This window comes from Trachurus trachurus (assembly GCF_905171665.1).
Source record: "Trachurus trachurus genome assembly, chromosome: 5".
Classification (NCBI taxonomy): Eukaryota; Metazoa; Chordata; class Actinopteri; order Carangiformes; family Carangidae; genus Trachurus; species Trachurus trachurus.
The window spans coordinates 7,057,615-7,129,703 of NC_139896.1; the positions used below are offsets into that span (position 1 = coordinate 7,057,615).

The following is a 72,089-nucleotide window of genomic DNA, read 5'->3' on the forward strand; positions in this document are numbered from 1 at the left end:
CATCACTTTCCCACACCGTCTATTAGTTCTCCACTTAGTCCTCCCTTCTATACCATCTGTTCTTATCTGTCTGCTTTCCTAAATGGGGTCTCTGCTTCTCCTCTCTGCTCAAATCCCATCATCCCATTCCCCCTCATTTCTTCACTTCCAGAGTTCATGCACGGTGGAGAAGACGCAGCCGCCGCCGCTCTCCGTTTGCAGGCGCGGGGGGAAAAAAGTTGAAGGTGACATGCAAAAATCAATAGTGTGATAATTTGGGGGGCATTAACAGTGAATTAGCACAAAGGATGTTTCACGTTTTGACCTGTCAAACAGCGTCAATATGAACATTAGTAACGGCTGTTATCTATAGTATTTACAGTGCTTATGCTGACTCACGTTATTTACTAATGCTTTTAAATAGAGCAGGGGTCATTGATGTTATTAGTTACATCACAGCGTGTCCTGTCCACTGTTCCTCTTTCATCGCTTTTTATTTAATAACTTCTACAAAGACGGTCGCAGGATATAAACTTTTGAAGTTTAAAAATTCAATTTGCACAAAAGGTCTCTATAGAAAAAAATTCTCTCCAGTGCAAATCTCTCTGGGGATATAAAGAAAATGCTGAGGTTTCATTATAGCGTTGTATAGAGTAAAATGATTTTATACACTCAAGGGTCACGATTTAACTGTGACCATTCATCGTTTAATCATTTAGACAACAAAACATTAGAAAAGAGTCCATCACAGTGTCCTAAACTCACATCTATAGATTTTTATATTCTGTCAGACTCAACAGTCCGAAACACAAAGACATGAGAGAAACTGCAAACTCTCACATCTGAGAACCTGGAACAAAGAAAGTTATTGTAATGAGGAGAAACTACAAGTAAAACTTTACAACCCAGTGTGGACAGATTCACAGGAACTAACATAGACTTTAAAACTTTAAACGTTAAAAAAACTTGATTTTTCCTCATCAAATGCAGACAATAAGTTCTGGTGGTTTTACAGAGTATGATACGGACATTGTGTCACTGTTGTTTTTCACTGGTCAGTTTGTAATAACCGTGTTTCTATAAGGATGTAAAGTCTGAACACACCTGAACACAGATTACATTCAGCACCCGGCTTCTGTTTGTGGCCGTGCACGCTCGCCTTTGTCCGCCTGTTTCAATGCTCCGGCTTTGTCGAGCTTTTCGTCCACTGCTGAGATACAGTGGTTATTGTGTGAGTATAGGATGTCCCAGTGGTGCTCTGCTATTTAAATACTACAGGGTTAGGTTCAATCTTTTAGTTCAGGGAAGGTGACTCTCTGTGTGCTCCTGCAAGTATTTTCAGGAACATTTGAGTTGATATCTGTATTTATTATGATTTTTGATTTATTTTAATTAATTTCATGACCACTTCATCATTTCCCATCACAGTGAGTTTATTACCTAAATACTTGTAGGTGTTAGTCCAGAAAATGAGCCTCCAGTTGATATTTTTGTTAAGCCTTTTGGATTTATTGACACATCCCTTTATGGTCTATAAAGGAAATCAATAAAGTCATGCTATTAGATTATGATATAAATCAGAAAGAGCTGCTTTAGTTTCGACTCAATGCAACACATGAGCATTGCACACAGTAAAACTGAGATACTATACCCTTTAATTCTGACCACACTTCTGTGTGATGAAACTAAATATATTTCCTGCTATATGGAGCCAAACAAAGCTTCTTTTTTTCTTTTTTTTATTTCATGTCATTCCTCACTGGGTCATAATTAATCCCATTATAAATCAGACAAATAAATCATCCCAGAGAGAAACGACATCCTCAGTGTGAGTACGGAGAGTCAGAGAGGCCTGAAAAGGGCAGAGAGATCTGCATGAAGAGACAGTGACAAGATCACTGCAGCTATTCTGACAATATAAACCAATTAAAACACACACACATGCACACACACATACACATACACACACACACTCCTCTTGCAGCCGAACAGCAAGGTTAAATCCAGGGTGAAAATACTCAGCTTTGTGCTTGACGCTGTTTCTCTAATTACCAGGTCTTGATGAATAAAAAGTAAACTTTAGTGGCCACTTGCAGGTCGCCATCAGTCCTACACACACACACATACACACACACACACACACACACACATACACACAGACTACACACAAACACACATCAATTTGTGTATGATGTTACATAATTCGTGTTTACCGGGGGGCCGGAGGTGAGCAGCTGTGACAGCACCGGGGCCGGAGGGGCAGTTTGCTGAGGGGAGGTGAGTGAAGGGGAGGGTCAGAGGAGGAGGAGAAGGGGGGAGGAGGGGGCACCATGTTGGACAACAGGAGAGGCTTCTCCTGGCGTTAATGGGCTCTTTGCATGGAGGAGAGGTTCATGGAGTGTCAGTCCTCCTTCCTCCTCCTCCTCCTCTCTACCTTTACCTCGTTCTCTCTCCTGCAGGAGGGAGCAGCGACGGGTCACTGATCAGGATTAATGGCCGTCTTTTTGATTCTTTCTCTCATCCTCTTTTATAACACACCACCCCTTCTCTCTCTCATTCATTCTCACTGCACAAGACAATAAAGATAGTGTGTGGTTAGGGTTGCACAGGGGCGGAAAATTTCCAGAAACTTTCCATGGGAAGTTTTTTTTTTTTAAAAGGGACAACGAGGAGTTTTGGAAAAGTGAAGCGTTTTCACACTACATTTATGAGCCTCTGCGCGCACCGTGAAATTCTTTGACTGGCGCAATACAGACTCATGTTTTCATTCATCAAGAATTAAAGTCAGAGGTTTGAAAACGATCAGATACCGTCGTAGTTTCGACCATAAACGGCGATTCGGCTGCGTTATTCTCATGACTCGCCGGGCAGCGTCCACGAAACCGAAAGTAAGGAAACGCTGGTCGGCTCGCCCAGCATTTCCGCCACCACCACTAATAATAACTAAATAACGATAGAGACAAAACGATATATTTATCGAAAATGGGCCCATTAACAAGTGGTAACGTAGATTCATCCACATTAATATGAGACTTTTTTTATTGTCGTGGAATTTTTTGTTCTGCCGATGGAGAAACTCCTTTAAGTATATATTTTTTTGTGCTTTTTGGCCTTTAATTGAAAGCACAGTTGAGAGAGAGACAGGAAATGGGGAGGCAGAGAGAGGGGGAATGACACGCAGGAAAGGGCCGATTCGAACCGGGGCCGCCTGCAGTGAGGACTGTAGCCTCAACACATGGGGCGGGTGCTCTACCAACTGAGCTAGACACCACCCGCCTCCATTGGAAACTTTCCATGGGAATTATTGGGAATTAATTGGAATTAACTGGAAATTGGGGGTAATTTAAACAAACTGTATCATTTTGTTTTGTCGTAAGCAGACATCCATGCAAAATAATACAATTTAAAAAACATGACATTTCAACAGATTTATTTGTGAGTAGAACTTTATCAAGTTTTAATTCTTGTATGAACAATCAATTATTTTACTGAACAACAAAAACATGAATGTTGAGTAAAAATATTACCCCCCCCCTTACCCCCCACCCAATCAAAAAGTAAAATGACCCCCAAAAGTGTGGCCTCCAAGGTTCAAGAAATCATCTGTGCATGTGATGGAGGAATGCACAGTGCATGTAGCAGTGTGCTGTGTGCATGTGACTGAGGAATAGCATAGATATTCAAGTGTACTTGCATTAAATCTGGTTGTTTTAGCCAAGATTATGCTACAATATTCAGTATTTTATTTCGCACAACACACATGATATTTGTAGACAGAGCAGAAAAGGAAGGAAGCAAATGTGTGAAGCGCCAGGTCTCCCACGAAGCTATTTAAAGCTTATCTAAGTTCCCTGTTAAGGACCAACCTTCAATTTTGTAAATTTCAGATGTATTCCAGTTTATTCCCATATATTCCTGTTAATTCCCATCATATTCCCATTAATTCCCATGGAAAGTTTCCAACTTTGAAAATTCCCGTAATTTTGCAACCCTATAGTATGTGTGGTTAATTGTTAGAAGTAGAACTGATCATTTTATTCTAACATATTTATTCTTTTGATCAGATGAAATGAAACAAACACTTCTTTTAAGTTCCCTCTCTCCTTCCAAAAAAAACAAAACATCCCCCTTCTCCTCCTGCACCTCTCCCCCCCCACCACCACAACCCCTACCCCCCCCCCTCCTTAAAGATTCCTGAGAGCAAGCCAAGGTGTACAGTTGACAGCAGGCTCTAGCGATTAAGTCTTTTCATTGGTTAATTAGCCCCTACAGCAGTCGCACACAGGCGAGGCAAACAAGGACCGACTCACCAAACGATCAAAGACACAGCCTGTCAGGAGGCTCAAACACTCGCTGCACCTGTGGGACAGTCACACAGAGACACACACCCACCCTCACACACACACACACACACACACAGTGTCGTTGTACCTGTGGGATGGTTTCTCTCTCTCTCTCTCTGTCTCACACGCACACACTCATCACGTATCGTACCTGTGGGAGATTCCCCCGTGTCTCTTATTCCTGAGCTGAAAGTTCTGCACACACACACACACACAGGGACACATCTTAACAAGAACACACACACACACACTCTGAGACACGCTGAGATACTGGCATGTATGGGTGCACACACACACATACAGAGACACTTGCTCTAAACACTTAATCAGCACAGAAAAAGAGGGCAGGAGGAGCAGAATAAGCATTTTGTCATCTTTACCTCCAGAGAATATAGATTTTTTTAAAAGATATATTAAACTGCTGTTGGGTGAGTTCACTCAAATTGGGTTAAAAAGGCAGATTCTGTGTCTTGATATGAGAAAAAGCTGCTGTGTCTACTGTACACTAATTGAAGCATCCTGGAAAAAGGGGAAATAGAGCGATGAAAAAGATAAGAAAGAAATTATTATTGTTTTTGAAGCTAATTTTACATTTTGTGACACATTTTATCTCATAAGGTTCAAGAGAAGTGATCAAACAGACACTGTATACACATAAGAGGATGAGATATCATTATAGGACAAATAATTTTGTAGTTTACTCATCAGGAAGAAAAGGTTTTCACATGAGATCTGTTGATTTTTGTCTAAACTTGGCTGTCTTGATAATGTAGAATAAGAAAAGCAGATTTGTCACTTTCATTTTGTTTCTTTTACTGGAAACACACAAACTTGTGCATAGACATTTTATTTTATTTTCATCTTTTCGACCAGACAATAATACACAGAGACCGACCGACCGGGTTGGTTATTTATGAACAAAACACTTTTAAGAAAACGTTGACATTTTGAGAATTATGCTTAATGATACTAATCTCATTTGTAGGGGAAATACGGAGCTGGAGCCAGCAGGAAGTTCACTTAGGCGGGTGCATGAAGTGGAAAAAAGCGGAAACAAGTGGCTGCAATAAAAACAACGCATTGCGGTTTGACAGGTGGGTGTATGCCGAACAATGTGTTGTTTTTGATATTGTATAAGATTAGACAAACAAGATACAACGCGTTAATTAATGAGCTTTCGTGGCGGCTACTGGGCAGATGTTGTTGCCTTTGGACGGAGCCAGAGTGGCTGTTTCCTCCTGTTTCCAGTCTCACTGGCTCCACTGGCTGCAGCTTTGCATTTACTATAAACCAATGTAAGTGTGGTATCAGCAAAACTTTTGGAAAAAAAAACAAACAAATGAGCATAATTCCCTCTAAAATATGTTGAACTGGTATAATTTGCACTGTTGTTGTGAGAATGGGAGACGAGAAAGCCTAGCCTTTTACCAGGATGCACTTTAGGTTTGCAGCATTTCTTTTTATACAAATTAATATAAATAATATAACGCACAGAATAGTTTACATCATAAATGAGTTTCTTGTTTTTGAGCCAAATGAGGCATGTTGAACCTGTGTACATTGATCTCTGTGGTTCAAAGATAAGTCATTATTTTTATCCTGTATGAATTGAATGAATGAATTTATATTTATTTAAGTGTCATGCACCAATTAAGGCGCCCGGCCTATAAGGGCTTACAAGACACATTTCATATTTAGACAACAAACAAAATCATCAGAGTACAGACAAAACAAAAACCACATGGAATTCACATAAATAATTCACTTTTTCTTAGTGTGCAGGCACTTTTTTATGAAAGTAGCTATAGTAAAGACTTCTTTTCTGAAGAACCATTCCAACTTTACCTCATCATCATCAGCATTTTCTGAAACAAAAACTGCCTGGCTTCGTCATATAACGGACAATGAAACACAAAATGCAGTTCATCCTCGATTACATTTAGATTACATAATGTGCATAGTCTACCCTAATATTTCTCTAAATAAAATAGTCTAAATATTTTTTTACGGATATCAGGGAATCGATCAAGAAAAACTTAGGCACACCTTAAAGTTGGACAGGTGCATGGGAGAAGACCAACAAAGTGAAACAAAATAAACCACTGTCTTCACTCACAATCAGGTATTGATTTATTAAGAAAACAAATTACTCCTTTGTCAGGTTGGATGACCCATGTGGACCAATCAGACAATCAGATCTCACAAAAACAAAACATGATGTCATTCATTGAGACGATCATGGCACCAGTGTATCTGTCAGCAACATGAAGAGACAATAAAATACATGGAGCATATAAATGTAGCTTAAAGGTGGACTCTCTAGGATTTAAAAAAACAAAACTGAATATAGACTTATACAACAGAAATCCTGCTTAATCATCACCTATGTGCTTCTATTCACATCTGGTAGTGACTCTGTCTGCAGCTTAATGGCGTCCTGTCTTTGTCTTGGTGGTCATAGCAAATATTCAAAGGGATAAAAAAAAAAAGCTTAGGTGCTATAATAAGACATATATATTTACAAAACTGATACAAAAGTTGAAGGTAGAAAAATAATCCCCTAAAGTCAGTTATCGGGGAAGGAACAGACGTTTAAAGCATAAACCTTTTTAATATAAATTGCTCGCTATGGTCGGTGGGAACAGCTGACATTTCCCAGCAGGCCTCTGTGGCATTAGCTCCTGTTGAGTGAGTGCATTCTGTTTTTTGCAATAATTCAGGGCAGTTAACCCGCTATGTATGAGTCCGCGTAAGATGCCGCTCAATTGCCTCAACGTCATTTGTGACAAACTAATGGTTTAAAAATTCAGATTTTTTTGAGTTCTGTTGATGGACACCACAATGGAGCGAGCAGGCGAAGCATAGCAGCCTCTGTGCTAGCGGCTGGCCCACAGCACTAAAGAACAGTAATGGTTCTAATTCCAATAAAGAGAAAATCCAAGGTCACACTGTGAACTTCCTCCCTATCAGAAGACCACAAAGACTGGCTGGGAGAGTGCATAATATCCTCACAGCTATTTTTACCCTCAAATTAAAATCTATGACATGTTGAAATGACTGCAGTGTGCAAGAGGGGTATTCAAAGCAGACACTAATGACGCTTATTAATGGCGTGAATGAAGTCTTGACAGGTCGTGTGTCATTCTGCAGGCAATGCTCCACTGGCATAATGGCTAATGTAAGTGGGGATAATTATATATATTATACCCTGTCTTATGGTATTTTGGCAGGAGTATGAGGAGCCGGGCAGTTAGAGAAGAGAGTGAAAGCGCTTGCTCTTTTTGAGACAGAGGTGTGCATGTGTGTGTGTTTGTGTGTGCGCACATGCATGTATGCGTCCACCATCACCCCCTCCTCCTCATCCTCCTCTTCATCCTCATCCTCAGCACTGGTCCTTTCAAAGGATGAATAATAGTAAGACAACAGCACCAAACAGTGGCTGAACGAGATGTTTGCATAAAGAGACGTCAGATAAGCATCATTCACAACAACATTTTGTTCTTGGCAACAATGTGATGTTCAGAGTCAGAGCTGAATAATTTGTGTTTGCGGCTGCTGAACAAATTAAAAAAGGAAAGAAAAAAAGAGAAGGGGGGGGGGGGGTTGGAGAAAAGAAATGAAAGCGAGATGAATGGCTTTCTCTGACAGAACAAATGTAGAGCACATTGGGAAAGTGATTAAGTGTCTACGTTTGTATGATGCATTGTGGTTTGCTTGCTTTGTCAAAGGCACAGAGAGACAAGCAATGACCATTAAATCCGTGTTAGAGGCCCCGAGCTGCGAGGAAGCACCTCATGGATCAGAAGAGGGAATTAAGGAAAGAAGGAAGAAGAAGAGCAGGTGAAGGATGAAAACATCAGTCAGTCAGTGAATACACATACAATTGGAATTAAACTTAAAATAATGACTGTCATTTTTATTATTAGTATTAGTCTTAATTATATGTTAATGGTCCCTCTGTTTACAAAGAAGAGAATGTTTTTTTTTTTTTTTAAAGAGGATTCAAAAACCTTTTTAAAAGTAAAATAGCAAGTATAGTTAATGCACCTTTATTATAAGCATAAGAACTAGAACAAAAGCAGTGTCAATTCTCAATAATCAATATATACAGTATGATTAATCAATACAGACCTATTTTTTACTGCTCTTATTACCCTAAACCTATTGTTAGTAATGTAAATCTCATTGACTGATTTTCTATCAACTTCAAATTGAATCAGACAAAAAAAAAAGAAAAAAAGATGCTGGTCACAAAGTTAAAAAAAAAAAAAAAATGTTATAAGGTTATAAGCTCCAAAAAAAAAAAAAGGTAATGAATTCATGAATAGATAAATAAATAAAAATCCAGTGTGGACCTGCTGATTGGGAGTCAGTGCTGCTGCTGGTGGTGGTTGAAGGTTCAGTTCAGTGGATGTGTGAGAGGAGAGCTGGGGACAGCCGTGAGGGGCTGGTGGTGGGGGGTGTGTGTGGGGTGGGGGGGCTGGATGGCTGAGTGGATCTTAGTGGATCTCTCCTCTCTGTGATGTCGGGAGGAAGAGAGTTGGCTAATTGGAGGCCCGGCGGTAAAAAGCTGTTCGTTATTGCCTCTGCCTCTCGGTCCCCCTGCTCAAACACCTTGCCTCATTTATCTCTGTATTTACCCACTCCCTACACACCCCCACACCCACCCAATACCCAACACACCCCCACTCCACTCCACTCACCCCACACCCACCACCACAGCCTCAGTCCCAACACAGGACCTCGGAAAACACCAAAGGTTCAATATGGAACGAGGGGGTAAAGAAGAAGGAGGGAACAGAGGTAGAGAGGGAGGGAGGGGGGGAGGAGAGAGAGAGAGAGAGAAAGGGTAACTTATGCTCAGTGGGAATTAACAAAGCACTTAGTAATTAAATCTAAATTGACATTCTGGTAATTAGCCTCTTGATTAGGAGCAATAACACAATTAGCCAACCAGTCTTTGCTAATTGTTAATTAGTATAAGCAAAGTTATTGTGTGTGTGGCAGAGGGAGGCATGTAAAAGAACAAATGTTAATCTGTCTCTCTTTCAACAGCCACGTCCCCTTTCTTTTTTCTTGCTGCCTCTCTATTGAGCTAGGAGGCAGGTTCATTGCCTTTTCTCTTCACTGAAGCTGCATTCAGAGGCAGCAGTCGGTAATTAGCTAAAAGTCTTATCGAGGATATCATCAGAGAGAGGCTGAGCCGAGCCGAGCCGCGCTGCCTGCTTCGCTGGCACATCTCCACGTCGCTCTCTTACCTTTTTAGCCCAAAACATTCCTCTTCTCTTTCCCTCCCTTCCCCTCCGCCCCGCGCGCTCTCGGCGAGGTGTCACACGCAGGGTATTTGTTCTGAATAAAGATGTGATGTGGATTAAATACAATCATAAAAGGGGGAGAGAAGCCACGGTGCTGGAGATGAATCTTAAGGAGATGTAATTCATCTAAAAGGTTTTAGTTTATGAGGCAGTGGAACAGAACACCTCATTAAAGCCGGAGAGAGGAGAGAGAGAGGACACAGGAAAATAGATGAATGGACAATAAAGATGTTCCAGGAAGTGGAATTTACATTGGCCACAGGTGAAACATGGGTTATTTTCAATTAAGATGGATTTAGCAGAACAATAAATTTCATTTACACAGTCTCTTACACAAACCTAAAGTCAGTCAGACTCAGAACTAACTCAGAAAGACAGGAACTAAGAATCTTTTTCCCTTTTTTCACAACTTTGTCCCGTCGTCTCGTCCTCTCCCTTCGCTCTCCCGTTCATCCAGAGCAGTTGCACTTCAGCTGTAAACATGGCTGCACCGCTAATCTGCTTTAACTCGGGCCAAATGGTCGATACACCGGTCAGGAGTGTGTAGAAGATACACACTGGTATCAGCAGCAAGCTCCATATTCATTCACATACACAAATACACACACACACTGTATATACAGTACACACACACACGCAAGGGCACACTGGTGCACTGTCTGATAACCCATGCCAGTGTGTGTGTGTGTATGTGTGTGTGTTCATGTGTGTCTATGTGGACAGGAGCATGCACCCAGCTCTCCAGATTAGCTGGTCTTCCCCAACACAAATATTTGGCAGCAGGATGAGCTTTTCTCAGGACGCACCGGAACATGAAATTAACCAGGAAAGGTGGAGGTGCCAGCAGAGCCGGAGCAGCCCTGCTGAGAGGAGAGGTGAAGGTGGAGGAGGAAGAAGGAGGAGGAGGAGGAGGGGGAGGAGGGGGGAGCTGCTTAGTGTCACCCCAAAACTCTCCAACAGGGAGAAACAGATGGAAAGAAACGCTAAAGAAACTTACAGTAACTCTAAATTTCTACGTTTTCAATGAAATTTGCAGATAAAGAAATGCAAAAATGGTGCATATGCATGTGTGTGTTTGTAAAGTGTATATATGTGTGTGTGTGTGTGTGTGTGTGTGTGTGTGTGCGTGTATGTGTGTGTGTGAGGGAGGGTATAAGGTGTTATAGAGTCTGTCTTGCCGCGGCTCCCGCTGTGTCCCACCCACTGTGGCTCTAATTGGATCCTTATTACCAGGCCAGCCTCCATCCGAGGAATGATGGATTCATACCACGCAGAATTCCATTAATCATTCCTTATTCACAGTCCACTCTGAGGAGAGGGCAAATTCATTTCTTGGCGTGCCGGGCGCCACCATAATGAATATTCATGAGAGGAAATTTGGGGTCAGGCCTAATAAGGGAGGTAATTTGTAATTTGCGCTGTTCCCGCTTGGGTCTTGTTCGGCAGGTTAACCTATAGAAGAGGCGGCGGGCGCGTGCACAACAGACACCGGCAACCGAACTGCACGCTGTCTGCTGCACACACCCACACTTTAAACATACTCTATTTTCACTCTGAACCTGCCGGGGTGCCAGCAAGAGTCATGTACATATTCAGTCTTCAGTTTTTGAACATTAACCTAATATTAGCGATATTATGAGGAGTTTATGCTGCGTGTCACCCTACGAAAAAAGAAAAAGCACAATGAGGAGGAGTGTTGCCTTTAAAAACTATACTGAATCCTCCACAACTTCAAACACATGAGCTGAAAAAATGCTGATGAGTCGTATTTTAATTTTAAATACTAGCAATGTACTATAACCTCTTAAGGAAGAAGGCGACACTAACCAAACAGAGAAGTTTCTATCCTGCAAAACATCTACTGCTCGACTACTACTACTATTACTACCACTACCGGTGGCGCCCTACAGCTGGAATTAAACAAAGAATGAAAAATGGCCTTAATTTTTGCAAAATGGCAGATCCTCTCCGCCTGACCAAATAAGCCCCGTAGACCGCTGAGCACTTTGTGAGAAGTCGTCGCTTTTAAATAAAACAGCTGCTTTAAGAGAAAAATAACAAGCTGCTCGGCTCTGCTTTCACATCACAGCACTTCACCCCCAAAAGCATTTTTACTACTCCTTCTGAAATTATGCCCACCTGGCATCACTTAAAGTCACTTAATTAATAATTTATCAATACATTTGAAGTGATTAAAATTCATGACCAGAAAGTGTTTTTAAAATAGTGCACCCTTGCACCCTCAGGGTGTCCAATCAGTGCGCCGCGTTCGTTAGATCAGGAAGGAATAATTAATTGTACCTGAATGTTTAGTGGGGTCAGGCAGCGGGGGCAGGATGCCTACGGTTGCATGTGTGTGTGCGTGTGTGTGTGTGTGTGTGTGTGTGTGTACAAGTGGGAGGGGGGATGTGAGTGTTAGTCACAAGCACTCATCCACATTGCAACACAACACCTTTGTATGGAGGTGGACAGTCGCTTTATTACACATGTATTTGTTGTGTTTATTCCTCTCTCTCTCTCACACACACACACACACAAAAATACATACACTTACTTAAGCACACACCCCTCAAGCAGTATCCCATCATTTTCCCTGCTACCCTGTCATCACCCTCTTGTCATCGCTGCCCTTCCTTTTAGTCTCTGCAATCAGCCTCTGTTAGAAAGGAGAGCAGCCATTAACAAGCCATGATTTAGACTTGATGTCAAAGAACTGTCACACACACACACACACACACACATACAGACACACACACATGTTCGACATGACTGACAGCTCGGGGATTCCTCGCCGGGTCAGCCCAGGGGTTAGCACACGCTCTGGGAGAAGCATGACCGTCCATACACGTGTGTTTAAAGAGACACTTTTCCTAAGGGAGGAAAGTAACTGAGTAGATTTATGATAGTAAAATAATAAGTAAAATCCTGAAGTGGTTACAGAAGCTGCAGTTCTATGCTTTTATCACTATATTTTGAAATAATTATACAAATATTATTGTGTTTTTTATTTTAATATTTCAATACGAAGCCTGTAGTTTATAATGGCCCTGAGAGCTCAGTGAACTCCAACTTTAGAAAACGTGCAAACGCACCACAACAAGTCATGGGCAACAACAAGTGTCAGTCAGGTTCATCGTTTTTTAGCGTCCCCTGGAAACACTTGTGTTGCCTGGTGTGAATTTGATGAATAATTTTAGCTGAATACATGAATAACAAGTGAAAATATAAGACAGGGATTTAATCAAATCAAACGTTATTTGTAAAAGCACATTTTACAAGGTAATGTTACCTTTACTACATCCCTCTTAAATCTGCTGTGACATAATGGTTTTACATGCAAAAGAAGAAAAAAAAACGTTCCAACCAAAGCACACATGAAAGATAAATCATACATAGATGGATATATGATTTTTTTCCTTTACACCCTGTGCTATGTATTTAATCCCTGCATCACCTGCATGACCTGCAACATTAAAATGCTTACAGGTTAATGCATCAATAATGTAACACTCTGAAAAGGGATCGTTCTGCATAATGAGCACTTTCACTTCTGATGCTTGAATACATTTTTCTGCTGATATTTTTCCACGATCTCAAGAATGTGATGAGTCCAGCCGCATTTTTTACATTTTTCACATTTACGTGCTGATCTGATCTGATGTGATCCTACTCACTGCAGATGCGTGGAAAGGTAATACGGAGTCACCTGTTGTCTGAGACATTTCCACCTATAAGCCACGCTGAGCCGCTCACCGAAGGGACCGGAGAAGGGCACGGGGTTCGACAGAGAAGTGCTCTTGAAGGTCCTAAATAAGTAGCGTGGTGCGTTGTGCAGTGGAGGTGAGCAGGCCGGTCTGTGTTTCCTCCGTCCTCTCATGTATAATACATCTCTCTCTGTTTCACCCCAAGGTTCAGAAGCCCAGGGCCCCAGAGACCAACACAGTCTTTTAAAGATATGTGCTCACTTAATCACTGAAGAAAAGGGCCCCTAGAGCTAGCCTAATATTATAATTAATTAATTCAACCAAAAAGGGGTATTAAATTTCCTCCCTCTTAGGATATCAGCTGAATACATTGACCTTTGTGGAAATCGCCCTCTAATTCGAGTCAGGATTTCTCGCCGTTTACAGACGAAACTTGTTTCTTTTCCTCCTCCTCTGCTCTTCTCTGCTTCTCTTCGTCTTTTGGTTCTTTTTTTTTTTGTTCGCATGAGTTTGTGCTAAAGAGTCGCAAAGCTTCGTATAGTATGTGAAGGTGGAGTTTCTATGTGTGTGTGTGAGGGTGGTTTTATTCTCCAGAGTGTGCATGTCTGTCGCCGGAGATCATGTGTGCAACTTGTGTGTTTCTGAGAATACATATATGTGTGTGTGTGAGAGAGAGATAGAGAGTGTCTAAGTGTCAGTGTGTGCACAAAAGTGTTTGTGAGTGTGAGTGATCCCTAGTTTTATCTCTCTGCTGTAACACAGAAAAGAACAGAAACTTTTCTTATTACCGGGGAGAGTGGTAGAATAGCAGGCAGCTAAGTCTCTGTCTATCTCTGTCTCTCTCTCAGCAGTGTAGCTGACTCCCTAGTGTACTCCGGGTCTTCAGTAACTCTGACTGAAGTTCAGAGGGGTTAGGTAGTATACTCAGGAGGAAGGTGGGGGAGACAAGGGGGAGGATGGTGGGAGGGAGGGGGGGGGAGGGTTAAGTAGGATTGGAACAGTGGCAGTTTTAAAACAGAACTTTAAATCTCCACCTACGAGCGAGAGAGGGAGGACAATGGCGTCATGTTGTGTGCCGTTATCTTCAGGTCTCTGAAAGGCGCGAGACGAGAGGATGAGAATAAAAAGAAGCTTGAAGAAGGGCATAAATGTGATAACAGCTGTAGGCTGTATAATCTACGCTGCTTTTCAGGGAGGTATGGAAAAAAAAAGGGAAAAAAAATTAAAATAAAAGTCAGATCTTGGCGACCTTCAGATTCTAAGTTCACTGAAGCTGCTTCTCACTCACAACAACGCCGAATGAAAGTGAAGAGGATTTGCAAGATGGATGGATGAGTGGATGAATGAATGAGTGGATGGATGGATGGATGGATGGGTGGATTGGCAGATGCAGAAACAAACACAGCAGAAGAACAAACAGATCTCAGGAGCTTATAGATGAATCCTGTGCGTCAGACCAGTAGTTAGTCAGTCAGTAATCTTCATGGCTTTTTTTTTTTATGGTCGTCAAGGACGATAACGTTGTCCATCATTTGACGTCCTGCTCAACGTTAAGTCTGGTGTGAAAAAAAAAAAAAAAAAAAAGCTTCACTGAGGACATGATACAGGACTCATCACTCTCACAGTCACTCCATCAGCTGCCGGGGAAACGATGGAGTGGATAACCTTCAAAATGTGACAAACTGTATGTCAGATGTATTATTTATCTTAATAATGATAAGCTCAATTTAGCACCAAACCCTAGAACACCAAGAGGTGTTTCAGTGTTTGTGCTCCATCTTTTGATCATTTCAAACAACCCAAACAGTAGAGTTTTTTTTTTCTCTCTCTCTCTCTGTCTGTTCAGCCTGCAGCCACTGGAAATGTAAGAGACGACACCGTGTCTTAATTTTCCAGAGGTTGCACCAGACGCTCTCCCTGTCACTGGTTGACATTCACTGCAAATCCAAACAACATATTCATTTTGAGCGCTAAGAAATGTCAATCTGGCCTTGTTTGTCTCCTGTTGTATAGCTGCTTGCCACACAAGTGTTGTGGACCACTAACTCCCCCTACTGGCCCTTTAGTGGCAAAAAAAAAACACTCCGTAGTGGCATCTGGGGAGAAATTACTGTAAGAACCCAAGGATACATGGACTTCATTTTGGTGTAAAATTGAATTTCATCCATAAAGAAGCAACGCTGAGCTGATTTCTAATTTATTTTTCATGATGTTGGAGGGAAAACCTTAATCACAGCTTTCACTTTTCAGCTTTTTTTTTTTTCTCCCTGTACTTTTTATGCCTGTTTCAAAAGAACCAAAAGTCAAAGACTCGGTTGTTTTATCACACATGGATTTTGATTTTTTTTCTTTCTTTTTTTTCCCCTTTTAACTGAACTTGCTGCAGTAGACTCTCCTGCAAAGGTGTGACTTTCAGCTTAGATGCATTCACACACACAAACCATACAGTAAATGCCACCACGCCACCAGTAAACTCTCTGCAGGCTGCTTCTATATATAATAAATCTTCATACAAGTCACTCATCCTCTCACTTCTGCTTCTTCCTCTTCTGCAGCCGGAGCAAAGTTAGAAAGAACGATAAAGACCGTCGACCACAGCCCTCCTCCCCTCCTCCACCACCACCTTACCTCTCCTGCAGCTCATCTCTCCTCCACCTCCACACACATGAAAAGACTGATCCGGCAATGCCACTGTTAATGGCGGGGACATTATTCATCTCTCCAGCCAATTTGAGCTCCTTTTCTTTCAGGAATAGAGGCACAAGGGGTTGAGAGGAGTCAGCGAAGAGTATTAAATATGTAGAGGAAGATGGACAAAAGGAGCGGCAGAATAAAGAGGGGCAGCAGAGGTGGGAATGAAGAGGGACGGGAGGTATGGTGGCGGCGGTGACGGTGGTGAGACCAAGTTAGTTAGCGAGAGACTGCGAGGGAAGTGGTGTGATAGGTGTTCAGAGAGATGCCTCATTTTACCCCGTCTGTTCAACCTTTTTAACCCTGAACTGAGCTCCAGTATAGATCAACTGAAACTGGAAATACGTTTGTGTGAAGAAACTAAAGCGAAAACTTTGCAGAACGAGTAGAACCAGTGTGTTCAGAGGTGGGCCCAAAAACTTTAGGACAGATTTTGATGATTTATTGATCTAAAATCAATGTGTGAGTGTCATCGTGCCATCTTCATTAGAGGCTTTTTGATAGCAGGCCATCAGGTCCCCTACTACAGGACTCAGTGAACCTGCAGCAGGAGCTATATATATATTTTTAAAAAGTGTCTCCAATTTCCACTCGTGTGGTTAAAAGCCAGCGGTATTTGGCGGTTTGAGTTCCAGTCTGCCTGGCTGTCAGGGAGGATGTATGGCCGGAGTGGCCTGGGCTGGAGAGATCATAAAGCCCGACGGTGATTGACGGTATCTTAATGGAGGAGGACGGATCAATAAGTAATATCAGCAGGTTTTAATTCAAGGCAACACGCATAAACCTTTACCAACTTCACAATGTCACTCCGTGTTCATAAAAGTTTTCTCAACATCCCCTCCAACAAAAAGAGATAAATCCATCAAAAAGTCATCACGGTTTTATAGCCCTCCCTCCTTCCCTCCCTCCTCTCTTTCTTTCCCTTCCTTTCATCCAAACCCCCCCACTCCCCTCCACCCCTCATCTCCATTTTGATGTCTGTCTATTAGCAGAGGGTGAGGCCTTTCCTGCTCTCACATCCAGGGGCTAAATTAGCTCAATCAGCCCCCTTTCACCTTACTTCCGTGGGCTTCATGCTGAGTGACACACTGCTCCCCTGGGAAGGAGGGAGGGAGGACTTAAACACACACACTAACACACACACACACACTGAAGCCAGCAGACAGAAGAAGACAAGGAAGAAGAAGAAGGGGTGAGGACGAGGAAGGATGAAAAAGAAGGACAGGTTGGAGGAGAGAGAATGAACTTTCATTTCTTGATAGAGGATCCATCCACAGCTCTGAATGAAGCTCCTTGTTCGCTGCTTGTTGAGGGCTAAGAAAAACCCCTGTGTGATTATTTTACCCCCCTTCCCCTCCTCACCTCTCTGCAAGGCGCGGCGGTTCTCAAGGTGCCGGTGCCAAACCCGCTTCAAGAGTCCCATGCAGCCATCAGAAAAAAAAAAAGGAGGTGATGAGAGATTCTCAGTGTGTCTCCACATACACACACACTATGCCAGGCCCAGATTCTGCGTTCGCGTGCCAGCATCTCTTAAATTGCACCTTCATGTTTGATTTGTCTCAACCCTTCCCCTCTCCCCTTCTTACTAAATAGCCACCCAAGTATCTGTGGAAGTGCAAGGCAGGCACTTCTGCTGCGGTAATGTGTGTTGGGGGGGGTAGGGGGGGAAAGATGGGCGAAAAGGTGGTGATCGGAGTGAGCCATAAGATCTACTCTTTGCAGCTCTACAGGGATTTATTAGACTGGGGGAGTACATTAGCATCATAAAGACCCAGGAGAATGGGCCTGTGGATGGGCTGCAGACACCACCACTACACTTTAACATGCTCTGCGGCATCAGTCAGCGTGTGTGCATGTGTGTGTGTGTGGATGAGGAATAAGATTACTCCGATTTAACTTAAGAAAGGCTGTTAAACGGTTTATGGATCATCCTGAAGCAGCGGCGAGCTAATACATCAGGAGATGATGGAACGAGCTGCAAAAAGAGGAGAAAAGAGGCCGACAGGAGGAGCAGGCAGGTGAAACGTGACGGCCTCCACCTCGGATAAAAGATGGTGATTAAACTGGCACCAATAAACCTCCTCGTCTGTCCACACCTTTATATTTTCTCTCTGAGGGTGTGTGTGTGTGTGTGTGCCGCCCTGCTGCACTACTGGGATCTTTGAAGAAAAGTTAAACTCTCCAAGGCGAAACAAAGGAGCAATGTCCTGACTGTGTTTTTTTTTTTTTGGTACAAAAACACACACTGTACATCACTCAGCCAGTGAAAGTGAGACAAGAGGTCAGTTGCACAGCAGCTCAGTCAGTCCTGTCTCTGTCTGTGGCTGTAAAATCACAGCAGCGAGCAGCTACACTCACTGGGGTCATGTTCATGTTCTGCCACATAGATCTCTGCTGCCCCCTGGTGGCCTTATTATGTCACATTATATAAGGAGGTTTTGTTTAGGACAGGGGTGTCCAAACTTTTTGCAAAGAGGGCCAGATTTTGGTGAAGTGAAAATGTGTGTGGGCCAATCATTCAGCCTGACATCCTTTGAACCATTAACATTAAATGCAAATGAACTATTTAATACTTTTTTTTTATTATTGCAAATGGCATTCTTTTCATTTCTTCACAAAAAATAAATCTGCACAAGTTTTTTTTATCAAAATCACTCTGCTTTTCATATTTGAACACTACATAAAATGAGGAAAAAGTCTGTCTGGGGGGAAAAAAACAACTTTCAGGAAGCTTAAACATCTAGGTTCATTTGAAACATTGCATATTATATTTTATATCATATTATATTATATCGTAGAAATGGGCTGGAAAGGGTCAAGGGTCGTGCGGCCACAGGTCTGCTCCCGTCTTCTGGTGAAATATGAAATACCTTTTTTTTGTTTTTGTTTTTTTGTACTTACTAGCGGGCCGCATATTATTGATTTTATGACAGAGGCTGAGGGCCGGTGGGAATTTGAACACCGGCCACAATTGGCCCCCGGGCCGGACTTTGGACATGCCTGATTTAGGATGATGTTGCATTGGCTTGCATTCTGTTCCCGAAACAAAACCGAATTGTTAAGATCCCTGTCTGACATGTTTAGAGACAAACAATAAGGCTGAAATAATCATTTGTGTCTCAATCATAAAGATATACCAACTCCTTTTCCCCGACTGAAAAAGCCACAGTCCATAAATATGCAAATATTGTTCATCTCCTGTACACATGATGTCTTGTTTGCATATTCAACCTCGACTTGATTAAATACTGGTCATGATGTCAGAAAGAAACTTCCCCTTTTCAGCTGACAGATGTGAAAACATCTGTGTAGTGTCACGCTTCAGGGGACTTCAGTCTTGAAGGGACCTAATTTCTGTCCCCATATTGTCAAAGAGTCCCTATAATTCAAATGTGCGAGACCTCATATTTGTCTCTAAACACGCACACATTTAAGTTATATCAATAAAGAAAAGAGAAAGGAAAAGAAAAAAACACAGAAAGCCGGTGAGTGTTTTCTGGTAAAACATTTTTATATTCTCAGTAAAATCAGAACCACTTTTCCCTGTGTAGTTTGCTCCGTAGAGCGCCCTCTAGTGGAAGAGTAGAGGAGGCCTGAGCAGCTCTTTGGAGTGTTGGCTGGGTGACAGTACAATAGTCAAACTCTGGCTGAAAAAAGGGAAAAAGGCACAACTCTGGCAGACAGGACAGAGGCTGAACGCGCAGAGTCAGTGATACAACGCCATGGCGACCACAACTCCTCGGCTCAGAGTTCATGTGAAGTCAGTCGTTTTTCTGGTCTCCAAGGAAACCAAAGTCAGGAAGGAGATAGGAGGCGTGGCAAAAAAAAAAAAAAAAAAAAAAAAAGCCAACCTGCTCCAGTCTGACCAGAACCACTGGTAAACCGTACATTCATAAACTGAGTAATTTAACTTTAATCAAAAAAGAAAAAAAGAAAGAATCACCTCTCATCTATTTCTGGCTCCAAATTTCAATGTTAAAAAAATCCCAATCATATAAAAATGGCATCATAAATGTACAGAAACTCTTCATCTCTCCAAAGTCACTTGAAATCTGGAAGTTTTATATCATAAATGGCTCCAAACTCCTTCCCCAATCAAACATTAGTGGCATAAATGTCTTTACAGTGTACTTCTTGAAAGGGTAGTTTTTTGGAATAAAACTAAAAAATAAAACTAAAAACAACAAATACAAATAAAATACATTTAAGTGGCTTAGTGGCATAAAATATCTGAAATAAATCTTATTTCATAATTCTTCAATGTAATGTACAAAGTCAATACAATAATATAGTTTCCAGTGCTTTTTGGGAGATAAAATAAACAAACAAACTATAATAAAAGAAAAACAAACACTTCTTTTAATCAAAAAAAAAAAAAAAAAAAATCACCATCAAAGTTTTTTTTTTTTTTTTCCTCCTACCTTTATCAGTACTGATCATAAGCTATATCAAATCAAAGCCAAGCCCTCCCCTCCCCCCCCAGGTCCACCCACCACAGAGATACAACTCGATCGGGGACACGTCCACCTGTACCTGCCCTCAGCCACACACACGGAGCGAGAACAGATTCCCTTTACGTGGCAGCTGGAACATCTGGCCTGTGGTTGGTTTCCCTCTGCAGCTTCACCCCACTCATCAGGGGGAGAGACTGGCTGAACCACAGGAGACTTGTTAATGTGCTGATTTGAAAACAGCCTCAAGGCACACTGCACTATGTATGTATGTATGTATGTATGTATGCATATGTATGTGTGTAAGCTCTTTAATGCATATATATGTGTGTGTATGTGTATGTGTCTAGTGGGCGTGCATCTGCGTATTAAATAGGGATGTCACAATTACTGGTTTTCACATTTGATCGCGGTATTAAACGCCACAATTAATTGATCTCAAAGATTCCTAAATACAGTCACTTTCCAAAAAAAAAAAAAAAAGATAATGTATAAACCGTGTTGCGCCAAAGTAAAGGTAAATGCACAGATACGGGTCCATTTACCTAACGTAGCATCTAATTGGTAGGAATTTAAATGCTAGAGTGTCATTTGTAATAAAAAAAAAAAAAAAGATTAAAATTAACTTAAACATTTGGTATCGATGACACTTCCCCCTGCCGGATTAATAATTGGTCATATTTTAATAGATATTTAAAATATTTTATAATTAGTGATGTATATTTTAACTATATTTGATTTTACTCATAATTATTATTGTGAAATTAATGAATGCATAATAATCGTGATATCTGTAATACCGTGATTATTTAGAATAGATTAGAAAATCTGTAATCGTGACATCCCTAGTATTTAAAGCTTTGTCTGTCTGTCTGTGAACCGAATGACAGCGCGAATGCATGCAATGTGTGTGTGTGTGTGTGTGTGAAGACTATAACTACTGCTGCCACTGTCACCTGGGACGAACTATCTCTCTGCAGGAACAAAACCCCCGCCTGTCCTTCGTCTGGGCCTCTGGCATTAAGCCCTTCAAAGTCGCTGCGTGAGAGAGACATTAACTGTTTATCTCCTACGTTAATAAGGGTTGTATGTGGTACAGAAGCACACACTAAAGCATTTACAGGCATAACTTGAACTTGATATTAAGTCTAAACCCCCCCACCCCACCCCCACCTCTCTACCCCTCCCGGACACGACCTCTAACCTATAAAAAGACGCCTTTGAGGAGCAGCAGCTGCAATAACCAAAAGGACACGTTGATAGGGGGGTTACGGCCGTGACACAGTCCAGGTTAACATCTGCTTCTACTTAAAAACAATCCTCCTTGTGTATTCTGTTACAGTACCTGAGTATTTTGACACCTCATAGATTTGGATGACACTGTTTTGTTTTGTTTTTTTTAGTTTTTTAAAATAGTTTTCTTTCTTTCTTGTCTCTCTTTCCAAAGTCAACACACACTTTACAGTCCCTGTGGTTAAATGTCACCACTGTAAAATGTTAAAGGTGTAGAAACGAAGGGACAGCAGTGTGTGTGTCTGTGTGTGCGTGCATGAGCGTGTGAGTGAGTGTGAGGGGGGGGACACCACTGAAATAGAGACAGATGCAGTAAATGAAAACTGATCTTTTGTCAGACTCCAAACAGCTCGAGCTTTAGGGTAAAAAAGAAAAACGGTGGAATAACAGACTGAGGAGCAGAACAATGCGAATGGACTGAACCCCCACCCCCCCCACCCCCCCTTTAAGATAAATTATGCATGCAGGACCATAAAGCTACTTCCATTTTATGCACTATCGTTCATTCAATCATTTATGGTTACTAAAAGAGGGCTGATGTAAAGGGGAAAATAACTTGTCCTCTATCGGGTGAGACAATGAGCTCGGTTGTCCTTGTATCTGATAACTTCAATCTAATTAACTGCTGGTTTTTTGTCCCTTGTTCAATTAACATTCAGAGCCACCTTTATGGAAACAAGGCCAAGTGAGCTATATAACTCCTGACCTGGCAGTGTTGGTTCGCCCCCATATAAACGCTCAGTCTGCTGGGCAAAGTTTCAAACTGCTCAGGTTATCTTCTCTCACACACACACACACTGCTGCTGCGTTTGTGTGTGCAATGTTTTTTTGTACCGTGCGAGAGCTGCACACCGTCTATTGCTTGTACCGTTAACAGATAGTTGTACCACAAATGAGTGTCGTTGGTGTGTGTGTGTGGGTTCAAATTGTGTTTTGTGCATAGTAGTTTGTGAGTTTGTGCTGATGTGATGAGTGTGCTGTACATGTGTTGAGAGTTGTTGCCTGTTGCCTGCACCCTCTGTGAAGTGAAACCTCTGTATGTGCGCATGTGTGTGTGTGTGCTCGTATGTATGATGAACTCGCATGTGTGTTCGTCTACAGTATGTCTCCGTCCTCTATGCTGAAGCTGGATCTGCGGCTGGAGTCGACCGAGGCTTCGGGGGACATCGCGGAGAGCAGCGGGTCTCCGCCCATCGGGGACAAGGGCTCGTCCATCATCAGGAAGCTCAGCTCGCCTCTCCTGCCCTGGACGTCCAGTCCTCCGAGGTCGGCCAGCCCCGACATGCTGTCTGAGAAGCTGGGGATCCCATCGCACAAGTCCAGCGACTGGCCATAGTCAAAGGGCTGAGAGCTGCCCACCGCGGGGTACTGGATGGGAGGCTGCGGCTGCAGGTGCTGCGGCAGCGGCGGCAGCTGCCGGGGCTGAGGCTGAACCTGGCCCTGAGGTTGGAGGTGGTTTTGCGGGAGGAAGTGGTGCTGGTGGGCATTGGGGTGGGCCTGGGGCTGCTGTAGGTGCTGCTGGGGGTGCTGCTGCTGCTGGTGGTGGTGGGCTTGTACCTGGGGGTGAGAGAGCTTCTCCTCTGGGCTGGTCTCTTGTTTGATGTAAGAACCCATCAGGTCACCCTGGTTCAGGCCAGAGGGGGAGTTGCTGGGGAGGCCGTGAATCTGAGCCTGCATCTCCAACTCCTGTAGACGGTGTGAAGAGGGCAACATCATCATCATCAGTGTGTTAGGTTAGATTACAGGTTATACTTTATCTCTACGCAAGGGGAAATTCATTTGTAACAGCAGCATAAAAGAGAAACAGGACATTGAGTACTAAATAAATATATATATCAAAGCTATATAAAATTGTACAAAAAGTAAAATACATAATTCATAAAGATACTAAAAGGGATAGTTCAACATTTTGGCAAATTGGCCCATTGCCATATTTCCTATAGTTTTAGCAGTAGGTTCGTTACCTTTAATTGCCGTTGCAAGCTATTTTTAGAACGGCAGAGCAGAGCCGCGAGCTGCTCAGAGCTACGCTACGGAGGCTAATGGGATTTCTTGGTTTCCCTCATCAAACTTATCAAATACACAATCCAACAACTCCAAAACGCGCTTGTGGACAAGTTGTGACCTGCACATTCACCACGCTATGAGATAATAACAGAACGATACGAGACAGAGTTGTTCTCGAGGCAAATGCAGAGACTGCTTGCCAAAAAATTTACCTCGAAAACAACTCTGTCTGGTAACGTTCTGTTATTATCTCATAGCGTGGTGAATGTGCAGGTCACAACTTGTCCACCAGAGCGTTTTGGAGTTGTTGGATTGTGTATTTGATGAGTTTGATGAGGGAAACAAAGAAATCCCATTAGCCTCCTCACGGCTCTGCTCCGCCGTTCTAAAAATAGCTTGCACCGACAATTAAAACGAACCTACTCCTAAAACTATAGGGATTATGGCAATGGGGCAATTTGCCAAAATGTTGAACTATCCCTTTAAAAACTACTGTTGCTGGATAGAATAACAGATTAAAAGTGCTTGCTGGTAGACAAACAAAAGATAAAAGCAGTTTTAAAGTGCAAGGAGGTACGGACATTACAGACTATCTATCTAGAACTGCCACTCTGTCGTACATTGAGGGTGTATTTGCTGCGTTTCTGTGTCTCTACATGTGTGTGTGTGTGTGTGTGTGTGTGTGTGTGTGTGTGTGTGTGTGTGTGTGTGTGTGTGTGTGTGTGTGTGTGTGTGTGTGTGTGTGTAATACCTGTATGCGTAGCATCAGCTGCTTGTTGGCCATCTCCATCCTTTTGAAGTTGTTCTCCACCTCCCTGGTCCTCTGCACGTCCTTCTGCATCCGTTTGATGTAGTCGACCGATGCTCGCAATATAGTGCCTTTGTTCCAGCGCACATCTCTAAGCACACAGTAAGGTACACAGGCAATTTCCACATGTAAGTGACTGACAGTTACCGGTTTCAATCGACAGTTTCATCTGTGCTGCGAAAACAGAGCTCGGCAAAGCAACTCACAGGTCGTTGGTTTTGGGGATCATGGTGCCCAGCTCTTTGATTCGATCGTTGATGTTGAATCGCCTCCTCCTTTCAACTATTAAAGAGGAAAGACGACATGAGAGAGAGAGATGAAAAGGGAAAAGATAAAAGAAAATATATTAGTTTTACAATAATGAGGCATGAAACGAGGCAGATGGATAACTTTGTGTGGGACAATCTGTGGTACGGACAAACAGAATTAACACAAACAGTGACAGTGTAATGTGGTGCATATGACTCAAGTACAGAACAGGGGGGGGATTCACAAATCTACAGTAAAGGGCAAAAAGGGACAAATGTTCAAGCGCACACACACACACTCTCACACACACACTCACAAGCAGTCACAGGCAATTACACTTAAGTGCCAGAACAGCAGAAACGAGCAGGTTAACCATCCACCCACAGGTTGCCCTATGTCAGCTAAATCAGTGCAGAGATGTATAAAACTGTTTTTGCAAGAGACAGATTATAGATTATGGTGTGCATGTGTGTGTGCATGTGTTCGTGTGTGTGCGTTCGTGTGCAAAGAGCAAAATGCACTCACTCAGATTGTGGTTGTCTTTCTTCTGTCTCTCCTTGGCCAGCGCACGGGCCTCTGTATCTTTGCAAAAACAAAAGCCGATTAACTTACGGCTGATACGGTTTGCATAATTTACTAACTGTAAAACCAGACGAAGTGGAAGCAGAAGTTTTAGATACACAAACATCTTCATGGTCGTTAGTTACTACATTGTGTGTAAAAACAAAAAGAAAACTGTGACTTCCGCACCTGACAGTTCTCGTTTGATGGTCAGGTTGGCAGGACAGGAGTTACTGGTCATAGCTAAGCCTGGCCCCTTCATCCCGGGACCTGTGTACACGTCCAGATGACTGCTGGACAGAGGGAGCTGGGGACACATGCAAACAACAGACACACATGTCAACAACAAATACGCACATTTAGAAAGACATTTACTTTTAAAATGAATCCGGCTTTAAACAAAGTCTGAATGAATGAATGAATGAACTTGGGTCAAACTGGTGTAAAAAATTAAATGGCTTCTCTCGCTCTCTGGGTCTTGGACGACTCATTTACAGCTTTAAACACCCTGTTGAGTGCCTTTATAAAGTTAGTGTCCATGTTTAGAGCGCTGTAAAGAGCAGATAGCAGAAGATAATGCAATAATATCACACCTGAGAAGGGCCTGCCAAACACACAGCAATGATTGACTATCGTACTATCCATCTTATCTCCCTTTATGGCTCGATTCTCTCCTCTGCCTCCTCCAGCCTCTCTGAACTTGTGGAGAGGTCTCGCTACTCGTGCACTTTAGACGTTGTGTAATGGCCGTGATTTAGTTTTGTATGGACTCCTAAAAAAGACATGATTTCCTTTTAATTGTACGTTTTAATGAGTGCGATGAACTTCTTTTTTTTTTTTCTTCCTATGCCTCGTTGCCAGCCGTGTGGTACTCCCTGCAGCGAGGGCAAATGTGACGCTGCTAATGAGGCCTGAAAGATAAAGAACTCGGAGGAAAAGATACGTTATCTGCTGGCTACTGTGCGACTTGTGAGATCAAATGCGCTCGCACACACATAAGCGTTACGCACACACACACACACACACACGGACCTTCTGTTTGTAAATTGCATGCTCCGTTAAAAATCTGACAATAGAGAAATTATATTTGAAAAACTTCCCGATTATCAGATTCTTCCGATATCGAGACATTTCATTGCATGGTAACAGGAACTGTGGTTGACTTCATATAACTTGTTTCCAATATTATATGCACCCAGATAAGTAAAGGAATCCCATATAAAACAATGCATTCCATTATAAAACAAAAAATAAACTCTATTTCCCAGCATCCTCCATTTCCTGTCCGAGCACGCTGCCTTTAACTAGACTGTCTAACTCAATTGACCAAGCAAACAAGACAAGGACTCATACAGTCTGTTGTAACCATCAATACACACACATTTACACACATAGTTTTAAGGGTGGAACTGCTCACTTGTGCCTGGTATTCACTGGTGTTCCCGGCTTTTACTAAACTTTGAGATTCCAAGAATTCCTTGGAGTTTGCTGCTTTAATCCGCATCAGGATTAGCAGGTGAGTGTTTTACTCACTGCTCTGTCAGTCGGGAATAAGACTCCCGAGTGAGTGAGTTTTGTTTCTGAGTGTGTTTGAACACGAAACAACACTAGTGCTGCTGCTGCTGCTGCTGCTGAGTATCAAACTGTACGAAGCTTCGGTTTCTGTCTCAGTTAATCTATTGTAACTCGCTCCCCACACACACACACACACACAGACAGACACACACACACTGATCATCCTCAGGGTTGATCAATCACCTAATCTAATCAGTCTGATGTTTCACATGCACACACACACACATAGAAACACATGCATGTGGGCACACTCACACTGATTAAACCAATCAACCACAGAGGACATATTATCAGATACAGCTGCAGGAGACTGTTCGGGTTCCCCTTCCCTCTCTCTCTCTCTCTTTCTAACACACACACGTTTAGAGATAGCTGTGAAGTGTGTGTGTCAGACCACACAATGAGCTTGGACCAACATCACCTTAAACCCACCGAACAATCCTGGTCCACACCAGTCCACACAAACATGAGAAAAAAAAAGAAGAAGAAAAAGCAGAAACCATCCCTCGGCCCGTCCACCCCTCTGCTCCGGCCCTGGCTCATCTGATAATCAGAGACCCGAGGCTGGGAGTTAGAGCTGCCACTGACTGCATCAGCCCCAAACTGTGAATGAAAGCCAACTCCTACCACTCCGACCAAACCTCACAGTTACTGTAGTTTAATCTTTCTTTCTTTTTTAAACAAACGGCCGCACTTAGTCGTCATCTTACCAGCTGAATCTGCTCTCCTTCGATAACCTCCACAATGGCATACGTCTTATTCATCTCCTTCATCCTCTACTCCTTTCCTTTCCTTTGCTTGGTCTTTGCTCTTCCTTCTTCTTCCTCTTCTTCTTCTTCTTCACTCTCTGGCTCTCACAGCTCTCTCTCTCTCTCTGTCTCTCTCTCGCGCACTCTTTCTGCCACTGTCGCCCCAGTCCCTGGAGAATGACCTCAGCCACACCGATGCCGTCTGTCTTCTACCTCTGCTCCCCACCAAACACGAATGAACTTTCCCCTAACTGGACTTTCAGCCTGTTTTCCCCTTGCACAAATTGCCCTCATCCCCCTTTCCCTCCTCCCTTCTTATCCTCCTCCCCCCCTCCTCCTCCTCCTCCTCCACTCCTTCTCCTCCTCCACCTCCCTCTCTCCCTCTCTCCCTCTCCCTGAATGTCTTGTAAACAAGTTGAACTCTAACTGCTGGCAGTTTAATTGTTAATTTTCTGAGTTGTTCGCTCAAACACAAAGCGCTGTACAGTCTTCCCTGCAGTGTCTAACTATGTCCAACATGGTTTAGGGATGGAATGTTTAGGGTTTAAGTTAATTATACAGTTTTGCACGTGTGTATGTGTTTGTGTTTATGGGTGCATGGGTTAGACATAACCTCCAATGGGGACAGTCAACGGGAGACAACTAAGAAATGAAATTTATAGCAAAATGACGCCAATTTTCTCTCTGATATAAAGACGACAAAGAGGCAGAAGCTTATAGAACTAGCTGAAAAGTAAAAGTCTGAACACTGATAACTCGGCATACCCAAACCTATGACTCATTTAGAGCCAACCATGCACCACATAATCCCTAAAGTTGATGAGGAGTTCAGAGAAATACAAATTCAGACGATGCAACATTCGGAAAAGTTGCTGTTGCACAGCAAGGTGCATTTATGTTGTATAGTCTTGCAAACCCAGATAAAATGCATAAATGCATATATATATATAACATATATTACATTAAGAGCTGTGATGTGGTCCCTAATGAATTATACTTTGAACACTACAATAGCACAAAGAATAAAATGTTTATTTAGATGCCCTAAAACCAAGTGTTACAAAATACAATTTTTCATAAAACAAATTAAATATCTCTTAGTAGATTGTTATCAATCAGTTCAATTCACAAATTTTGTAGAAAATGTTTGTGAAAAAATGAATAACTCCAAAAATACTTGAAATTTGTTTCTTTTTACAGTGCTCTTTCAAGGAAAATGTACCGATAACTACCCACTTTCCTTAGGTGAAAGGTGAAAATTAAACTAAACTATACGACTGAAAAGTTGCGTAGCTGGATACAAAGTACATCCGTCATATAAAAGACAATAAAAACTGAAGTGTTCCTTAAAAGTGCACCTCATGCTGTATTTTTGCCTCCTCTTGTTTTTGGCACCATACTCACTGTGTTGGGCATCTGCACAGGGTCGATGTACGCCTGAATATCATCGTAATTGGACTGCATGCTGATGATGTCGTCAATAACCTCCTCCATCTGGGGACAAAGACAGAAGCAGGGCCGTTTTACCTATGTGGTCTTTAAAAAAGCTTCATGAATCATAACGTCTTATACTTTAAAAACAGACACAGCACCTCCAGACTCCACACTGACAAATACCTCCACTGCTCATGCTTTCTTTTCTTTCTTTTTTTTAAATTTAAGCATATGAAACCTGTAGGCGTCCACAGGAAGTAGCCTGCAGGTGCAGACGTTCAAGAGAAAAGATGACTTTTTATGTCATGGAGACTTCTAAAAACAAATTTCTCCGAGGCAGCGAGAGGAGCCATGGTCGAGCTCTGGAGGAGGGGGAGCTGGTCAAAGTCTACCAGGTTCAAAGGGCCTCGAATCCTGCAGGATCTCTCTGTCACTTGTTAAGCTGTAATTACTGTTGCAAGGCCATAATGGAGTGTTTAAATTCCAATGATAGCCAGTGTCAGTTATTGCCAGTTAGTCAACACATCGGTCCACGCACACGCCTACTGTACTCACAACACATTAACACCAGTGCTTTTACAAACGCTGCTGCAGCCTAAGAAAGCCCATTTAAATCATTATGATGCTTCCATAAAAAAAATGCAGAGATAATGTTACTTTGGAGGTAATATTCAATCCATCATAATTTTATATTGGTGTGTAATTAAGTCATATTCTAGGGGGGGATACTTGTTCAATCTGTTCCCTGTAAAATGAAACACTTTATAACATGAGCAGCATTTGTACGTTTATGCCACCGTCCACTCAGACTTGCAGGCGTCTGTGCTGTACATGTACTCTACTGCAGTGGTTCTCAACTGGTGGGTCGGGACCCAAAAGTGGGTCACGGACCCGTTCTAGATGGGTCGCGGACAGCTGGTCAAAAAAGTAAATAATATTTAATGCACATCTGATGTTGGACATTTATTTTATTTTGAAAAATAACTTATATTGAAAGGCACGGGTCACGTGAACACATGCAGTTGTAATGCTCCTCCTCAGTTTCTTATTATTTGCTCTGAATGCAAAGATATCAGTTTCTTATTAATGTGGCCTGAATGCAGTGAATCTTGTTTTGTTTTGTGGGTCTTTATTTTGTGCAATTTGATATTTATTCACTTTTGTGAACATGCTCTGAATGCAGAGATGCATTAGAAGTCAAATATATCATTTTGTTGGTCTCCATTTTGTGCAGTTTGATATTTTTTTTATTCACTTCCGTACATGCAGTTGTCATGGTCCTCCTTGGTTTCATTCATGTGCCCTGAAATGCACTTTGCTCAATAAAGAGCACAATGAGTTTTTAAAAGCGTAAAAAAAAAAAAATTGGTTTGAATTCTAAAAAAGTGCGTCGCGACTTAACGACCATGGGAAAATGTTGGTCCCAGAGTGAGACTAGTTGAGAACCCCTGCTCTACTGTACCTCATTTTCGTGGCTGGAGCCGATGTTGAGCATGGCCATGGGGCTGTTGGGTGCGCTGTTGCCAGACATGAGCTGCTCGGTGCGCATGTGTGGAGACTGGAGGGGTGGGGGCGCAGACGCCGACCCCCCCGTGGGTCCCATGTTTGCGGGAGGAGAGGGTGGAACCAGCCCTGCTACTGCTTGGACCGTCTGATCACACACAGAGAGGGAGAGAAAGAAGATGATGAGGATGATGATAAAGACATAATGATAATAAAGTAGACAGGACAGATCATATATTCATGGAGCTGCGGGTTTAGACTGGTACCTGTTTTGTGGCGAAGGTGGTAGACAGGTATTCTTTCACCTGTTGCCTCCGAGACTGACGGATGTGGTAGTCTGTAGGATTCTCCAGGTGGGTCTGTACCTGTGTGGAAGATGGACAGGGAAAAACACCTGATCAATTTCCTATTCCATTAATAATTCACAATAAAAATGATCCATTGAGGTTTTATTTCATTATTTTTATACACAGTCCTCTCTCAAAACCCATTTTTTCTCCCAGGCTTTTGGATCTGTGTGAGACGAAGATGCTTGGTTTTTCTGAATGTATGTGTCATTGCCGAAATTGTCTTTTGAAATGTACTATTGTATTTTATTGTTATTTATTTATTTTATGTAAAGCACTTTGGTCAACCTAGGTTGTTATAAGGTGCTCTATAAATAAATGTGACCTTGACCTTGACAGACTGCCAGACTTTGTACCGACAAATTCACAAATAGTACAGGGGTTTTACTATGACTCAGCAAAAACAAACTTAAACTGGGAAAGTAAACCATTAATTTATCGAAGTCAGACTTTCATCTACATTTTAACGTATAAAATAGGAGCTCACACTCATTCATCCACAGAGCGACATGTGAAGTAATTCCTGCCTGTTGCCATCAAACTGTTGATCTCTACACATTACAAGAGAGTCACCCGCACTATGTATAATGTGTAGACACCATGTAAATATGTTAAATATGCAAATATGTTTATTTTGCTATCTATATTCTTTATATAATCCCTTATCTTTGTTTTTCCCAACTCTTATACATGTTACATTTCATATTTTTCCTTTTTTTAATGGGAGCTCTGTAACAAAGGATTTTTCCCTCAGGGATCAATAAAGTAATTAAGATTATGAAAAACATTCACCCACAAGGCAAAAAAAAAAACCTCAGCATTACATTTCACTGGCTCACTGACATCTAACATAACGTAACATAACCACACATTGAGTATTCAGACCAGACGTACACACACTCACTCACTTATCTCTGTCCCTTTAACCCAGTGATGAGACCGGAGCATGGCAGCATTAATATAAGTCAGTGGTGCTGCCTACAGGGGTAAAGCCACGGTAATTCCTCTGGTGTGGCTACAAAGAGCAGTGGGCTGGCCTCATTCCTTCACATCAAAGAGTAAAAGCTCAGCAGAGAGCGGGACTGCAACGCATTACTACAGAGGGAAGGGATTCAACTCCTGTGCCCTCCAAACCCCCCGGCAAGATTATATCAAACAAGGCAGAAACTTTTCAATAACTACATGTTATTCCCACTTTTTTTTAGTATTAATATTTACAGCAAATGTTGACACTTTGGATAAATGCACATGATTGTCTGACAGTTGTCTGGGCCTCAGAAGGCAAAGGGACAAGTATCCAGTCATAAGTATTTGACCCATGTGGCCTATAGCAGTGGATGACAGACACGGTGGGCCTGATGGACAGACTGGCTCGTCTTATCTACACCATGAAAGGGAAAGAGACTGACAAGTCTAAACACTGAGATTTCATAAACACCATTCCACACAAACACCCACCCACACACACACACACACATGTATGCACACGGAGTAAACTGTCAATACATCGAGTTGACCCACACGGTTATCAGTGCATACAAACTGTAGATTTATGGTCTCAAATACCATAAAGCAACACACACACACACACACACTAGTACATAATGGTTGTATTGCACAAGCTCTCACACACACACACACACACACACACTATTAAAGATAAGGACGCGCACAGGCATCTTTGGAATCGGGTAAAATGTCACTTCAGCTTTATCTGTCCCTGTCTGACTCAGACTATCTGCATCACTCCTGTCTGTCCTATCGTGAAACATGTCAAACGTCTCTTATCTCCTCCTCTCCTCCTCCTCCTCCTCCTCCTCCTCCCTCCTTCCTCTGTCTCCCTACCTGCTTGCTGCTCCACCGCATTTTTCTCTCTTTGCCTTTTGCAAATCTGTCCCTGACTTTTCCATGTGTGGCCAGAGCTGCTGTGTGTGTTGAGAGGCTGTGACATCCAGCGAAGTCTCTGCTGCTGCTGCTGCTGCTGCTGCTGCCGTCCTATCCTGTCTCCCTCTCAGCAACATGTGAGTGGATTAACATAAGTGCTGAACCCCCCCACCCCACCTTTTTTTTTTTTTTTTTTGAAACTCCAACCTAAACCAAAATCTTTTTTTTTTTCCCCCCTTTTCCATCAATCCCCTCACTCAAATCCGTTTAGTGCTTTGTCTTTGTGGCGGGGTTTTGCATTTTGACCCTGACGTGAATCACAGAGATTTCACTAGCCTATTACAACTCATTATTTTATTCCCACAGACTGCACGGTGGTCCGGTCTAAGTCTACAAACACAGAGAGAGTATTTAGAAAAAAAGTCTGTGCTCAGTGGATAACGGATCAAACCGCAAATCCCCCCTTAAAGTTTTTCTTCTTTTCTTGCCAAAAGTCTCTCAACAGATTATGTATCAGTCATACATTACAAGCAGTGCATTCACACACCGTTATAATATGTATTTATGTTTCTATGTTACATAATTAAGAGCTGTACCATCATTTTTCAACTCATTTATTGAGCTAAAATTACCTTTGCTGGTCGAAAAGCTTTTGAAAACAAATAATTTCATCATATTTGACTTTTTGACCAACAAAAACTAATCTAAAGTCGTCACCCTGGGCTGCTCTTACCATTTTGTGAACTTTCATTGACCAAGTGAGCAATTGGTTGGATAAGAAATCGGATGTGAGCGTAAAAGGAAATAAAAAAAAGAGATGATCTATAATGAAATGCCTCTTTTGCATCCCCACTGACCTTAAGAACCTCCACAGGGACCTGCATGCTTTGGTAATGCTGCGGCGTGCTGATGGCCGGGGTGGGTGCAGGTGGCCCCGCCATGCGTTGCTGCATGTAAGGCTGCAAGACTGCATTCTGCTGCTGCTGCCGCTCACGCCGCTCCTCTTGCTGCAGCTGGTCTCGCATCAGCTGGAGAAACACAGACATACAGAGGAATGCTCATTAGAGAAGGAAGGTGATGTAGCTTTTGGCTTTTTTTTTTCTGTCCCGCTGCTTTTTTAAGAGTGGATATGAAGAGCTGGCTGCATCTTTGCAAATAATAACTGGTGACTCATGTATGTGTTTAATCAGACTGTAATAGGAGTATGCACAGTGCATACATCAAAATATGCAAGGGCCAAATAGCAAAGCCAGATTTATCAGTGGAAAAAAAAAAAACAGTTGCTACATGTAGATGCCCTTCACATAAATGACACACCCAGACGCACTGAGCAGAATACCTTCCTCTCCAGTGTCCACTCAACCAAACACTGTGATGTCCGTGGCTGATAAAAAGCTTGCATGTACTGTCATACAGCTCTGGAAAAAATTAGAGACCACTTTCACAAATGTTTCTTAAAAGCATCTCTACATGTATGACAGTCATTCTGTTCTTTTCTTTTCTCTTTTACACAAACACAACTCATTCTACTTAATGAGACACTGATGAGGTCATCATCTGAACCACATCTGGTTTTATAGGAAGATTATAAAAACCACTGCTGGGATTAAACATTGATATTATCCCACAAAAACTGATTTATAAACTCTTCCTGAGTTAATATTCTTGCTGTGTTGTTTAGGAATAAATATGAACATGCTTTCTTAGCATTATTAATATTCAAGGTCTGAAAAGACTTGATATTTCTTGTTACTTAGACTAGTTTAGTCATTTTCAGCCAATAAAAGCTCTAAATGACAATAATTTTATATCAATTTTGGGAGAAATAGTCGGTAGTTGATAGTTGAATAAAACAAAACATTTATAAATAGTAAAACCAGAGAAACTGATCATTTTGGGAGTGGTCTCTTAATTTTTTCCAGAGCTTGTATATGTCGGATGGAGAACGGTATCCGTGTGCTTTACCTGCATCCGCAGCCCGATGCGTGAGGCCATAGCTGGGGGGCGAGGGGGCAGGGGAGGGCGAGCCGACGTCAGTGCACCGCAGTCCAGCCCGAGAGGTAGAGGAAGCTGTGGAGAAAGAGAAAAGGGTGGAGGGGAGAGAGAGAGAGAGAGTGAGTTAAGCAAGAGGAAGAAGAAAACAAAAGGGAGATCGAAACTGAACTCACACCGCTTATCAAGAATGGCCGCAGTGTAAAAACCTGTACCTCTTTATACACATGCCTGGTTCAGTTTTTTTAGTCACTCATGGGTGCATTAGTGACAAGGAAATACATGTGTGAGGGGAAGGGGAAGTGTGTAGTGTAGTGATACACTTTTAAACATGTTTACAAAGCTGTGTCGTGGTGGTTAGCTGCTGCTGACGTTCAGTTTGTCTTTGTTTGTGTTTTAGTTCAATTCATAGTAGTCTGGTGGTGGCTTCTCCTGATTCAAGATAACAGTCTTGAGTCAGTTAAAAGAAGAACAGACATATCTTCCTTACAAATACGTTGTCGGCGTTGTCGTGTGTGTGTATCTTTGCTGGAACTAGACTAACAGTTTCCACCTGTCAACTCTGGTGCCATTCATCTCATCTCACAGGTATGAGACGGAGACATTTATCTTGATGCACCACTGGGCAAGCTGGATTCACCACCTGTCTCCTCACTCAGTCATACGCTGCTGCTGCTGCTGCTGCTGCTGCCGCCTCAGAGGCTCCATGTCACCTTTCTCTCACAGACCAGCTGTCAGACTGCTAATTCTATTTACCTAGTGTGTTTGCCTTGGAGCATTCGCTTGCTACAGTGTCTTTTTTGTTTGCATGGTCGCTACAAATAACTGCATCTAGAATAGATCAGGCTGCAGTGTATTCACGATGATGTCTGGTGCCTTGTGTGAAAACACATTCAAAAACAGGCCGTTATGTGTCTGAGCAATAGGTTGCAAAATGTTCAGACACTTTAAAACAAGACAAACTCCTGCATAAAACTGCATAAAATACATTCTACAATTATTGAAGCAGAAGTAAGCGGAATATTTGTGTTAATATAAGTCTTAAATAGTTCTATCTTCCGATAGCAATCACTTATATAGAGTGTTTGGTCTGAAACACGGGTCTGTCAGTCACTCTGCTCTGCTGTAAGCCGAGGAGAAAACTTTCCTTGTATCCTACAACCTTTATCCAATGAGAGAGAACGGCATAAAGGGGCGGTCCTCTCTGTGTGTGTGCAGCCAAGGGATGCGCGTGAATGTGGTGACGTAGGGACTAGGGCGGGGACTGATACTCCATCGGCTGACAAGAAGTTAGCCAAAACGACCGGATCGCTTACTTCTGCTTTAAAATCATGTTATCAAGTGATACCACATAATACCTGTTAAAGGAACAAGTGAATGAAAGTCATTCTGTCTCAATTGCCCGTGTGTAAATCACAGTGACAGACACACAGCATGTAATTTAGTTTTGTCTCCTAATATGACTGACAGTGCCAAGTGCGGCCCGGGGCCTTGTTGTGTAAACACAAACAGTAACAGCAGCACCTCCAGAGTAGACAAACATCTGTATCATCATCCTGCTCAGAATCAAACACGGTCGGAGGGTGTCAATGATGTCAGCAGTAATAATCTCTTCTGTTTCTCCATAAAGAAGGAGAAAATGAGGAAGCCTTTGCGGACGGTGGACGGGTCATGTGGGAAGTCATGTGGTCTTGTTGTTTTTGGGTGATCATGTGAGCAGAACGACTGTGTGGGGGGGAACACCCATCACTCCAATACGATATCTCCTCCTCTCTCGCCTCACTCCGGTCACAACCATGCGGCTCAGTGGGGACTCCCGCTGAGGCCGTGAGAAGTTCCCCATCTGCGATGACTTGCATTCATTCCCTGCATGACTGAGCTCGTCCGGACCCACAAAAGGTGAGACCAGGAAACCCAACCTACACTGTGGTGGCCCCCTGTTTCCACTCCAGTCTGATGTCTCTCTCTCTCTCTCTCTCTCTCTCTCTCTGCTGATTGTGATTTGTGGCGAGATGAGACACAGAGCAGCAGTGACAAGAGACATCAGTCAGAATCAGATTCCTCCAGTCTCTCATCAGAAACACTGTCTGTATATGGTCATAAAGAGAGAAAGACACAGAGAGAAAGACAGAGAGGGAGAGAAAAGCTCATTGTGTGTGAGGTACAATAAGAAGGGCAGCTCCTATTGAGAAGGACTGAAGCCGCCTGTTGTCCGAAGTGTACATTTCAGCGCCCGAGGGGGCACACACTGCCCGCTTTGTGCCCATTGGATGGCCCACATGAAAAACACACACCCATGCAGAGATACACATTGAAACACACACATTCCAACACAAACATGTACCACCACTTGGCCTCAGAGGAAGGGCCGACTCCACACCAACATCCTCCGACTGAAAACAAAAAATTATATTCTACTATCATAAGAGAGACACAGACATGCTATAAAGAACTGGACAGCTAATTGTCCTCTTCTTTTTATTTACGGTATATTTATAATCATGGCCTTATTTCATATTAAAGCAGAAGTAAGCGATCCAGTCGTTTTGGCTAATGCTGCGTTCCAGGCAGGCTTTTGAAACCGTAAATTACAGCTTCAAGTCACGACTTACGACTTTGTAGCGTTCCAGGCAACCCACAACTCATGTTTTTCCGACCTGTTTTACCTGTGAAAGTCACTATAACGGCCACTCGTAACTTCCGACCCGTGAACTCGTACCAGATCGAACTGGTATGACTTCACAGGTCGGAAAAACACGAGTTACGGGCTGCCCTGAACACACCATAACTTCTTGTCAGCCGACGGAGTTAGCAGCCCCCGCCCTCGTCATGGATCTATTGGTCCTCGTCCCTACGTCACCACATTCAGGCGCATCCCTTGGCTGCACACACAGCCCTTCATGCCGTTCTCTCTCCTCATTGGATAAAAATTGTAGGATACAAGAAAAGTTTTCTCCTCGGCTCAGAGCAGAGCAGAGTGACTGACAGACCTGTGTTTCGGTCCAAACACTCTATGTAAGTGATTGCTGTCGGAAGATATAACTATTTAAGACTTATATTAACACAAAAATATCGCTTACTTCTGCTTTAAAGTAATATGTTTTTAATCTTCTAAATTGTATGGAACTACAGATGTATGACATAAAGCTTTGCTTCCTTCAGCCCCTTCTCAAACTTGCATAGTATCATTATTGTTTTGGTTTTACATATACTGTTTGTCTTTTGATGTGCTTGTTTGAGACAAATAAAAATCAAATCAAAAATCAAAATCAAAAGACATAGAGAGACACAGCGGTGCAACTCTCTGCAGCAGCTGCTAACATCTGGAGCTTTGGAGGTCGTGCCCCCCGCTGTAGTAGCAAGTAGCAAGTGTGTCCCTCAAGGTGCCCAATATTTACACAGACAAACAAGTGTGTGGTGTGCACGCACATACACACAGTGGTGGAATGCTGCACGGTGTATTTATAGAGTCTGACAAATGGGGTGATTACATCTGCAAAGTCAATCGGCAAGGTAGGAATGCCAGCCAGGGAAGGACGTGTGCGCTATGCTTGGAGAGTCTAAGGATAGACCTGTACGCTGTACAGAGTGTAAAGTCCTCTGGGGGAGAGTATTTTGGCTATATATGTAATAATAACACTGACGTTATGTCCACCAGATAGAATATAGCCGACCACATTCAGTTCCACCGCACGGGTCCACACTTTCTTTTTCTTTTTTTTTTTTTACATAAGGTTTCATATGAGAAACCCGCTAACATAAACATGCTAATCTCATGCTAAACTACTGATTTACAGCTTGAAATTTTACATAGAGTCAAGTTACAAAACTTCACTCCAACTAATTCATGGCTGCTCCTCCATAACACAACAACAACACACAATATTTAGTTTCAAAACTGATAAAAACAAAACTGAAACAAGGGCGCTATATCTAAAGAGCAATGGATATACTAAGTCTACAGAGACTTTCCACTGGTTTCAATTGAAAATGTATGAAAATCATCTTCAAAATGTTTATACTTTTTAAAAAATAAGACACAATTTTGACCAGATTACTTTCAATTTTTTCAGGATACCAAAAGAAAGAAAGAAAGAAAGACATTAAAAAATAACTATATAATGCTAAAACGCTGCAGAAAGAAAGTGCTCATGACTCCACATGTGATGACAGCAATGTTTACATAACACCATGCATATGTGTGTATCATGTAGCCTGTAGCTGTGACTAACCCATGACACATAATATGTATGTTATAACACATGCAAAACACGCCGGTGCAATATCACTTCCTGATATCGTATGGTGACACACGGCTACCAGGCAGCATGATCTCCCACACGACGACGGGGCCTTCCCATCGCCGCCGCGCATCCACTGGGGTAAAGCAGGCATCTGTGACGCAGTAGGAGCACACAGCGAAGCATTGTGTCCCCAACGCCGTGATGTCACAGCCCCCTTCACTTCAAACACTGACAGCCGGTGGGAGGATGCAGAGCGGAGGAAGCCGGGGTCAGAGGTCGACTCTGGATTGTGCCACAGATTAGTCACAAAGTTATACGTGCCAGTAACATGCACACGATACACAAAGTCTGCTGTGCAATACATTAAAAAGGACGATGTGCACAATGCGATGACATCTATTGTTCGATCCATGTGCAAAGTGCAACACATAAACATTCATACACATGAACACACACACACATAAGTACACACACACACTTGGGGGCAGTGTGGGGCCATGGCACCTGCTCAGGGACATGGTGTTAATTTGTGGGATATGTATTTTTAGACGTGACTCTGCAATGCCAAGGGAGGCCTTTTTGGCAGCCAACGGTTAAATGTGTGCATATACACGCAGAGACACATGAAACCTGCAACAAAAAATGCATGTGTGCATTCATGCACACAGCTGCATAATAAAATTTCAAAGAGAACTTCCACACGTGTTTTCAACCAAACTAAAAGGGACGAATGCAAAATCCAAAAGAAATTTTTATGTCTGTATTAAGATCAAAGCAGTTCTGCACACAGAGAGAGAGAGAGAATAAAAAATCCTTCAAGGTCATGGAAATGCCTTAAAACAACACACACAAGTTTAACCTGTATTATGTCATTCTTGGAAAAAGTTTTAAACTATGAAACAACTTGTTAATATATAAAAAAAGGGTCCAAATGTGACACTGCACCGTGCACTTCACCAGGCTTCCCATCACTGCACTGAAACATGCGCACTTGCACAAACACACACCCTTTCCGCATTAAGCTATCTGTCTGCCTGCTCTAATGACTAAAATAAACCCCCCCTGCTCTCTGTTCTCCTTTTCAGGAACACCCTGTTCCCCTGAGCCATGGTGTGTGTGTTTTTTTGTTTTGTTTATATACATATGTGTGCGTGTGTGTGTGAGAAAGAGAGAGCGTGTGAGTGTGTATGTGTGTATGTGTATATCTGTGTGTGTTTGTGGGTAGGTGGGGGTGGGAGGGTGTCATGCATATATAAAAGGGTGAGTTTGCATATATGTATTGCCGCTCCACAGCGTCTGTTGACTTTAGAGAAGACTCTTTCAGGACATGCACACACACAGACCTAATAGCATCAATATTCCCAAACCACAGCAAGCGCACACATAGACACTCAACGGGAAACGCTGGTAGGATTATGTGTCGGGGCTGGCATGGCAAGTATGGGGTCCTTAGCCCTTCCTCTTTGGTCTCACACACACACAAACAGCTGTATCCCTTAGTGACAGAACACGCCGAACTCTTCTGCGTGGACATGCAGACAGACAGACTGGCAGACGAACGGATGGCAGGATCATGTTCAAACACTTAGGCTTGGTATTCTGTTGGGTCGATTGCTGCTTCAGATATAAAAACCTTCTGTTACCACCTCACATCTGTACTAATTACAACAGATACAAAGTATTTCGTTACGGCATACAGAGAGTTGTGCATGGGCTCCAGAGTGGATGAGGTCATTTTTAGAGGATCTAGAAATAATTTTCTATTTCTATATAAGTCAGGATTGCCTTCTGCTGCTGCTACTGCTGCTGCTGTGTTAAAGGGATAGTTCAACATTTTGGCAAATTGGGCCATTGCTATAATCGCTATAGTCATAGCAGTAGGTTCGTTACATTTAATTGTCGATGCAAGCTATTTTTAGAACGGCAGAGCAGAGCCGCGAGCTGCTCAGAGCTACGCTACAGAGGCTCATGGGATTTCTTGGTTTCCCTCATCAAATACACAATCCAACAACTCCAAAACGCTCTTGTGGACAAGTTATGACCACGCTATGAGATAATAGCAGAATGTTACAAGACGGAGTTGTTTTCGAGGTAAATACAGAGACTGCTTGCCGAAAAACTGTCCCTGAAGGCAACACGCATCAGCCGTTTTGCATGAATTTACCTCTAAAACAGCTCCGTCTCGTAACGCTCCGTTATTATCTCATAGCGTGGTGAATGTGCAGGTCACAACTTGTCCACCAGAGCGTTTTGGAGTTGTTGGATTGTGTATTTGATGAGTTTGATGAGGGAAACCAAGAAATCCCATTAGCCTCCGTAGTGTAGCCCTGAGCAGCTTGCAGCTCTACTCCGCCGTTCTAAAAATAGCTTGCACCGACAAATAAAGGTAACGAACCTAGTGCTATGACTATAGCGATTACTGTATGGCAATGGGTCAATTTGCCAAAAATGTTGAACAATCCCTTTAAAGCAGAGCAGCTCCACAGGCAGTGAATGAGTGGAGAGTATTTCACCAGCAACAACAACACATACAAAAACATGTACATGCACACCACAAAACAGCTACACGGGCACATGTGCAGTTTTACCTGTTTGAGAAGAAAAGAGGAAATCACAAATAGGAATACACTCTGCTGTCGGTGCTGACTACATGTCTGGAGGCTGGACAGAGTGGGTGGCAATCTGCACACAGGGAGGTGATGACGGAGCAGAGTGGGATGAAGGAAGGCGATGAAGGTGCAAAAAGACAAAAACAAAAGACAGACAGACAGAAAAAGATGATTGGTTATAAAATGTGGAAGAAAAAAAAACAGATGGGATGAACAGCTGTAACATAAAATATGAATGTGGTAGCTAGCTGTAGGAACAGTGGAGGGTTGACCAGGGGCGAAGCAGCAGGTGTGCTGCACTGAACAACTTATAAAAGAGAAGAATTTCCGCGGCGGAAGCAAAGGGAAGCAACAGAGCATGGTAAGATGCACCGAGGGAGGATATTCTTCTTCTCAGCTGCTCTGTCACTCTATTCTATGAGATGCATTTCATTTGCTTCTTTGACTGAGTTTTTTTTTTGTCATACAGTAAGTTCCTGCGGCTCATCCTCGGCCGCCGTGGTGTCAAGTTTGCTATCAGGGTTTTTTTCGCACTCTCACATCTTGTTTTAAATGAGTTGGAGGTTCAGGAGTGGAGCTGTGCACACATCCTCATCCTCATCCTCATCCTCTTCCTTTTGTTTCATTTTTTTAATTTTAAATCTTATTACGGTTGAGTTCAAGAGTTGCAAGTATGACAACTTTTTGTTAAATAATCAGCGTCAGACGTTGCATTAATTACCATCTCTGAGCATTTTCTGCACAATAACCAACTTTGTGAAGGTCATGTGAATGAATCACTGCAACTCATCAACACTATGTGTGAATCACAAAGCCTGTCACCTTCTAAACACGGTCTATTTATAGCCGACTAAGAGGGGACCCTTGCACAGGGTTGAGTCGGTCCACTCAGACCCGCTTCACAGATCACAGAGACGATTGTGATGTTACCGAGAAAAGGATGACAACAGGTTTATCGGCGCTAAAAACACACTTCCAAGCCGTATCTAATCAAAAAAAAGAAAAAGAAAAGTAACAACGCAATGAGATGCCGGACAAGACAATAGACCCACATCATCAATAACTACCACAATGCATCACTTCCCCTTTCCTTCCATCAGTTTTCACAACTCCTCGTTCTGTCAAGGGTGAAGCAACTTCCTCCGCAGGCAACCCAGGGAAAGAACAAAAGCTGTTTGTCATACCACAGCCTCCGGCGCTGAGGCGGCTTCGGGCATAAATATTTGCTTGTTTTGATATCGACGGACATTTACCCACAAGCAAAAGCTTGGAAAATTACAAGAAAAACAAAGTAAATGTTTGTCTAACGTGAAATCAGTGAGGTATTTCCCATCTAACCAACCCATGTGGTAACAGTAACACACACACATACAATATACACAGTCATACACAAAACATGTAGCAACACCAACACCTGCACATGGAGATATCCATGATCAGATCTAACCACACAGGACTAGTCAGCCTGTTATACTGTAGTGCATGAATATTAGAGCAGAGGATCTAGTCTCCACATGAACCACACTTTACTATTTTGGTTCCATTTGGCACACAAACAAACTCTTGTAATTCACGAAGCTACTTTCATTGTCTCCCCCAGCAGACTGCCCACACAATCAGTACCATCTCGGTGCCGCCACATAGCTGCACATAACCAATCATGCATTGCTAAACGATGCAGTAATGACTCGAGATCCAATTTCTGCTTTTGAAAGGTCAAACTGTAAAAATACGAATAAATCTCTTTACTTGTTGACAGCAATTCAACCCAATGCTTGTTCTGCTGCTGCCGCCGCCGCGTCTATTTACTGTTAGACAATAAAAAACACTTTGCAGCAGAATAAACATTAATAATTTCAGTTTTTAACGTCACATCTACATAAACAAGTGTCAAGACGGTGACACTGATGCATACAGGACAGTATGTATATTATGAACTTTGTTTTTTTCTTACCAGCAACTCTCCAACTATCCCAAAGACAACATAGTGTATCCAGGGAGATATCTGCTCCTCCACCACGTGTTAATACACACTCTCACTGACGGAGACGGAGCAGCCTCTGCACACATATACCGGTTCACTGGCCGTGCCGCCACTCCTCCCCTCCACCAGCTGAGTTACAGTAAACGGAGTGACATTCACTATTAGTCACCACCTTCCTGCCTCGCTCAAACTACCAGCTCAGCTTCCTATTCCTCCTCCTCCTCCTCCTCCTCTTCCCTTAAATTAGCCTGAATGCCGTACTCTGGGGCAACAACAAGGAGAGCCCTGTGTCCAGCAAGCTCCTCTCTCTCTCTCTCTCTTTCCCTTTCTCTCTCTCTGTCTCTTTCTCTCTAATGGAGGACTCCTCCTTCAGTCCAGTCTCCTTCCTTAAAGCAATGCACAACATTTGCATACAGCAACACCTATGTTATGTGCGTGCATTAACACACACACACAAAGCTCGGGGGCAATTCCTTATTTTGGCCAGACCGTGTTGTTGTGTTTTTTTTTTCCAGACTTAAGCAGCAGTGAATCAGCAAATTTACTTCTTTCATTCTCCACCCACACACTGACACCCACACAACCACCCACACACACACACACACACACACACACACACACACACACACACACACACACACACACGCTGCAGTTGAGCTCATAGGACTTGTTATTACAATACCAGGATTAATTGGTACTTTCTTGATGTTGAGTGGATAATATTACTTTTTTTTTTTTACATTTATTTTAATATATAACATATACGTATAGATATATATGTTATATATTAAAATATATATATTAAAATAAGTGTCAAAAAGTAAGTAGTAGTAAAAAAAAAAAAAAAGTAAATATTCATTGTCTTATATTATCAATAATCTGTATCGATTTAGTGTTGTTGGTTTTGTTTTGTTAGTTGTCCAACACTTGCCTTATTATCATAATGATAGAAAAGGCTCATTGCATAACATAACATTATCATTTCCTGCAAGTTTTGGTCACTGTATTGTTGTGAAATAAATTAAAGGGCATATAGTTCCACCCCCAAAAAAACAAAAAAACAAAAACAAAATGCAATCTAAAGAATGTCGCCAAGTGAACCAGTTCTCTTCTAAACTGACTGAAATTGATATAGATGATGTTGAATCACTATTTCAGGGTAATTTTAAAACAATATACAATATCGTTACAGTTCAGTAATATAATAGAAGTAGAAATAGAAAATACTTTACTGTCTATCATTTTCAAAAGGCAGACACTTGTTTCAACATATCACATCCAACCAAACTTGCATTATGACACAATAAAAGCTAATAAAAGACAATGAGCACTAGCTGAGGGCTGATGATGACATCGTTCGATGAAATGAACCCACAGGTGAGTGATCACACCTGTATGCAGGCCATGCGGGGGGTTTCTTTCCATCAGCTTGTGTTGCACCGTATGTAAATACTTTTAATTCTCACTGATGAGAAAAGAAAAATCCTGAGCTGTCACTAGTTCCACTGTTTTCAGCTGAAGTGGATCTGTATGATGATGGTATGTTTACTTCGCGGTGACTGGCTGTTGTGCACAACAACCCTGTGACAAACTGGTGAGTTCAGATCAAAATAAAACTTCCTCTGAAAACAAGTGCTGAAAGATGTGTTTACAAGAAACAGAAGTCACATTGTGAGTCCATTCCCTCGCTCCTCTCCTCTTCCCTCCTCCACGCCCGCACGCTCACGATAATGTGGGTAAATGTAAAAAAAAAAAAAAAAAACGCTCACAAGTGCAGATGAGTGTATCAAACCGACACACAAACATGAAACAGAAAGACAATAGACAGACAAACATGAAAAGAAACATCAGTAAGTCGGACTAAGTACTGACTGACAGGACATTTAAAGGAGCCTCCTAGTGGTCATCACGTGTATAATAGAAACTTTCCAAACATATGGAAACCAAGCTGTACAAGGACAGGTCCAGAATAAGTGTTTGTTTTCTAAAAAAACATTTGCTTATTATCTGTCATACCTCTCTGTAAGGCTACATTACTTCTACTGTTGCTAGGCCTCAGTAATTCCTCTCTGTCAGACCTTACTGTAAGTTCAACTCATTAACCTAGAATATATTGGGACCAGCTTTGAAATCAATCTCCAAATCAATGTGGATTCGCCCAGGGTCGTAACACAAACACTATTTCCCCACAAACATAGGCTGCTGTAAAGGCCACATGCAGAATTTCCATTGTGTTTGACAGATACTCTGGGGGGGGTTGGGGAGGTTGGTGGTTGGAGCTTTGCCATGTTAATAAAAACTTGGCCTCGGGCCTCGTATGTAACCGGACTATAAATACCGCTCCGTCCGTTACTCCTCCTCCTCCTTACATGCCCCCCCCCCCTTTTCATCCGTATCTGCCAATGCAGAAACACAAACATTGGTATCAAAGTGCCACTCGGCCAGTTGTGCCTATCACTACGAGAGGAGAGCACATAGGCTAGCATGGTTCAGCAGCAGCAGCACCCAACTGACAAGCATCCCTTGTTTGTACACAAAGCATTCAGCAGAGGGCCCGCTCCAGTTCTCATAGTGCCCGCAGTGTATTTACTGGGTTATTTTGGTCCAGGGGCAGGACCCCTCCGGGCCCTCGGCCCATTGGCTGAGAAAGCCGCGTTCCTGTCGGCTCCGGCCAATGGCGAGGCATCTGTGTAGGAGGGCAAATCATTGACCAAGACAGTCTTGTGCTCCTTTGACAATGGCCTATGGGGCGAAGCTGGACCAAAACACTCACATGCACAGGCACACATTTCGTCCACACACACACACACACACACGCGCGCGGATACACAAACCCAAGACCCCATGTCTCGGTGTCCGGCGGGCAAGATTCCCATCGTTTACTCCATCTGTCACCATGGTTGCGAGAGGGCCGCAAACAAATACTATATAAATAGAACATCATTGTGGCTCTATAGAAAGTGTCAAAGGACGGCGTTGATATGCGAGTGAAGTCTGACCCGGCTATGTTAACCTTAGGCTATCTGTGAGTTAAGTAGGACAAACAGTGTTGTCACTATAGCAGACAAGTTATTGTCAAGGCTGCACATGATCCGTCTGCTAGCAAACACATGATCTTAACACACAACTTCTTTCATGTTGCATGTGTGATATACAGTATAAAAGCTGCTGAGATGTCAGATTTATCATCTTCACATGGAAGCAACCAATGCAATCAATGGAAATATTATAGATCATTTTGCACACATCATCCTCCGCATCAAGCTGAGATATTTGGTCACTTTGGCACCTTTTTAAAATAAAGTTTTAAAAAGCGAATCAATCCCTAGACTTGCTCATTTCAACATGCGCTCACGTCCCACTAAAATAAAATCTATGCTCATGAAAAAACCATTTCCTTATGGTATAAGTATTACATCATACGACCTGAGGTGACCCCTGATGTCGTGCATCGCTCCTTCATAACTGCACGAATCAATGTAGATGATTTACAAACTCTAAAAAATACACTAGGATCCATCTAGTGTCTATGTTTCTGCTGTGGCTGGATGTCCCGGAGATCGTACTTCAGTTTAAAGCGTATAAATGATCTGTTATTAATACTACTGAGTAAACATACTTTAGGATCTGTGAGTGTGTGTGTGTGTTTGTGTGTGACAGAGAGAGAGTCACAGATTGATGAACTAACCAGATGCACAGCATTTTCTTTTTACGTGGTTGAAAGTCATCATGTACGGGCTGATGGAATGGAAGGTATTTGAGTTGATGAGTTGGGTGATAAGACACACACACACACATGCACACACAGTACACACACGCATACAAAATGTATTTCGCTGCAGACATCGCACACTAAAAAACCTGATGGTTTACAAAACTTTTCCACTCTCTCTAAACTCTTCTTTCTCCATCCTTCATCCTCACTGTGTGGACAAGTTGAAAACTAGTTTTGATTAACAACGTAGAAGCGTGGCTGACTCTGACAGACAAAAAAAACCCCGACAGAGTGAAGAGAGAGAGAGAAAGAGAGAGGACAGGAACAATGGAAAACATGAGGAGAGTTCAAGGAGGGGTCGAGGGTGTGATAATCAATTAGATAAGCTTAAAGATGAACTTCCTGTCTGCAAGCGTGTGAGTAAGTGCATGTGCATGGGTTGCAGCAGATCAGCATCCACCTCCTTTTTATTTGATTCCCTGACCAAATATAGGGAGCTTTTGATTAAACAGTGCAGACAAAGGAATGCTGTGTGTCTATAAACAGACTCACACATCCAACCTTATACAGCGCATCACCGGCTTTCTACCACAAATGATTCCGCCACGGACCGAGAGACCAACGCCAACAAAGAGGAGGGAGAAATGATCTGTTTAAAATGTACGTAAACTGGAGCTGCGCACAGAGTCGCTGCTTAAATAGCTGAGCTTTTCTGTAAATTACTGATGCGAACAGATAAGAGCTGTTTAAAGAGAGAAGATATGTGCTAATGACTGAAGGAGCATCCGTCCAGCTCTTCAGCTATCAAACAGGTTTAAAGTGATAATCTCCGCTAAGACGATTCCCCCTGCTGATATAATGATGTTCAGCGCTGATGAAGGCCAAATTAATACTTTCCCTATTTCAGCAAATATTAAATCTGAGCAAGTAGCCAAAAGTCGCCGTGCCAGTGAATACAAAAGGATTTTATAACAATTGCAACAAGTGCAAAAGGTTAAATTCCTCTTTATGATTTAATGGCAGTTGGCAAACAGGTTTCCGTCAACTGCCAAAAAACATCTTTGACTGAGGGTCATAAATGCGTCTTAGTAACAAAGAGCTGCTGCTCTGGTGGGACCCTGAAATACAGTGAGGTTTAGTCATCCTCTCACAGAGACACCTGTGCAGTGTAACAAAAAAAATACTAACAAAAAGGAGATTGAAGGGCTCAGAGAGTCGGATTCATAAAAAATATATGAATAATCTGTGCACTTTGATGACGTTAGAGGCTGACAAGGTGAAAATCAAAATATTTTCACAAGGGTCCGTTTCCACCAGTGTGGACCTGGAGCTGAAAAGACATTTTAAAATGAAAGTATTCTTGGTTGCTTGGTACAAAGGACAAAATAATTTCCAAATTTCTACACATTAGATTGGAAAAGAAAGACAGGAGCAGGTTCAGGACTTGATGGTAAAAGAGAAAACTGTTCCACAGTCTGTGTGTCTGACGATCCTCTGAATATATGATATAGAGAAATATAGAGAAAACTTTAAGCGATGTCGTACATGAGAGAAATATGAAACAAAGCTATTAAGACCTTGATAATCAAATGGAAAGTCATTACAGCCAAGTTTCATCAAGATAAGTGGAAGGAAATATTGCACTTCTGAATGATCAAAAGGAAACACGAAGGTCAATCTGATCTAATATGGAGCCGTGTGTGATGTCACAGGAGCTTTTTACCTGAGGATGATACAAAACCTGTCCATTTCAACCAATACAAGGTGAAAACTAAGTCCAAGGCCTCCAGAATTAATATCAACAATATGATGGAGAACATGAGTTAGAGATGGTTTGACTAATCACAGATGAATAAACGCGGCACGTGTCGTGTCATGAGTCATCAGTGGACATGTCCTCTAAGACTGAAACTGAGCTGTCACAGTCACAACATTTAAAGTGGTGTGGTGTTTACTGTGGTGGTATTTCTATTTCTAAGAAGCATCCCTTGAGGTGACAGAGCCACATCTCTGGAGCTGCAGACAATTAGGACCACGACTACGAGACTAGAAACAAAACCCCTGCAGTTCAAACTAATAAAAACAAACTGTCCGGACGTAGCAACAACAACAACAAGAGGGCAGCTGCAGCGCGTGCTTCACAGACGCAGCTGAGACGACGCCGTCCGTACAGAGAAGACAGAAAGAGAGAGATAGAGAGAGAGAGAGACTGCGTTAGACCATCACTACTGTCTGTCGGTCAAAAGAGGATATGAAACAGAGGAATGGAGATAAGATGAGGAAGTGGAGTCACACATTCAGCACATGCCCTGAAACGTCCCGCCCACACTCACCTCTGATAGATCATGGGTCATGTTGTCACACAGCACATGCCGAGCTGTCACTGCTGTGGATTTCTAGAAAAAGTCCAAATGACAAACTTTTTTTTTTCTTTTTTTTTTATTGCTTTGGTGTTTTGATTGACTTCTTTCTCTTTAGGGAAGCCCAGTGAACCACTGAGACAGTTCCTCATACACATATTTTACTGGTCTAGTCACGACATGGCAGGACACAGCTATCCAGGTCATAGGAGATGTGTCCATATGGCAAACGGACGAGTCGACGCTGTGTTTACACACTCCTGATGCTCTTTCACACTAGAGTACATCCATTGGGCCTTTGCCAATATGCCTGTGTGTTACTGTGTGTGTGTGTGTTCCTCTGTTGCTTCTGTTTACCTTAAGAAAATTAACCCTATGGCCAAACACTTGCAAGCAACCATGAATCCAATGAGGCAGAAAATACACTTTTCCGTATACACAGCACACAGGAAGCACTGCATGAGCTAATCCGTGGATATTTCCGACAAGTTGATCACAACACAGGCCAGAAGAGGAGAGGAGTGGAGATATGCTCCAATGCAACAGGTAGTTTGATCATTAGAAAGTATCTTCATTAGAAGAGTTTGTCAAAGTGGTCTTTGAGGTTTTAGCGTGAGGAACCCGACTCTGTTTTCCTCCGCCGGCCTCAGCAGCAGCAGCAGCAAGTTACAGCTGTGTGTTGGAGCTGTTGGAGCGATCACTCTGTCAGGAGAAAATGCTGCTCTGAATACTGGCTGCTGACCTGCGACCTTGCTGACAGTGACCTCACAGCTCAGTGTGTTTACTGACCCCTGACCTTTCCTGCTGTGGTGCACTCTGTAACCCCACCGACGCCTCCATGTGCATCTGTCCTGCTCTCAACAATACACACACACACACACACACACACACACACACACACACACACACACACACACACACACACACACACACACACACACACACACACACACACACACACTTATTCTGGTGGGTAAAGTGCAGGTGTCAGTCTACACATGCAGCTACACTTACACATTGGGTTATTATTATATAGAAATGGTGTCTTATCACTACATTTTACTTATTATATTCATATATTTATCAATACGACCTCTTTGACTTTGGAGTTTTTCAGTTCAGAGGCGTTATTAGGAAAAATATAGACAAATCATAGAAATTACAAGACAATAACCACATTAAACTGGTTTGTTTACTCTCCCGGGTCATCATGGAAGAATGATAAATCATCATCCGTAACCATCATATTACAATTATGCAACAATACTGTCTGGAAAAATAGTCCTAAAATAACTTGGCTGAACACACCCACTGATTGTGACATACAGTATGTTCGTGGAAATCTAAACTACTAAACAACTCTACTACTATACTATCTAATGTGTGAAAGGATTTCTTGAAAAAGGGATATTGACAACATAATTTTGCTTCTTTCTGCCCACTTTCATTCAGGAGTTGCATTATTGTTATTTTTTTTGAGTTTTTTTTTTCTTTTTTCGATGAATGAAACAAATAATAAACTAAACTAAACCTAACATACTGTTTCCATACACAACAGGTGTGTGAAACATATTACTACAAAGGTATTTCAACCCATTGTCATTCAAATTGTTCATTTTTTTCTTTTTCTTTTTTGCTTATTGTGTCAATATTGTTCTGTTTGTCTTGTGGTTTCCAGGATTGCAGTTCCTTAAAAAAAACCACCTCCCATGATCTATTTCATAAAATATACACAGAGCTTATCAGAAATATAAGCCGAAGTGTTGATTTCCTATTCCTGCCAACTCACTCCGTCTGTGGGATGTCATCATGATATTTCATAACACAACAACAGTCACACCGGATTAGTGCTACTGGTAATATCTGACGGGGAATTTCTTAGAAGCGCAGTAAGAATGAAAGCAGACGGCCCGGGTCATGAACGTAAGCAGAACGTAAGCACAACACTGGAAACAAGAAAAAAAAAAGATGCTCTTTTCAGTCACAAGTTCAGACTTACTGACGGAGAGACCTTTCTGATCTGACCTTTAACCCTTTATTGTGTTCTGTGGAGAAAGGTATGGTCGATCACAGAGACGGACGAGGCCGTGGTGGGGGAGGGGGTCAGGTGTCAAGGAACGGGGTCTAATGTCAAATGGACAGTTAGAAACATTGTAGGTCAACCAACAGGCCAACAAGTAGATTAGTAGTTGAGGGGAACTTTTAGTTTGACCATTATTAGAGCAAAAGAGAAAGAAAAAAAAGAAAAGAAAATCCTGTTTTGATGCTCACTGCCATCATCAGCACCAATCTCGTGAAAATAGAAATCAATTCAACTATATAAAATGTGACTTTAGAAAGCCACAAAACGTGAAGACCACACCACAATGGTAATTATTACAATGACTCTGCATTAACTGGACCTAAACATGCATGCTGCTTACTAATAATAACCTTGCGGCATATAAATAAATCTCAGTCTGCAGAGAGGGGGCCAAAGGGGAAATAAATGGTAAGAGGCGGTGCCGTCATTATTTTGGTGTTGGCACCATGCAGGACCTTCAAGGAAAGTTCTTGAATAAGCAGCAGCAGCAGCAGAGCGTTCCCTCTGTGTGATCCGTCCTGTTTGCAGCAGCAGCAGCTTATACATGAGAGCATGTTCACCCACCCACCCCACTACCCCACCATCCCACTACCCCACCCCCCAGGGCTGAGGTGTTGTTACTGATACCAGCCTGCCGGGCTACTGTGTATATATGGCAAAGAGGGGCAGCTCCGAGCAGAGAGAGGCTAATAGAGATGACTGCAAAAGGGGGAAAGTGATGCATTATGGTCTAACTCAGTGGGGTCCTAATGCAGCAGCAGCAGCAGCAGCAGCAGCAGCAGCAGTGACCCTGTCTGAAAGGCAAACAGCAGAATGACAGAGCTGCTGTAAAATCTACTGTGTGATCCATTTGGACTGAAGACTGTCAACTATAAATGACCTGAACATAATGCATATGGAAATGTATTGAATGTAGCAGAGTTCCTCTATTCAGATCAATAATGACTTATCAATGGGGCACTGTGATTTGTGATGCTTATTGCAGCCTTAATGTAGTAAAGTGTAAAAATAAAAGTTGGCATTAAGTTCTCACAGCTATTTAAAAATGATTTGGCAACATTTCACTTAAAAGAGCAGGACGGTTCCCTAAGGACAAATAATAAAGTGGCTGTAATTCACTCTAAAAGCTCCGTAAAATCACACAACTTTGCGCGTAAAGGGGAGAAAACGCACTTTAAATCCGACACTCGCAGTGTTTTTTCCAGAGGTGTTGGTGTTTTAACAGGAGCCACATGTCAGTGGCGCTGCTGGTGAAATATCACTTACCCGCTCTGAAGGTCAGACAGTACGAAGGAAAGAGTTGGCTTCAGTAAAAGTGCGTGTCCACTTCTCCGTGCATGCCCTGATAACACACCGAGTCTATCAGCCTCTGCCACAGAAGAAGGAGAAGAAGGAGTAGAAAAAAGTCGTGTGTAAACGGAAAAAAGCCCACAATAAGTCAGTTTTCGGTTTCTCTGTATTTCCACAGAGCCGCTGCAGCGCGTGCAACCGCTGGAGCCCTCGGAGGCTAATTTGTTTTCGTTTCGTCCGTCGGGGATGTTGTCACAACCCGGAGAAGCGTCTGCGGTCACCTGTGCCACCGCCAATGGCGAAGCGCAGAAATGGGGTTTGTGGGAAATGTAGTTTTCTCACATCCTCCACTGGCTCTGAGTTATTTTGAGGCGATGACGTGACGCCTGTTGACAGCAAAAAACTGGGGGGAGAGTTTTAAGAGTCTCTCCTCTAACTTTACCCCAAAAATACCTCCAGGATAAACAGCAGCACTTCATGTATAATCTTTATTTTTCTTCTTTCAGTCTGTCTCTATCCATTTGAGAGGAAAAAGTCTCAATTTAATTGGATTACTCTGCTTTGTTTGTTATTCTGCACTAAATGTGATCCAGTGAGTGAATAATCCCTGCAACCAGTTAGTTTACTTTACAACCTGGGGATCTGGGATTTATTCATGAGGTCATAGTCTGTGCAGTTTTAGTCCAGATTTCATCACAGTCCACATCCTGTTGATCCAGCTTTATTTCCCAAATTCTCATCTATCTCTGCCAGTTTTGTGGTGAAATGAAGTGCTACTTAACATGACTGCTGTCTGGATTTCAGCACCAATGTCTCATTTATAGGTTGTGAATTTGAACACAAATGTAGGGAGATTGGAGCCTACACAGTGAAACTTACCACTGATATTGCATGGATGACTTGAGGGTTGTGCAGAGGTAGTACCAGGTATGACCACAAGTGGGAGGGAAAAACTACTTTGACACATGAACATTACATAAAAGAGAGAAGAGAAGAGCAGAGCCGTACATCATGGGCAGTTTCAGATTTTATTTCAGTGCAGTACGTTTTGTCAACCAGAGGAACCTCTCATCTGATAAAACCCAGACCACTCACTGAAACAATCACCTGCTGCAAACCTAAACATCCACCTGTCCTCTGCTATGGGCTTTTTTTTCTACAAGTGTAAACAGTTTGCAGCTAATCTAATGATTTCCTTCGCAATATATATATATATAGCATAAGTGCAAATCAATCAAAGAGAAATGATTTTCAATTGATCCCTAAATCATTGTAAGTGAAAGTTGTCGTTCCCTCCGTAGCACTCGATCAAGTATGTGACTTCACTTACATTCAAAATGCACAAGACAGACCACTGAGAACATGAGACTGAGGTTATAGAGAGAGATGGCAGTCATGGGCGTGGCTCATGTAATTAGCAAAGAGACAATCAAGATGTTTTTGTTTTTTTTAGCCATGAAACACTTAGAAAGAAAAGAAAACACTGCTCAAATCAGCAGATGAGAGGATGACATCAAGTAAATCAGCTCTTTGGCCCCTTTTAGAGTAGAGCAGTTAATATTCACATAATACTACATGATGAGGCTGCCTTGAATTAAATACATCCAAAGAAAACATATGATTAAAAAACAAACCAAAAAAAAAAACTATGTTGGTGCAACATTGTCAAAATTAAAATCAGGATATTTCATAACTTTCAAATTTCAAGTGAACATCAGAGACTGAGAGGGAAGTAAAAATGTTCCACCCTGTTGATCCAAGAGTTCTCTTCTTAAAAACAAAGTATGCCACACACACACTCACACACACAGGTTTAACAGGCAACTCTTTGTTGTCTGTGTTGAAGGGTGATGGACTTTAAATCTTTTATGCAACCAGTTGAACCAAATACACAATCCTGTCTGCCATGTTTGTTTTTAGGAGTGGGTAATATGTCTATTAATCATGTATTTCATTCTAATTTCTACACTGTGAAACACTTTTTTTTTGCAATTTGAACAACATGAAGTTCAATATCAATCTGAAGAATCTCATCTGAAAACCACATTTTCTTCCTGGTTTGACTGCATGATAATATGCTTTCCTACATCTGATTTTTTTTTTTTAAATGCCAACACGATTTTTAGATGATGATCTTCTGGTTATGATGAAATGTATTTCTTTCCCATGTTACCCAGCCCTACAGTACTTCTCCATGTTTGTCAGAGAGACTCAGGAAGTGGTGGCGCTGAGGAGTGTTCAAAGAGAAGAGGAACTGCCACCGTCACCATGTTTCAACAGAATAACACCCAAGACTATAATTTTTCTGTTTTGGTGGGACTGATGCGATTAACAGCAGAGGGGGGGTGGAGGGGCTTCTGGAAGTGGCTCTCTGCTGCAGCAGGAGCCAAAGAGGGAACAAAGTCCTATGCTAAGGAGTGTACGTAGGGGTACTGTGGATGCCACCAGTCCATGAGCCTCACACTGTGCACTGGATCCAAAACCACCTGGGTCCCGCCCTGATCCGCCCTCTTCTTCCCCCGCTGGAACGGCGGCGAGTCCTGGAAGACCAGACGAACTCGATGGTGGCGCATGTCTGTGCTGACGTTGATTGTGAACTATGAGACAGACGGACAGAGACAAGGACAAAGTGGATTAGGAAAGGAGTTAAGGAGCTGGTAGTTGTGCAAATTCATTATTTCATTAGTTTGTAAGACAAACCCAGTCTATTGGTCAAACACAATTCAAACATATTAGTTTGCATGTCCAAAACAAACATTAGGAGAAGTGATCCTGGATGTCTTTTCACATTATTCACTTCAGACTTCCCTCATCTGTGTTTATCATGTATTCACTGACTTTTTATGGGGCTGTGATGAAGACCCAGAAACTCTAGAGACTGTTGCTAATAATAAACAGCAACTAACCCCGCTCCCTAGGACTCACTCACCCTAACTAGACTTCTTAAAGTGTTTATATTTAGAGCTTGTCCCAGTGCTCTTGCTAGTCAACACTTCACCAATCTATCATATTTCAAGAAAAAGACCTGACACAGACCCCTAAAAGCAAGTTTTACCTAACAATGCAAAAAAATAAGAGAATAAGAATAGAATAAGGAATTAATGATCAGGTAACATTAGAGTCCCAGTCTGATGTTTGATCAAATACAGCAATAGATCTGATCTGCTAATAGTCCCTAAACTTTTTTTTATTGCTACTAACAATAGACTTCATTGTTTTTTACTATAACAGTTTGTACATCCCCTCATATCAAGTGAAGCCCTGTCTAATCTTCAGTATCACTCAGCTGTGGTGACTGACAGCAGATTTGGACATCGTATCATGGAATAAAACAAAAAAAAACCTACACAGCTTTTCTTATGTAGGCACGAAACAGATACTTCCACTCAGTAAACTGCAATACTTAACCATCGAAACCTAAATAAACAACATGGAAGTACTCACCAGGGTCAGTGTCATGCCCATGACCACAGGGGTGAAGATGAAGTTGAGTGTGGTGACCTGAAGCACGTAGCAGTCAGAGTCTGGGTTGGTGTGGACATCTTCGTATTGTCTGGGCAAACACAAGGACTTGGCACAACCATTTTTACTGTGTCCCTGCTGCAGTGGAGTAAAACACAGAAACAGACACAAAATGAACGCCAGCAGGAGCCACTGTCGGATGTTACCGACTTTATATGAAGCTAATGTTTGGGAAGGAAATGTTAGGGCTCTTACCTGTTTTACAAACTTGAAGTTGAATTCCCACAATACCTCTGGTCGAGTCCCTGACACCTGTTTCGTCCAGAACAGTAAACACTGCAACAGGAAAAATTCAGTGTATAACACAGCGGCTTCTATTGTGAAAGGCTGGGAGATGGATTTCATTCTTATATAAATATGATATTCATGCAAATGCAAAATGAAGAATTGAGAAATGTATTGTCTGTTTAAAGTGCAGCGGTCAAGATGCCGTATGTCCGTTTGATACTTTACCTTGGAGTTGAGTACGGTCGTGGGTGTGGATTCTGGCAGGGCAGGAATTTTTGAGACGCGCAAGCTGAACGGCTCATACAAATGGAAAAGGGAGCGAATGACACGGGCCCGTAGACAGCGCATCATGTGAATACAGTCAGGCTGGAGACGAAACGGCAGATCGGCATCAATCTTGTAATGTCTGCAAAAAACAGAGAGGGAAAGAAAACATGTTAATTATATGTCAATTAATGTCATTACTTGTCCCACATTCTGTCTTTTCCATTTTTTATCATCTAGGTAAACTTAGCACAAAACACTGAGCAAGATAAGATAAAACCATAGACTGCATAGAGACTCAGGTTATAGTTTCATGTGCACTTTCACTGCTACTCTTGTCTTCTGAGTGGATCAGCAGATTAGCTTTGGAACTGAATAGATTAATCAACAAATTGCCTTCAATCCACCACTGAAAATGACTTAAGTATGCGCAATTGATGAATAAATAAAATCGCCTCACCTTCTGTAGAGCCTGGACCAAAAAGCTGCGGTGCAAGTGACTGTCCAGGCATTCCTACAGATTAGGGCAAATCTGCACACATCCTCTGGCCGAATATAGGAGGAGAGCACTAGCCAAATATCCACTGGATACTCCCCCCCATCGCTGCTCTCACTGCACTCTGTAAAGTCAACGTACAAACATCACATTAAATAATGATAGTAACCAGGAAATCCTGTGCATTCAACTTATTGAGCCATTTATGAACCAAAAATGAAGTTGCAAATACCCTTTCTCCTCTTATTTTTCTTCTTGCGGGCCACTTTAGTTTCATTTTCTCCATCCTCCTCGGGCTCCAGGTCATCACTGCTCTCCAAAGCCTCTGACTGGACACTCACTGCAGAGGAGAGGACTTCCTCTACAGCACCCTGAGATGCCTCCAGCCCGCACAATAATTTTACTAGAGGAAAGAAAACAAAACAAACACATTCATATGTTATAGCCTTTTCAGCACCTGACTCACTACTCACTCACTTAGACACACTATCATGTATTTATTATTTACCTTCTTTAGCTACTGCATTTGCAACAGCCTTTTTCACCCTCCCTGACTTCACAACGGCTGGGTCGGCATCAGCATAATCAGCAACGGTCACTGCGGAAATAACATTAAAAATGAAATACATTTTCTCATTATTATACTGTTTAGCTGTCATAATCCTTTAATATATTCCAGCAAAGCCACCCTTGACCTATGACCGCTACTTACTGTACAGTGACACATTCAACCTGCTACATGACTTTAGCAGTGCGCTAATAGTCTTATGTGATATAGTGATACTATAAAGACAAACGTTAAAAGAGCTCACTTGTAGTATAATGCAGTAAATGCAATAATAAAGTATTAAAAACTGTTAAATAAAGGTGAACTATTTCAAGTTTAGTCTAGCCAGGTGTGGAGTGACAACAGTGGGCGAGTTAGTTAGCTTGTAGCCGGAAGCTAACGTTAAGTTACCTGATTCCGAACAAACGTCTCCAGCCTTAAATTTCAGCCGTTTTCGGTTCCCTTTCTTGGGCATGTCGACACCAATGATCTGCGAACGCTTAACGGGGCTGTGTGTCCTGCCATGGCTCTATGGCAAGCCGAGGTAGATAGAAAGAAAGAAAAATGAGAGAGAAATTGAAAAATGTTCCGCCAGGATCTTCAGCCATCATGGAATGACGTGACGTCGGAAATCTCGCGAGAGTATCGTTGCCGCCGCTCGGTCTTGTTGCTTTACTGACATCTGCAGGTAGGTGCGAGTATTACAACGATTTCTCCAGTGTACAAAATTGAGCTTTGATGCATTTTTGTTTTAATTTTAGGCACATTTTCCCACTTTCCAGAATACTTTGCACACTCTTCCTGAGATTTAGCTATTCACAATTAATTGTACACATTTTATATTATACTAGAAAAAGCATTTCCAAGAATGGAAATGGTGTGACTGCTGATAGCAACTGAACGCTGTTGCAGAATTAGCAAATAGTGCAAGCAGTGATCACCATACAAATGTTTGACCAAGGTCGGAATCGAACCCACAACCTCATTGTCATTAGACTTCCACTCTGCCTCTAGGCCACAGTGCACACACAGTTGCAGAGACTGTTGTCTGTTAATGATCTGCACACTGTCAACATCAAGAAAGCTTGAGAGTCAAGCTTGAATGACTTAGAATGAAAATTTCTGTGAATTTCAGGCTGAGAGCAGCAGTTTCAACATGAAGCAAGTTATCAGAAGTCAACAGATGACGACTGGGAAAATAATTCACTATAATTGTTGTTGAGGCAAGATTTGAACCAGCAACCTTCAGGTCTCCAGACCAGCAAGCTAACCACTAGGCTACAGACAGAGACAGTATGTGAGGGGTAAAGAAAACCTTTGATACAATGAGCTTTATACTATGAGGAATCAAAGACTGTCCAATGACAGCTGAATAATTGGAATCAAAAGTCAAGCAATGATGTGAAATGACTAAGGCAGGAATCGAACCCATGACCATATGATCACTAAACCTTTACTCTGCCACTCGGCTACAGAGAGCACACTGCTTTCAAGACTGTTGTCTTTCATTCTAATGTGATGATGTGCTGCAAACTGGTATGAGTAATCAAGGAGATAACAAACACCTGTGACCAATTGAAGGCGGGGGAGGAGAGCAGAATTCAACATAACATAACAAGAGTTCTTCCCTTGGATTCGAACCAGTGACCTTAGGGTTGGGAAGCGGCCACCCTAACCCCTACACTACAGTGGAGTTGTCAAGAAGACTGTTGTCTGTTAATGATCTGCACACTGTCAACATCTAAAAAGTTAAATATTTTAAAAAGTATAAAGAGTTAAAAAGAGAAAAGTAATGCCAATAAAGTCCAGAAAAAGCTGCACGTTTTGATATATGAATTGTTGAAATAGCACAAAGTATGAAGGACTAGAAGAAGACCGTAAAAAGGCGGAAGAAAATGGCCAAACAGAAGAACAATAGTGTGACTGCTCAGCAGTCACACTAATTAGTGCTTTCTATTCATTTGGCATTGCGATGGTGGTGCTCAATGGCTATCTATGTGGTTGTTCTAAATAAAAAAGTGTTCTCTAGTGAAGACAGCTGGACATCAATTTATCTTCTTTTTTAACACGATATCTTATCCTGTTTGGATTGTTTTTCATTGTGTCTGATAAAGAGGTGTAGCCTAATGATGATTGTGTCCAGTAAAAATGTACATAAGATATCAGCAAACAGAAATTAATCATGTGTTCACTGAAACAGTTCCTGCAGAACCTGCTGCCCATTGACTTAAATTTGTATTAAAATTGATATTATTTATGTGGACTTCTGCAAACTTAAACCACTACAGATATTATTTAGACCTGACTTAAATAGCTAATGGCTGATTTTTAATTTTTTAATTTTTTTTTTTTTTTTTTTTACTGAAAGTGTATTTATGAGAATATTGGTTCCTGTTTTCACCTGTTGTGGTGGGGGCATTAATTAGTGACGCACCCCCCAGGTATTGCAGCCAGTCTGCCAGCCTGTCTTGTTCCCTCAAAATGGAAGAGGTAGGACAGGCGATGTAACTCTCTTCGTTATTTGAAGCTAATGGGCTCTTAAAGTTGTTAGTTCCCATGCATATGGCCTGTACACATTTGTTAAAGTGTTTTAAATGTATGTGACGATGGTAGCGGTCTTAATTAGCATGTTTTTGTTTTGCATAGGGAGAGAGTGTGCGTCGAGGGAGTATGTGCCCCGGTGCCCCCTCGACTGTGTGCAGGTATGTTAGTAAATTTGTTCTCTGTGTTTAAAATGTATAAGCTGTGGATTAATTGAAACTCCAATGTCTACATAATACATAGCACTGTGTATTTGGTAGCCTATTTTACTTCATTGTTGCTCTTTTTAAAGGTTGCCTTTTACAATCAGGCGGAGGGACTGGCGATGAAAACTAGCTTCTTCTTTTTTTCGTTTAGCTAACTCGGGTGCATTTACATTTGTTTTTTTTACAATGTTTTATGAATGTACATTGTCCCTTGTCAAATAAATTAAACTGATTTGTTATTATTTTCTGAGTAGGCCTATTATATTTTAACTGTTATAAATCAATGTAATTAATGAGATAAACAGAAAAAGGCCATACAAAGCATTGCTGATGTTGAAAGTGTGTGTGTGTGTTCCTATTATTGTGTGCAGAATGAAATCCTGAGATCTTCAAGTTGCTGTTTCCTGTGCGACTATGACTGATCATCATGGTTGAAGCCATGTTCCCACTCAACAGGCGTGTCTGTCAGAAAAGTGAGTGAAAGTAGGCTACAGATTATCTTTTCCACTCATCAGGGCGCTAATGCACACATTTAAAGTCAATCACCGAGCCAGGTAGTCTCAAGAAGAACCATCTGTCAGAGAGGGGAGATAGTGGCAGAAATCATTACCACGGACAATGTTATCAGCCTCTGAGAATCATAATGCTAAAAAGGTCCTATGTGCAGTGACCTATGTAATAATCATCTTGTGAAAGTGCTGCAGGCCACCACAGCAACACAGAGTGACTGTTAACAACATTGTTGCCGAGACCTTGAAAAACTCTGTGGCAGAATATTTCAACCCACCGCAGGGCAAACTGTTAAAGTAAAAATTAGTTTTTTGGAGAAATCTGATGTAGTTCAACGAAGACCAAAGAAAACACAGAGGTGATGCTTGTACCTCCTCTGGCCATGAAAAATCCTACTTCCTAACAATTAAGCATCTGCAATTTAGCACAGCGACTCTCTGATTCCCTCCCACTTTAGAGATGTGCCAGAGGAAATGTCAGGAAGAAATCAGGTTATTCTTGATTGTGACCAGAGTTCCCATTAAACTATTTAAAGTCTGAGTCTGAGAACAGATCCAGTTTTGTCAAATATCTCATGACCACTGTGCTTTTTCAGTCATCCCCGTCTTGCAACCCAAAATATTGATTTCCTTTTGCAAAGAAACCCAGGACATGAAAATGTCCTTGTACATCAAGTCCTTCAGATCAATGAGAAGAACAAGAGCTCTTCTTATTGTTATTATTCCAACCTAAAACTGTCTCCTGCCAGTGCATTGTAATTTGACCTTGACACACAAAATCTTCCTCATGTCCATAATTTACACCTAATGTATCCTAATTATAACCCTGTCTTTAATCAGAAAGAAAAATATGTCACATGAACTGCAATCTTGTCATCAAATAATATTGTCATTGTATAATACACAACAAAATTTCATCTGGGGCACTCCCATTCTTAGGAAGGACATCAAGAAGAGTAAGAAAGTGTAAATAGAATAAAACAGGATAAAGTAGAATAGACAGATAATAATGCACAGTAGGTAAATATTGCACAGAGGTTTGACAGTCAGAAAAGATTTAAAACACAACAGCAATGGCTTTTGCTCAGAGTCACAAGCAGAATCTGTAAATGGTTTGTATTATAATAAAACTATGAACTAAAGTGATAATCTATGTTGCATTGTCAACAATTGTAGATGAATATGAGGGTACAGATGACAAAGCTTTAACTGGTCATGAGTATAAAATCTCTCATTTTATAGAATTAGAACATAATAGTATCAGTTACTACATAGGCTACCATACTCATAAATAGCCTGCTGAAGAGGAGGTAGTTTTACCAAAAATTGTAACAGATCCTCCCCAGACGAGGTCAGAGGTCAGAATACAGAGGTTGTTTTGCAGCACTGTCTCAGTGAATCTGTATCAACCACTAGATGGCAACAAAGAATCATCGCTGTTTTATTCCTGGGAGCTTCTAAGACATGATTCACACCTTAGAAGTGAATGAAACCTTTAAGAGTTGGTATTGATTGTGCAATGATGGTGTGAATAAATATATATGTATTTATTTAGCTGCATTAAACCATCTATACTGGAAAAATTGATAAAAAGATGTCTGATGTGAACACAGAAACAACTTGTGTGCCGGACACTGTTAAATCAGACAACACATGCATTTGATCATCTGATGACTTGAAAACACAGCTCTGTAAAGCATCATTCAAAAACTCAGCCAATAATGACACCACATAAGATACCCCATACTCTGGAGATGTAGTTGCCCATTTATGTCAAACTATAGGGCCCCATACAGTATATGATGAAATCTGGACTTGACATGCTGCATTTTAAGAAATTTCCAGATATGATCAGATTCATAAGACTGTAAAAAGGATATCTCTGGTTTTTTTTCTGTTTTTGCACAGTGTGAGAAGATATCAAGTAAAGTTGGACTTAATAATTATCAATGAATGGTGAAAATAGACCACATTATACACTTCAATCATGATATCAGTCAATTTGCTTTGGATAAATAGCTTAACTTTGTTTAAAATTTGATTTAAATGTATGAAATTGCTCTTTTATCATATTCTCAAAAGCTTTATCTTAATTACATTCGATTACAGTTCTGAGCAACCAGCCCCCCTGCGGAGCCCGTGTCATTTACGTATATAAATCTGATTATAGCTCAGTCAGACGCACTGAGTGTCCTCCTTAGTCATCGTGTTGGATATTAATCATTTTCTTTTTGCGTTGAACAGAGCTGGTCATCCAGACGTCATTTCACTGTGGATCTTTTTTTTTTTTTCCAAACCTAACATGGTTTAGTGTTTCAAAACATCAACCAAATCCAGAGCACTTTGAGTCTGTAATTACAAAGTCGGGCCTTTAATGTGTCCAAATCATTTGAGGGAGACACAGTGACAAACCTAATTATACATTCTTTCTCTTGCAAAAACAACAATGACTGAATTTAAATCCACTGAAATTCATTCTGTGTGCTTCGACTTGCAACAATCATCTGTTATTGTTCATATGGGAAATAATTTAGACCTATGCTACAATTTAATATGCTACTTTTTGTTAATTGTATTGTTTGTCTTCTCACCTACAGTCTTATAAGTAAGTGAAAAGATTATACTCATGACTCACAGTTATGTTTTAAGCATATTAAGATTTTCTAGGTTCTTGTTCAGATGCAAACCTTCAAATATCTGGCACAATAACAATGTTGTTTGAGTCTCATTATGTAGTAAATGTGTATTTTATGTCCCTATATTGCTAAAATAACTGTTAAAACCCAGACTGTCTCACAGGAAAGTCACCAATATATACAGTGGCATGAAAAAGTGTGTGAGCCCTTTGGAATCTCCTAGTTTCCTGCATTAATTGCTTTCTATCTGGCACAATAACAATGTTGCTTGAGTCTCATTATGTAGTAAAGGTGTGTTTTATGTCCCTATATTGCTTTAAAAACTGTTAAAAAACCCAGACTGTCTCACAGGAAAGTCACCAATATATACAGTGGCATGAAAAAGTATGTGAGCCCTTTGGAATCTCCTAGTTTCCTGCATTAATTGCTTTCTAAAAGAAAATCATCACTGCATGGCTATAAGTTTGCCAAAGAGCACCTTGACACTCTACAACACTACTGGGAAAAAGTTTTGTGGACTGATTTTTTCTTTCTTTGTAATTTTTGGATATGTGGTGTAAAAATGGCACTGCATACCAGCATGTAAAGTAAAAGCGAAGTACGGTGGAGTGAGCATCATGGTTCGGGGCTGATTTGCCATCATAGAGGGCAAAATTACTTCCCAAGTTTATGAAGGCATCCTGCAGGATAATGTCAGAGTGGCTGAAGCTCAGTAGAAGTTGGGTGATGCAGCAGGACAACTACCCTAAACACCAAAGTAAATCTCAAACAAAAGTGGCTTCAAAAACAAAGAAAATCTGCCTCTTGAAGTGGCCCAGTCAGAGCCCAGACCTGAATCCAATAGAGATCCAAAGACAATGGCTGAACTGAAGCTGTTCTGTAAGGAAGAGTGGTCCAAAACTCCTCCTGAGCATTGTGCAGGTCTGATCAGCAGCTACCAGAAGGTTCAAAGACATGGCATGTTAAAATTGTTTGTGTGGTATTAAGTTAAAGGGATAGTTCAACATTGGCAAATTGGCCCATTGCCATAATCCCTGTAGTTTTAGCAGTAGGTTCGTTACCTTTAATTGTCGGTGCAAGCTATTTTTAGAACGGCGGAGCAGAGCCGTGAGCTGCTCAGAGCTACGCTACGGAGGCTAATGGGATTTCTTGGTTTCCCTCATCAAACTCATCAAATACACAATCCAACAACTCCACAACGCTCTGGTGGACAAGTTGTGAGCTGCACATTCACCACGCTATGTGATAATAACAGAACGTTACGAGACAGAGTTGTTTTAGAGGAAAATTCATGCAAAACCGCTGATGCGCGTTTCCGTCGGGGGCAGTTTTTCAGCAAGCAGTCTCTGCATTTTTTATTATTATCTCATAGCGTGGTGAATGTGCAGGTCACAACTTGTCCACCAGAGTGTTTTGGAGTTGTTGGATTGTGTATTTGATGAGGGAAACCAAGAACTCCCATGAGCCTCCGTAGCGTAGCTCTGAGCAGCTCACAGCTCTGCTCCGCCGTTCTAAAAACAGCTTGCACCAACAATTAAAGGTAATGAACCTACTCCTAAAACTATAGAGATTATGGCAATGGGCCAATTTGCCAAAATGTTGAACTATCCTTTTAAGCACATTGTGTTTGTCTATACTTGTGACTTAAATGTTGATCAGATCACATGTTATGCCCTATTAATGCAGAAAACTAAGACATTCCAAAGGGTTCATGTGCTTTTTTCTTGCCAGTGTATATAAAGGCTTCATGGAGTCACTCATAGGATAAGTTTTTGTGTTGGTCTAACACTCTCAAGAGGGCAACATGGCTGCCTCTCCTTGAAGTAAGCAGATATTTGTCAGTGCTGCAGCACATGCAGACACAGAGGCTCAGTGTAGGCTATAGATATTGCCTCGAAGTGCACACACAGGCAGCATTACACATCCGGTTCTGGTGCTGTGTGGAGTTATAACCCACCAAACTTCAGAGTCAGAGTTAGTCATACAGAGTGAGTCACGTCTAAAACACAGTGTTAGGAGAAAGATGATGATCTGCTTCTGCTTCTTTTTTTGTCCTTCTCTCTTGTCTTTTCTCCTCCTTTCTGACAGTTTAACTAATATTTATAATCACAATCATCTTCCTACTGCAGGGTGCGCTGCAGAGCCTGCCTGCTCTCAGTGCACAACCGGCTGCCTCGTTGGCTTGGTTAAGCTGATGCCATGCCGCCGCCGCCGCCACCACCACCAGGACGCGCGCGCATCACGTCTCTGGAGCTGTTAGGTCATGATGATCGTGCTCAGTGGTGCTGATGTGAAAAGTTAATTGCATTTCACCCAAGTAATGGTCAAGTGTGCGACTGCGTTAGCTGCTGTTGTTGTAACACGATACGAGCCCGAGTGTGTGATTATAATGAGGCTGTTATTAGAGGATGCGATGTGAGTGACCGTGCAGCTGATTTCCAGTCCTCTCTCATTTGCATACGCATGTGCTGCAAAACGCTTATAGGCTGTGGACGTGGGGAGTTGGTCCCTTATTTCCAGTAGAGCTGTGGCCCGGCGGTAGTGACAACTGCAGATTCCCGAGTGTGTGTGTATGTGTGTGTGTAACAGAGCTACTGTGTGTGTGTGTGTGTGGGAGGAGGAGGAGGAGGAGGAGTGAGCGTCGGTTCGGCGGCGGTGTGGTGGTGGAGAGATGGAAGCGGAGAAGGCGGATGCCCAGGACTGAGGACGCAGATTAAACGGATATTTTTTTTTGATTGTGTGTTTTTTCCTTCCTCTTCTTTTTCTTTTTCTTTATTCCTATTCTCCTGCAGATGTAAATACGCTACTACTATGCTCTCCGTCGTCCTCACGGGCACCACCCCTCCAAACGCACCCGTCTATCTCTGAGCTGTCAATCATATCACGCCGGGATTTCTACATGTGAGTGCATGGCGCGCCGGGCAGGGCGGATCTGCTCACTGGGTGAAAAAACGCCGGTTAATATGGATGAAAGGTCACTCATCATCGCGTCATTTCAATCACTCTGATTAGGTAAGGCGATATAAAGCTTAAAGACTGCACGTTATAGATGCGCTGGAAATTTAATATAGCCTAGTGGGGAAATAATGCGCGCATCAACGTTTGCATAGATAGACTGTGTACGTATATAGATAGCCACGGGGCGTTTAAAGGCCCCTTATCAGTTAGTGTAAGTCTGTTTATCGGGCTTGTAAGACACACGTTTCCCCCCTTCTTAATCCCCCGTATACAGCGACACTGTCCTGAAGCGTTGCCCAGACCACAGAGGCAGCAGGGAAGATGATGTGCGAAGTGATGCCGACCATCAATGAGGGAGACTCGGCCGGTCCTCCGAGGGGCTCCGCAGGCGGCGGCGGCGGCGGAGGAGGCGGAGGAGGAGGAGGGGTCCCAAACGGCTCGGACCAGGAGGCCAACTTCGAGCAGCTGATGGTGAACATGCTGGACGAGAGGGACAAGCTGCTGGAGTCCCTCAGGGAGACTCAGGAGACCCTCATACAGTCTCAGACCAAGCTGCAGGGGGCGCTGCACGAGAGGGACGTGCTCCAGCGGCAGATCAACGCCGCGCTGCCTCAGGTGAGGAGGAGGAGGAGAAACCCCGCGGCCTCCTGCTGGAGGAGGGAGGGGGGGAGGGATGAGGGATGAGGAGAGGTGGATACTGGGGTTTTTTGCTTGTCCTGTGCTGTGGTGAGATAACTGAAGTAAAGTGTCCACACACTGTAGAAGACCTATAGCCTACCTGTCTTTAATTAACCCTCCTGTTCTGTCCTTCTGGGTCAAATTGACCTGAAATTGATCTGTTCACTTCCTCCATCCTTCCTTCTTTCCTTTCTTTCTCCCTTCCTTCCTTTCTTCCTTGCTTCTTTCCTTCCTTCCTTCCTTCCCTTCGTCCTTACTTCTTCTTCCTTCCTCTTTTGATCCAGTTGACCTGGTCTGTTCCCTCCCTCCCTCCCTCCATCTTTCTTTCCTTCCCTTTCCCTTCCTTCTTTCCACAATCCTTGTTGCCTCCCTCCCTTCATTCCTTCCCTTCGTCCTTACTTCTTCCTTCTTTTTTTTGACCCAATCTGTTCCCTCCCTCCCTCCATCTATCTTTCCTTCCCTTTTCCCTTCCTTCTTTCCTCCCATCGTTCCCATCGTTCCCTTTGTCCTTCCTTCCTTCCTTCCTTCCTTCCTTCCTTCCTTCCTTCCTTCCTTCCTTCCTTCCTTCCTTCCTTCCTTCCTTCCTTCCTTCCCTTTGTCCTTCCTTCCTTTCTTCCTTCCTTCCTTGACCCAGGAGGACAGCAGGAGGGTTAATTCAAGGATGGGCCAGTTATAACTCACCTGGAGACTCACAACTTCACACTGACAACATGTTTTTTTGTGTTACTTTGTTGGAAATCAAATGGAGAAGATGCTCTGCATGAGTAACATGACGGGTGCTGGTTTATTGAAGCCAAATCTCAAGGTCCAGTCTTGAAATGGAGCATGTGTCTCAACCAATTTAGGGCAGAGTTGTGTGTTTCATTTCGCTGATATGTTACAGGTGATGTCCTTATAAAAAGCCGTCTCTTACTTTGCGCGGAGCTGGTAATCTGTACGTGAACCAGCAGATTAGTCTTGCCATGGTGCTGCTACTTTGACTAGGTTTTTTTTTTAAAAAGAAAAGAAATGACACCATTTCTTCTTTCGTCGAGCATCAGTGCCAAGAGAGCAACAAATCCTGCATGGAGCAGCTAGACCCGAATTTACACAGAGGGTGACAGAGCAGTATTTTTCTTATAGGCTCAGATTTCCTGGGCAAACACCTCAGCCTGGGGAACCCCGATCTCCGACACGCCTGCACATCCTGGGATACCACCGTGGGAATAACCGTAAAGAAGACGATGATGTGGGGTATACAGGCACATACTGCTTCAAAAGCCCATGAGTGGCAGCATGCCAGGAAGGAGGATCTCAGTGTGTAGTAGGTTGAGAGATGGAGAGGAGATGGATGGAGGGTTTAACACTCACTGGAAGGGCGGTGAGAGGTCTGGAGCAGATGTTGAGATCTTTGCTCCGGGGCTCGACTGTCTTAATGTGGACTGAAACAGCCTCACCTGTGTGTGCGGTGGCCTGCTTGTCAGTAGTAATGAAAGAGAAGGATGAGCAGAGGCTGAGGCTGCTGGTAAACTGGGATATCTTTGACGCTTTTTTGCCCAGTGTGTAGCTGAATAAGGGCTGTTACAGTCACCGAGCATGACGACAATGAAGCCTCAGCACATAAAGCTGTGTTACCCTCTGACCCTCTGGTCTAAATGCGTGGCATGATGTCACAGCACAGTGTGTGTGTGTCCCTGAGTGTGTGTGTGTGTGTGTGTGAGAGAGCCAGAGAGAAAACCATGCTGACGCTGACAGCCTCGCTGCAGCCTCTTGTGAAAGAAACATGGCTGCTTGCTAGTGTACATGGCCCTGGGCTGCTTGCTTCCACACATGCACACATGACTGTGTGTGTCTATGTGTGTGTCTCTCTGTGTGTGTGTGTGTGACTACGTGTGTGTCAGGAGCCGAGAGTGGGAAGAGGCTGTCATGCTTCTCTTCTAATCCTGCTTGGTTCAGTGTAATGTTTTATTCTAGCAATAATACAAGTATTAGTTATACAGTCATAGACCTTAGGGACATTATGCAGACATTATGACTGGCGTGCATATGCATAAGCTGTCTCCATGCTCTCTCTCTCCCTCTCTCTCTCTCTCTGCCTCTCTCTGCATGTCTCAAAACACCACACACACACACACACACACTCATCCTCACAAACACATGTGACACACACAGCAGTGGTCATTTCCACACCAGCCACAGAGCAGGGAGATGATGCAACGGACAGTGGGTGAAGCAATCTGGAGAAATGAGGCAAATCTCAGTTTGGATTGATTGAAGTCTGTGTGTTTGAGTGTGTGTGCATGGTCTGATCCTGATGTATCATTAAAAGATGGCCAGAGTGCATGTAATTGTAATGATGGAGAGGGGGGAGAGAGGGAAGTGTGGAAAGAAATAACATACTGTGTCTGATATCACAAGTTTGGGTGTGATGATGAATATATTAGAGGGATGTTGTAGCAGTTGTGCGACGCTGCTGTTGTTGCTGCTGCTGACCCCACTATCCTATATGTGTCAGTGGCAATTAGGCTGAGTCGCGGCTAAACTCAGCATTATCATAGCTGGTGGTGTGTTTATGCCCCTCCGCTGCAATACAATATACATATAACAGCTCCCTGCTTGCTCTCTGCTGCCTCCTCTCCCCTCCCTCAGTCACCAATGTGTGTGTGTTGTATGTGCGATTTTTTTTTCTCTCTGTGTGCATGTGTGTGTTGAGCTTTTTCTGCTCCTAAGGTGCAGACTGATGTATGATGAGTGTTGGCAGAGCCGGGGCAGCAGCCGTCTTTGCCCAAAAAATCCAAGTAGTAGTCGTCTCTTTTCCCTTTTGCCGAACAAACATTTGTCATCTTCACCTACTAAGTGTGTGCATGTGCATGTGTGTGAGTGTGTTTTTTATTGTGTCTTCTGTAGGTTCCCTGACTTCATGGGGCTGGTCTGACCCAGAACTGTCAGATCTTTGTCTCTCCACTACACACACACTACACACACACACACAGAGAGAGAAACAAACTGTGTGAGTGATTCAAAATTCAGTGCTCTCCGGTGTCGTCATTGTTAAAAATACATAAACCCCCATCACCTTGGCATCAGCGCTTAAATTTATGTTTCCCTGAGCAGCGTCATAAAAATGGGACGACGTTTCCATTTTACCACACACTAACACACAAACACACACACACACTAACACACACACAAACACGCACACAGAGACTTGGATGGATATGTTCATTAGCTACAGAGAATAGAGTTTCAGATTAACATGTCAGCCCATTACGGTGCATAATGCCTCTAATACAGCCCTCAGAGATGGATTTGCCCATAGACAAATTAGGTTTTAAACACACACACGCACACAGACCTACACGTGTATACTTACGCACACGCATGGCTTTATATAAATATATATATATATATATACACACACACATATACGGCTGTTCCTCCTCTGTGAGAAAAACTGTTCTGACGCTGTCAAAGGGAATGTGTTGTAAAGCAGGCAGTTGTGCATATGTGTGTGTGTGTGCATCGCAGAGAGAGCAGAGACTGGGTGAAGCAGCTTACTACTACAGTAAATATCATATATTTCTATTAGGGCTGCAAATACAATGGGCAAATACTATGATTGTAGTTTGCGATTTCAGTGTGAATGGTCAATTTTGCTTTTCATCTTTACTGTAAAAATTATAAAACAGTCGATGTGATGTTTGTTTGGTCTTGTATTTTGTTGTCTGTATCGTATTGTCTTGCCGACAGAGACTGCTTGCTGAAAAACTGCCCCCGACGGGAACGCACATCAGCGGTTTTGCATGAATTTACCTCTAAAACAACTCTGTCTCATAACGTTCTGTTATAATCTCATAGCGTGGTGAATGTGCAGGTCACAACTTGTCCACCAGAGAGTTTTGGAGTTGTTGGATTGTGTATTTGATGAGTTTGATGAGGGAAACCAAGAAATCCCATTAGCCTCCGTAGCGTAGCTCTGAGCAGCTCACGGCTCTGCTCCGCCGTTCTAAAAATAGCTTGTAACGAACCTACAGCTATGACTATAGGGATTATGGCGATGGGCCAATTTGCCAAAATGTTGAACTATCCCTTTAACGAAAAAATAAAATGCAGCTCCTGTGATTTGTATACTGCACTTGGCCCTATTACAGTTTCCATTACATTGCAATTCATTGTGCAGCTGTAATTTCTGTATCATATATACTATTAAGAGATTTACAGCGACTTGGAAAAACACTGTTGTTATAGAGTTGATATAAAATCAATGGCAAACATGGGAGGAGTCGTTTGACATTTTGCGAAATATATTAGTTTCTTGCTAAGAGACGGGATCAATAGCTGCTTTCTGCTGGTTT

General features: G+C 42.3%; 2 protein-coding genes across 4 annotated transcripts; both read right to left on the minus strand.

Annotated features, from left to right (window-relative positions):
• Positions 1–21,866: 21,866 nt before the first annotated feature.
• On the minus strand, positions 21,867–53,439 carry tfeb (transcription factor EB). 3 transcript variants are annotated; one of them, XM_083972638.1, is made up of 12 exons: positions 53,147–53,439; positions 41,718–41,811; positions 34,859–34,963; positions 33,751–33,921; positions 30,929–31,027; positions 30,622–30,810; positions 29,130–29,219; positions 25,591–25,708; positions 25,366–25,416; positions 24,798–24,873; positions 24,535–24,682; positions 21,867–23,462 (listed from the first exon to the last, which is right to left on the minus strand). In XM_083972638.1, the coding sequence occupies exons 3-12, from the start codon at positions 34,886–34,888 to the stop codon at positions 22,872–22,874; spliced, it is 1,563 nt and encodes a 520-aa protein (XP_083828764.1). In that variant the 5' UTR covers positions 34,889–34,963; positions 41,718–41,811; positions 53,147–53,439; the 3' UTR covers positions 21,867–22,871. The 3 variants fall into 3 exon arrangements, with proteins under 3 accessions (XP_083828764.1, XP_083828762.1, XP_083828763.1); XM_083972636.1 differs by lacking the exon at positions 53,147–53,439 and adding an exon at positions 43,693–43,876; XM_083972637.1 differs by lacking the exon at positions 41,718–41,811 and having other exon boundaries at positions 53,147–53,362.
• A 752-nt stretch (positions 53,440–54,191) lies between these two features.
• Positions 54,192–58,832, minus strand: tmem183a (transmembrane protein 183A). The gene is made up of 8 exons (XM_083971180.1): positions 58,639–58,832; positions 58,189–58,278; positions 57,913–58,083; positions 57,645–57,804; positions 57,146–57,326; positions 56,888–56,968; positions 56,615–56,770; positions 54,192–55,767 (listed from the first exon to the last, which is right to left on the minus strand). Exons 1-8 carry the CDS (start codon positions 58,700–58,702, stop codon positions 55,576–55,578), a joined length of 1,095 nt encoding a protein of 364 aa, XP_083827306.1. The 5' UTR covers positions 58,703–58,832; the 3' UTR covers positions 54,192–55,575.
• Between the last annotated feature and the right edge of the window lie 13,257 nt (positions 58,833–72,089).

What these genes read in the sequence shown, in the direction of transcription:
- tfeb (XM_083972638.1), bottom strand. Translation starts at nt 34,888, where the DNA reads ATGGCCTCACGCATCGGGCTGCGGATGCAG. An exon ending in ATCCCCAAAACCAACGACCT is followed by an intron (nt 24,683 to 24,797) that starts GTGAGTTGCTTT and finishes CTGTGTGCTTAG; the next exon opens with AGATGTGCGCTGGAACAAAG. An exon ending in AGCTGATGCTACGCATACAG is followed by an intron (nt 23,463 to 24,534) that starts GTATTACACACA and finishes CACCGTCTACAG; the next exon opens with GAGTTGGAGATGCAGGCTCA.
- tmem183a (XM_083971180.1), bottom strand. Translation starts at nt 58,702, where the DNA reads ATGCCCAAGAAAGGGAACCGAAAACGGCTGAAATTTAAGGCTGGAGAC. An exon ending in AAATGCAGTAGCTAAAGAAG is followed by an intron (nt 58,084 to 58,188) that starts GTAAATAATAAA and finishes TCTTTCCTCTAG; the next exon opens with TAAAATTATTGTGCGGGCTG. An exon ending in TGGTCCAGGCTCTACAGAAG is followed by an intron (nt 57,327 to 57,644) that starts GTGAGGCGATTT and finishes TGTTTTTTGCAG; the next exon opens with ACATTACAAGATTGATGCCG.